General features: G+C 39.7%; 1 protein-coding gene and 1 pseudogene across 2 annotated transcripts; both read right to left on the bottom strand.

The window, feature by feature from the left end:
• Positions 1-3,891: 3,891 nt before the first annotated feature.
• mcu (mitochondrial calcium uniporter) lies at positions 3,892-55,109 on the bottom strand. Of its 2 annotated transcripts, none has more exons than XM_042009965.1 (9): positions 54,950-55,109; positions 31,569-31,679; positions 9,408-9,471; positions 7,105-7,275; positions 6,690-6,794; positions 6,436-6,596; positions 4,866-5,069; positions 4,323-4,439; positions 3,892-4,171 (listed from the first exon to the last, which is right to left on the bottom strand). In XM_042009965.1, the coding sequence occupies exons 1-9, from the start codon at positions 55,061-55,063 to the stop codon at positions 4,091-4,093; spliced, it is 1,128 nt and encodes a 375-aa protein (XP_041865899.1). In that variant the 5' UTR covers positions 55,064-55,109; the 3' UTR covers positions 3,892-4,090. The 2 variants fall into 2 exon arrangements, with proteins under 2 accessions (XP_041865899.1, XP_041865898.1); XM_042009964.1 differs by having other exon boundaries at positions 31,569-31,682; positions 54,950-55,108.
• Positions 55,110-57,128: 2,019 nt separating this feature from the next.
• On the bottom strand, positions 57,129-62,365 carry LOC121656115 (annotated as a pseudogene).
• Positions 62,366-62,729: the final 364 nt, after the last annotated feature.

The raw sequence follows: 62,729 nt of genomic DNA, 5'->3' as shown, positions 1-62,729 counted from the left end.
TTAATGTTGCTATGAACGAGCGTTCATGTCTGCACACACAGGATTTACCGGTAAGGGGGATGCACACATTAACATGGCTTTTAAGTTTGAAATCTGTTGACATGAACCTGAGCCTTACATTTTTTGTTTCTCTATGTGTTTAAATCAATGAGAACATTGATTCATATCCTTTTGAGTACCTTTATAATAACTTCACTGCTGTGTAAAGTATCACAAAGTCAGGTTAGGACATGGGTTAGCTACATTTTTTGGATTGACAAATTTGACAATGCGGATGTGTCATTTTGTCACCTTGATATTTGATAAGTTTGTGTTATATTTTTAAAAATTATATCTAGTTTCCAGAGACCATAATAAACATAATGTGTTGATTCAGAAGTCTATCTCATAGGATGTCCTGTAGAGGAAGAACTGGAGGCCAAGGAGAGTCGGAGGACGTCATCAAGGCTTTGTAAACTTCTACACCATAGCAAACAAAACTTTAACAGGACCACTGGCTCCAAAAACTGGATAAGCATTTTATTGATAATTGAATTACATTTCTCTTTTATACATATTTCATAAATGATACAGGATTTTACATTTTTCTTTTTTGCCAACATTACAGCATCATGTCAACTGAGGAAAAAACAAAGTAAGAGGTCAGAATGAAGAGCTAGAGAGATTCAATCCTATGTTCTGCTTCATTCTTTAGGCATTTTAAACATGTCCTGTTGTAACTGCACACAAATAAGAATCAAAACTTAACACATTTAAAACATAATAACAATGTGTCTTTAGAGAAAAAAAGAGAGCTGAAGGCGGATGAAAACGGCAGGAAAGGGACAAGAATTGGAGCTGTTCCCCGATAAGCTAAGAGCATGTCTTGATGCCCCTCCTTTGGATAAGAGGTCATGGAGCCTCCCTTTATGGGAACACCAATGCCAGAGGGTGGTTTTCCATTTATAGGGGAATGGGTTGATGCACAGTTAGGGAAGGATTCATGGAAATAAGATTAGAATAAGGTGAAGATGGGTCTGGATTTGGTTTTGAGCAGTAGGTTGGCTGGGATGGAAATCACATTTGGCAGAGCAGATTCTAACGATGCAGCCCTGTCCGCTGCCCTTTAAAACTAGGAATCTCTACAAACAACGTTCTTAAATTATCTTTGTAGTTATTTGAATAAATCTTAATTTTTTTTTTTACACAATTTCCCATGTAAACATACATTCATGCAACACCCTCTTTAGAATAAAGTTTCCCTATATTTGATATACTTTATTTAAAAAAAAAAAAAAAAAAGAAAAAAGAAAAAAAAAGAAATGGTGGATGTCATGATAAAAAGGAGATGATGATGGAGTGAAGTGTGTAGAAACAGCAGAGGGGAGGGCCTTCCACAGAACCTCTCTAACATGCTCACTGTGTGTGTTTGTGTGTGCCATGGTGTGTGGAAGATGGCCTACTCAGGAGAAATGAATTTAAAGCTAAAGACAGAGATGGAATGAGGGTGGAATTGATTTTCACTGTTATCGACAAGCAGCAATTAGGAGCAAAGGATTCATGGATATGGTGGTCTGCTCTTTGCTCCCAGCTCACTCGCATGTAGACTCAACAAACATTCATTTTCACGCGCAGCAAAATGAATTACTTCCACAGAGTCAAGCTGAACCCTACTTTAAATGCTGGACTGATCCTGTTTGACTTTCTCCCACCATATCATCTCATCACTGCTTTTCATCCATTCGCTACATTGTCTATACAGTTTCAATCATTTATTATCCAAAAGGCACCATTTCCCTCGGAGATAACACACACTACACCAGGTTGGACCAAATTCTGTCTTGAGATCGCATGGCTAACTTATGATTTGACACAAAATCATGCATTGTAATATAAAATCTGCAGTTAAACATGACGATCTCCTCAGCAGGATTCGGACAACTGTTCACACACAAGCACACGATGATCTTGATCTCTGCAGGGACGTTGAGCCATTGCACCTCCCCTCTGCAGAGGTGATCTACAGCAGTTCAGAGTCTGAAACACATGGCTGGTTTTGAGAACTTAAAAGAAAAAAAAAAAAAAGCCAGTGAGAGGGTCACAAATTCTCAACCTGAACAGAAAACAACGCAAGGCTGATTAAAAAAGAAAACGTTGATTTGGTGTCCATCTCAAAATAAATAAGGACATTAACATATGGCTTCTATAACCTTCGACTTAACAAAGAAGGGTTCAACTTCAGCTAGGTGTGAATGAGAATTCTGCAAGATGTGGCAAAGAAAAGTGTCCAATTAAGTACAAAATTGTAATAATGCTCCTACACATTCACGAATTTCTACTGAGGGCATACCACAGCATGCAGTCTACCCTGCCTTGCCTTTGAGGGAGCAGGGGGGAGAAGGGCATTACAGCAGCAGTGGGAGGAGAAAACTCTGGCTTAATTTTAGGATAAAGAGATGCTTTTTCTTGTTTTTCATATGATGTAGCCTTGTTTTACCAATCAAATCATGTTATCTTGACTTTCCCATTACAAAGGGGAAAAGGTTCAGTTCATCTGAGATATTAAACTACAACATGTCTATGAGTTTGTCTGAGGCAACGGTAAGTTAACTTTTTAACCCTGTCAATATTCCAAGTATTTCTGCAGCAACCTTTGCATCCATTTGATTATAGAGGCCTAACACGACATTATCCACATTGATTTTTTTTCTTTTTGAAAAGCTCAAGAACAGTCAGATCCAGTTAAAGCCATTTTCACCCTGATTTGGCTTCAGAATCACTCCACCTCCATCTTGGTGGCCATGCACAGGAGCCACATCTAAATTGAATACAGTTACAGAAATGTATATTTTACAATTTCGATGCAAGCAGGAAACTGTTAATACAAGGAAGTAAATGCATAACAGTGTAATGTTTTTTGGGGCTTGTAATGTTAGAGGGGCCCTTCAAGGCAGATCTCCAGAGGATACAAATGACTTTTTCTCATGAAATTATGTTTGTAAAAGAGCTCCTCCCCCCACTGGAAAAAAAAAGACTAGCCTCTGGTCGTCTGTTTATTTGATTGTATACATATATATTTATATTTTTCATAACAAATATACTATGGCTTTGAAAATAAAAAGTGCCAAAATATTTTTTTTTCCTTTTTTTGGAATAAAAGAACACACAGTGATGTTGTTGTCGGTAGTACTCTCAACGTTGTGGAGGACGGGCCGCTTCAGGACAAGGAAGAGGAAATGAGGTGTCGTCATTCCTGCTTCCTGTGAGTGAAGATATGCTCCTGATGAAGGTCACACAAGGAAAGATGGCTGTCCGTCACCTGGAAGAGGTGTGGCTCAGAGAGGGAGAGGCAGCAGAGTTCAGCCACAGGGATACCGAGGTCTCCCTTGGTGGTGTGACTGCAGTCAGAGCTTCCTTGTAAACTTGTCCCCAGAGCGTACACCAGCTGAGAGTAGGAGGAGTGTGTGAGAGTGTGTGTGTGTGTGTTGACAGTTTGACTGCTAGAGGAAGCAGAGTTAAACTGCCGTGTCAACGTGCAGCATGGCCAGGGTCGATGTCCCAGTGTAGCCTGATAGACCCTCACATACACACACTCACACACAAAATAAAGGTTGGCCCTCCTTGTGTTCCCCATCTTGGCGTGTCCACAGGCATGATACTTCACTCCTGTGTTTACCTGCAGGCGGTCCCTCCAGAGTTTTGAGGCATATCCGAAGTGCCCAAATTAACTCTATCATCATCTTCCTTTTCATCATCCTCTTCACCATTCAGCTGTGAGAAATTTTCAGTTCTGGGTATTCTCACCATCTTTTTTTCCATCTTCTAACAGCTTTCGATTTCAATTCCAACTGGAGATTTCAGTCAGGAAATTAAAAGGAAAACCAAACCAACCCCCCAAAAACACCCCCCCCCCCCCCAAAAAAAAAAAAAAAGAAAAACAAAGTAACCCCCACTGTCATCAAGAAAGGGATGGGAAGAATGGCAGGGACGAAGGAGTCTGGGGAAATAGCTGGGGGCAAAAGGAAAGGGAGATGGGTGTTGGACGGCAGAAGGGAAGAGGGGGACAGGGGATGTTGTTTGAGCTGAGAGGAGGAGGGAGTCACTCTTCACATCAATTTTTTGTGGCGGTGAGCTGCTGAACTGGGAGCTGGAGCTGGAGGGGATCCCGTAGACGCTTCAGATCCAACTCCACCTGGAGGGAGAGGACAAGGAAAGACGACTGAGGCAGGAAAATATGTGGAAAATACATGTAGGGGGAGGCTGTGAACTATGAAATGTATAAATACCCAGTGTGCAGAGTTCATTCTTACATCACACAACATGGTATCACTGAACAACTGTACCTCAGCAATGTCATCCTTAAGCTTGTTGTACTTCTCAACATCGAAGCGTGTCCTTTTCACCCCCTTGTGGAGGAACAGCAGATACTGCCTGTCTCTCGCATCTGGATAAACATACTCCTGCAGGTTATAAGAAGACACAGATGGAGCATTTTGTGAGAGGAACTAGTTAATCAAATCTCCTCCATGTTCTGCTTTCTTGTCCTTGGGCCAACTCACACTAGCATAAAATTAATTCTGCGTCCTTAGAGCTAAAAATTAGTTGTAATTTATGAAAAGTGATTCATTTCTGAAGGACACCAATTTCTCTACACGAGCCTTTTGGCCAAGCCAAAAATCAGACTTCTTTACTGATGGATTTCTCTCTGGTTGCTAAGGACTTTTGCATAACCACTTTTTGGTAAAACACAACTACATTCTTAAACTTTATTAGTTATTGAGCTTGTTCAGTCGTTGTGAAAGATAACAGGTTTTACTTTACATTAAAGAGGAAAAAAAGCATTATTCAAACATCTTTATTTCATACATTCATCTTCTGTGTCTTACCTGGCGTGTAAGGACGAAGTAGGCATACATGGCCATTGCAGTGCCATAGGTGATGAAGTAGGTGACTGGTTCCATGATATCCCAGGAGTATTCCCACCAGGTCAGCCTGGCTAGGATGCCAAACTGGGTGGCCATGTAAGCCATGCCTCCCCACAGCACCCAGGTGGTGCGCCTTTCTGCCTTCTTACTCAGCTCTTCCTTCACCTACACAGATGGTGTACAGAATTCAATCAGACAAACTTTCCAATGTGGAGTATCAGAGGTTCACTCGGTATTCGAAGCTGACAAAGTGTGGTTATTAAGATATCGAGTGAAAAAAATACACTGAAAAATTGATAAAAAGCTACAGGCCAGTGGTGATGGATCTTGAAATCCCCGTTTCAGCACTTTGTAAAGACATTTTACAGTTATAAACTGTTAAGATCCTTCCAGGATGTGAAAATAAGGGAAAAACTCAATGGTAGAAGTCTGTGAATGTTGATGTGAACTGTGGCCAAAACAGCTTACAAGGCATTTAAAGAGCTTTAGGCTAACCTGGAGCAATCTGGAGGATACCACTTTACAGAGGGCAAAAAAGACAAGACTGGTGTTTGCAAAAAATCCCACAGACAATGCATAGCCTTTCTGGAACAATGCCACATGGACAGATAAAACCAAAGACGTGCTTTTTGCACGACTTCTGTTTGTTTACTCTGTAGTTGACAAAATGATGTTCATTAGGAAAAGATCAGGATGCCTACAGTAAACAGTGGAGGACTTAATCATGCTGTGGGGCTGCTTTGCTGTCTCTGATACCTGAAGCATGAATCATGAATCATAAAATCAGAAAAGTACCAAGTTTTTTTTTTTTAAAGAGGAAAATGTTCTACAGCCAGTGAGATTTGGCCCATTCAGCAAAGAAACATACTGATGCACACATCCAACAGCATCAGAAGGAGGTAAAAGGGAAAATATGGACTGTTTTAAAGAACACAAAGAAACTACCAACAAGCAGGTATAAGAAGTTTTTGGATGACCGTAAAAAAAGATTCACAAGCTATCATCTTTGCAAGAGGTTCTGCAAACAAATATTACTGATAAATGCCAATAATTGTGTCCAGGACACATTTTGTGTTTCCGTCATATTACCACCATGCAAGCTCCTTTTATGTTTTGTTCATTAATCTTTGACATCAAAAATTTGAAAAGAATACTCTAAATAATCTGCTAACAGCTTAAGAGGCCAATGTCCCTAAATCCAAAACTCCCACTCTTTTATTTAAATATTACACAAATTGCTCTTTCCATTTCTTTTCCAGATTAAGACATGGTCTTTATGTGATTAGCTGTCTTTTTGTGGTCAAATCCCATTACAAAGATAACAATGGTGTCATACCCATGTTGACTCAATAGCGCAGCACTTTCCAATTATTTTACAGAAACAATTACAGAAATGACACAATAAGAGAAGCTGAATACAAACAAGGCAGAGACAAACATTTTGAATACCCTATGATTTGCCAAACAAACAGCTGGTTCATTAAAAACTTTGTGCGTCTCAACTGAAGAACTGTCAAATGTCTGAATGGACCTTTTCTAAGGGACGGAGTTGGGAGTTGAGATCCTCCAGTCGCTGAATCAGCTCACGTTCTTTGCTGAGTTGGTGCTCCTCGATGCGCAGTGTGGTGTAGAGCTGCTGCACTAAAAATTTGACATCATTCAACCTATCGGCCTCGTCGTGGGGCAGCATCTCTGAGGGACAAGCAAGATGATGGTGATCTTAATTGTGAAGGAAAGACTCAGATGACACAGCAGCGGCTCAGCCTTTAATTTGCAGGTACTCACCTCTTCTTGGTGGCCGCACAAGGTGTGTGGTGTCATTAATGACCAGCTTAAAATCATCTAGCAGCAGGATGTCTATGCCTGTGGAGGAAGCAACCCTGGCTCCATCTGGAGAAACAGACAAATGGGGTGGATGGCAGTGAGAGACGTGGAGAGCTGATGGGTTTCCACTTCAAACGCTCCTCACTTTTCTTGATAATCAGGCTTGTTGGCATTTGATTATCATGAAAGGTGAAGGCAGATACACTCAGTAAGAGTACGATTTCAAGCACATGTTGTTCCTGTATAACAGACCCAGAGTGATGCATGTAGTGCCAAGAAATGTTGATGCAAAGCTGTAGCCGCAGCACTTAACCAAACATGTATATGCATGTGGGGTATATAGACACAATTTGTGTTCTTGTGTTCGCATGCTTACCCATGGAGTAGATGGCTACCCGGTCAATGCCTCTGTCCTCTGCCTGAAGCTGCTGCAGGAAAACTCCTACACAATCACTGAGAGGCTTGAGGGTGAACTGACATCGCTCTCGCCTGGATGGCAAACTGACAGAGATCACAGGCAGCCCATTCTGATACACCACTGTCACCTCTGAGGGGGTCAAGAGGAGGAAAGAAAAGGGATGAGATAAATGTCACAGATAGCCTAAGGTTTTAACTGAGCCACAGATGAAAACATCCCACTGTAGAAGCAACTAAAAGTTAAGTAATGATGCATGGCGAGCAGTTTTTTGTTGCTTAGCTAAGTAACTTAAACAAATTCATATAAACAAATGAGACAAAATAAAGCTACTTCTATATTAATTGAAGATAATAATTTAAACGTTAATACTGTATCTACGAGTAGCAAAAGTATGTGAACTCGTAGATAAGTGCTCAATTTAAAAGTGAAATTAGAGCCAGGTGTTTTAGTTCAATGAGATGACAATCAAAAGAACCATCAGGAAATATTTTTTGGTTTAAAGCAGTAACATTCAGAGAAGAGAAAAACACTATGTAAAAACATTACTTTAGCTTTGAAACATGGCAGTGGAAGTATCATGGTCTGAGCCCATAATGCTGCAGCTAGAATGGCTTTCCATTAATAATGCAATAATGTACTCAGTTCAGTTCAATTTAGTTTTATTTGCTCAGCGCCAGTTCACAACAAAGTCATCTGAGGGCACTTTATAGAGAAAATCAATTCAAGCCGATTCATTGTGATCAAATCGGTATTCATACAAGCCAATTAAAAGAATGACCTAGCTAAGAAAACCAATGGGTTGCATCGAATCTTGACTTTGATTCAGTGCCCCATCCTGATCATGCATGGGTGGTGGGCACGTTATGACCTTTCAGAAAAGAAATTCTGAAGGAAATATCAAAATATGTGTTCACATACTTTTGCCTCTTATATACTATTTTACTCAATACTTTTTTGGAAAAAACACACCTTGATAAATTCACCTTGAAAAAAATACAAATAATTTTCCAACAACTTGTTTAAGTAGTACTTAGAACTATTTATTAACAAAATGAGTGATTTGTTCAACTTTTCTTTCTTACTTTTTGAAAGTAGTACTGCTTAATGACTGACATGTTTTAGTAAGAGCTCATTGATGTATGCACTGCACATGATACACACACAGAAAGGCTTTAATGACTCCTAGATGATGGCTGTTTGCTGAGACTGATGATCAAAACGACCTTTAGGCACAATAAGTGTCACAATGTATTAATTCCATAACAAACAACATAGAGAGAGAAAAGGATGAACTTGAGACCAACAGAATCTGCCTTAAACACTCATTTTTAGTTTATGGTTATGATTTTGTGTTGTGTCTGTTTTTAAACACTATCATAAGTACAGTCTTATTTGTCCCCAAGAGCTGCTCGGGAGCACTTACTGGAATACTGATAAGGTCTGTAACACAGCTCTATTGGTCCATAACCAAACTATAGTTATAATGAGCCTGCACAGCTTCTACCATTATCATGCTAAATGGCTTCTAATGACAGACCCATGAATCAAGCAGAGGGCTCCGAGCCCAAAGAGAAGATGATCCAAGCTGGCTTGTTGCTGCTGCATCCAAAAACCTCAGCCTGCTGCTAAGAGCCACTGCAGTGAATCAGCAGATCTCTGCTTGAACTCACACAGGGAGGTGAAGGATCGTCAGCTGGCAGCTATTCTTCTAAACAGGGACTTCTTTCTTTTGAACATGGATTCAAAGACACAAAGGTTTAGATATTTTCTTTTACTACCATTTCTGTATTTCATTGACACTTTGAAACCCTGCCTCAAGATAATTTGGCATTACATCTTACATCCATTTCTCGTCGATTATCCTGCCATCACAGGCACACTGCTTGAGGAGTGAGGAGCTTGTGCTTATCTCCAGTACAATCCTCCAGCTATTAAAGCTCACTTTAAAATCAAATCATCCTATTCTGCTGATGCTTCCTCTCAGCTTGTCAGTTTTTGTTTCTCTCTGTGTGCACGCTGTCATGTCAGGCAAACAGATGCTACCCAAGATATTATGACCACTGGCTGTTAACTCTAAATGAGCCTCTGCTGCCTGATCAATGCCTCAGACAGGAAGCAGAGTGCTGTTCTGGGGGTTTTCTTTTTAAAGGGAAATCCCTGTTACAACACATATAATTCAAAATAAACCACTATAGGAGCGGTGTCTGGGCTTGATGGGTATCATTTAAAGGGGATGAAGGTAGACAAGGGGCAGAACTGACCTTCTGGAGCAGCGGAGGAACACAACAGTCTCTGGCCATGCCATGAGGGGGCACCTCTCCAAACCTGCAGATAGTAAGAGAGAGTGCAACAAAATGCTTATTTTGCTTTAAAACCAGCCTGTTCTCATCTGATATGTTGCTCTTACAAGTAACCAGAGGTGCTGCTGGAAGGCGTGTAATACAACCCTAATCTGTGCCATTTACTTCTCTGACTGTTTCCCCGCCAGGTGGTTGAGTGTCATTTTACAAAATGGCTTACAGTTTCAAAGCAATGTTCTCATATATGGACTGGGCCACACCCAAGGAGAGTCTCCTGGCTGCGGAACGCGGAACAGGGCAGTGTCGGATATTGGGCGGGGTTGGACGTCCGACCCTGCCAAATATTTGACACTGTCCCAAAGCCTCGGGATATTGCACCCAAGGAGATTACCACATTCAGCTGTGGAGTCTTACTTGAAGATACATTCCATAAAGGTTGACTAATAAAAACAGAGCATCTCACATGTCACATATGCAGACACATAAAGCCTCACCTGGGGGAAAACAACACAGTAGGAAACAAAGAAAGAAGGCAGCCAAAGTTCAGGCTGAATAACAAAAGTGAAATATGAATTCTCCACTTGTGTCACAGACTGGAAAAGATGACAAACACTGGAGCAGAGTTTAAGGAAACCCCTATTTTCTTTGTTGCCAGTAGATACTGTAAACAGCACAATGTGAGCATCCAAACAGCACACACTTCACATGCTTTAAATTACACAGCTCATCACGTGTTTAGGAGAGCCTCAGACAGAAGACAACTGGAAAAACTGCATCATTTTTAAAAAGAGCAAGTGGGCAAGAAGACTTAAGAAATTAAGCGAGCAAAAGTGCCATGGGGAGGCATAACTTTTAATTATGCACGCAGAAATGCAAATAAATCCCACAACTACAACAGAATGCTCTGCTTTCCTGGTGTATTATCCTCATAATTAATAGTCATTAACCCTTCATTTTCTGCAGACACATGATGTCTTTCACAACATCTCCATGATACTCAGCTGCCAACAGGCTTTTGTCTGATGCACTCACACAACTTGTGATGTAATATCAGGTTTACAATATGCCCACACTATCTGACCCTCACTGAGGTAAACCACAGTAGCAAACATTCACAGGTCTCACAGCTTCTCCTTTATGACAAAGTGGAAAAAAATAAATGAAATAAAAATCACAGTGATGTATCTGTGTGTGTGTTTACTTATATGTGTATCATGCTGTTGCAAACAGCAGTTAGGGAGACAAACTACAGTGGAACTACCTGTAACCTCAGCATTAAACAGAGACATTGAGATTCAGACAGAGCTGTCAGTCAACTGCTGCAGATCAAATATCCTGCTGTCAATCAGAAAACGTGACAGCCAATCAATCCACAGCCGTCTAATCCAAATGGACAAAGCCACTGCAGGCAAGTCAGAGCAATAAAGTATATGTGATGATCATGCTAAAGAGAGTACTGTCTGCTAAAACATTGACAATGAACTGCTGTCAAACCACCACTCACAACTATGAGGGTCACCACGAATGCTTCAGTAGCAGAACAAGACTGACAGGCAAGAACCTGATTTTCAGCTTCTGCATTTCAAAGCAGTGTGTTCTAACTGGGAACAGGCAATGCATTACAGCACCATCCACCCTTTCATTGGCACAGCAAGGCCCCACAGATGGAGAAGCCCAATAATTCAAGTGATCTTCTTTGGTTAAAATCCCAAAAGAAGAATAATAAAAAAAACTTTAGGCTAAATTCTCTTCTGCACAGAATGATCAATAAATTAAAGAAAGCTGAGATTATTCAGGAAAGTAAGTGGTGCTACTGCTGCACTGATTTGGGATCTCTACTGTGTGTGTTTGTATTGTAAATGAGAAAACCGAGCATGGTCCCACCGAACTGAGTAGAGCCCAAACAGTGATTAGGCTGCTGATCGGATGACTTGCTGAGAAAGGGCTTTTTGGCTAGTCTGGAATAACTGCACAGTCTGCAGAGAGCGGTCCAGCACTGCTCTTCTCATTCATTAACTGGCTGTTTGAAGCCAGGAGGAAAAAGTTTGTCATAATACCCACAACCTCAACATCACCCCCCACACCCACGCAAACCCTGACACTGTAGCCTGCATTAAAAAACAAAACATATGCAAATCCACCACCGGCATGAGTACACGTCCATCTGTGGACTGACATGTTCGTGTGAATGTAGGTGTGTTTGCAGGAGGCGTGTGTGTGCATGTATGTGTGTCCAGCCGTCTGTTCAGCAGCCTGTTTGACAGCAGTAGTTGCTGAACGACTGAGCAAAGCCTCCCTCTCCTCCCTCGGCGCACAGCCACTGAAATGCTGCCTGAAATATTTAACAGTGAAGCAGCAGTCAATAGCACAGCAACCTTGGAATCAATGTCACACAGCAAAGAAACAGAGAGAAACAAAGGAACGGGCTTTGAGGAGGAAGATGGGCAGACGAGCTGGAAGAGAAAAAAAGACACGGAGGGATGGAAGAGAAGGGAAGATGTGAGGATAAATGGAGGAGCAGCAGGGGAACGATAGAGATAAATGAAGGCTGGAGTGAAATGGTGTGAGTCACGAGTGTGTGTTGCGTTTCTAACCATGCGCTGCGTATACTGTACCCTGCAGCAGACAATCCCTCCCCACCAAAACGTGACTCTAGCATGAGTATGTGTGCAGTTGAGATGGCGGCAAATAAGAGAGAGAGAGGGGGGAAAGAGAGGGAAACTAAGGCAAAAGAGAGAAAAAAAAAAAAGAGAGGGAGGGATATGTAACGAGAAGGACATGAGAGGTAGGGAGGGAGAGGAGGAGAGGGGAGAACTGCTGATCACTGCAGTAAAGGAATCCCTCGTCTACAAAGGGGGGTTGCCCCTCGGATTCACCCTCCCTCCCTCCATCCCCATCTAACTAGCACTGAATCCTGATGTGCCGGTTTTTCATCTTCCATTAGGCCTCATCTGCACTGCGCTTTAACTTCCTCTGTGTTTTATCCTATCCCCCATGTGCATATGTGCACTTTCCTTCAATTAAAAAACACTTCTCCATTTAAAATCTCCACTGCACTGTGGTAAATGCAAAACAAGCAAAGACACAGCGGCCTAGCCCACACCTAATGAGGAAGAAAATTTGAGTTAGAAAAAGGCTTTTGTGGCAGTTTAGTGTGTGTTACACACCAGGCATACTACAACCTCACACAGATGTGCAATCACACATCAACAACTTGTGTGGGGTTAGGGAACTGAAACTCAACCAGCTCTGCCTATTACCAATGCATCCTGTACAGCTTGTCTGTGATGTTAAGTTCCAGCAAAATAATCATATTCTTATTCTCATTTTAATCTGGATTATTTATGTGGAAATATTTGCAAGATTTATTATTCTCCTCCTCCCACACAATCACACATACACATTTTAAGAGTTCTAAATGGGACTGCAAAATATATTGAAAATTTTATCAGCATATTCTATCAAAACATCAACATGTATAATATTGACATAGAAAATACATTTTGACTTTCACTGGACAAACATGTATAATAATAAGGGCTAAATTCCACTTTTTCTGCTTTTGTGCACATTCTACAGCTAACTGCTATTCACAGGTGCAGAATTGGAATGCAGCCCTCATTAATACGACTAAGATCAGTACCTTGTAATGAAGTATTTATTCATAGATTACAAGTCATATCATTTAATTATCTAAAATTTTATGATTCATTTTGTCCAAATAATGATGCCAATGCTAATGAAAACACACATTCTTCCATCTAATTGCTGAGAATATCACATCCTTTGTGGTGTAGAGTTTGGGGCCAAAAATAATGGGATAAAAGAGGGAAATTCGGGGTATGGCACACACTGGGGTCACTGGCCAGCTTGTTTTTTTATCTGCTTTCCCATGAATATCTGAGACTAGTAAGAGGGTCAACAATAATAATAATAATGAGAACAATAATAATCAGAATACAGAATACAGGGCTAAAGATGACATTGCACACGAACCAAAGGATTTAAGTGCTTTAGTCAAATGAGGGATTATATTTATCAGCTATTAATTACATTGCAAGTCCCTATGTGGGACACAAGGACAACTCTTGGTTAGAAGTCACAGCAGTCATGAATGGACTGCCTCCTCTTCATTTAGCTTTGGTGTTATAGTAGTCTCTACATGCAAAAAGAGGTTTAAAGCCTCTTCTTTCTCATCACAGACCATCTTTATTCTAAATTATAGGGGCAAGCAGAGCTCACATTATTTCTATGTGTTGCACAGACATCTACACTGCTGAAAAAATGTCACCAACATACCGGTAGTTCCCATTTCATGGAGCCCCTCTGGGGAAATGGAAACCTCTGTCCCGTATTTACACAATGACTGCATCCATTTCTGGTGTAATTTGATGCCCTGCTTTGTGGCCAAAGACCAGATAATGTAAATAGTCACACACAATCACAGATGTAATCATTCACGGATAATCATGTTCAATCAAACCTATAATATCAAAGAAGTGCGTATGATAAACTGATTCAGGGCATTATGGACACTCATGTCAAAATAATCTTCTGAGATCAATATGAAGTCAGATAGAGGACAAGACAGAGGGACCAGGAAGGAATCATGTCATTTCTCTAAGAAATATATAGCCTGAAAAAATGTAATGCCTATTGTCAAAAGTAGGAAACCAAAATGTTTCTATGTTGCTCTTAAGAGTTGGTGAGAAAACAGACAAAATACTACTAAACCACCTGCTGATCAAGACAAAGTTAAAATGGAAATTAGCCTTCAAAGAAGCATTAACAACCTAGCCACAATTAGCTTTTGACAATCTGCTGTCTCAACTGAACCTCGTGCTTTGTCACAGAAGGCAAATAAATTTTATGAGCTATTAAATAGAAAATGCAGCACATCAACATTCTCACCACCTGCCCGAATAGCTGTGTGTGGACAGTGACCTCATTCATTAGATCAGTGACAGCGTATCAGAGGGTTTTGTGTATCCCTGTGTTTCTGGCTTTATGACTCTTTTATGGCACATTACAAGACCGCTGACTTCAACAGCTTAAAAGCTCTCATTTTCCAGTAATGTGCTGTATTCTGCATTTGTTTAAGACACAGTAAAATATAAACTAAATTAAGTTAAAGCTCATTTTATCAGGTTACTTGACACAAACAATTTTTGTTTTTAATATTTCTGAAGAAAGCAACTAAAAAAGATTTAACTGGTTTCCTTTTTGCCAGCTGAAGATGGGTTTTGAGACAAATCCAATTTTATATAAAATCTTAGTTTACTTAGGACAAATTATTATAAAGCTACACTTAAGGTAAATAACTGAATGATTTCTATATAATTTAAGGACTTTTTTGCCGATTCATTGAATAGGATGTTTGAATTCCCTAAAAGCAAAAAAAAAAAAAAAAAAAAAAACTTGCTGTGCCACACTCTCCTGCTGAGCTTGACAAGCTGGAAACACACACTCACACCTGCACTGTGCACTCACAAATAAAGACAAAAAAACACAAACACACATCTTTGAGAGCAATATTCACTGTCATATCTCAGTGATAAGATTATGTAACGCTAGAAATCGCTGCCTTTTCTTGAGGTTGTGGCGCTCGCTGTATAAAAAGCTATTACAGATGTGAAGTCACATTTTTAAAAGCCACGGTATTAAGTAATCTCCTGCTTCACACACAGAGGGAAACTGTGACAAAGAACAGCATGTTCTACGAAAGCACACACGGATCTGATCACCCCACTGCAATGCAGACTTGATAGTAAAAACAAATTCCCTCTGATTAGGCTATCATAACCCAACACCAGATTCAGAAAGATATCAATAATTCCCACTTAACTTGCCTTTTTTTTCCCCAATAAACTGCCTTTCAGGGGTGGGGCACGATTTGATTCATTCATTCCAGCTCTTAGTCTGCCTAACCCATGAGATCAGATCTGACCTGTTCTTCAACATGTGGGCCTGTTTGAACGCCATACTTAAACCAAGCCACACACCACCTCTCCTCCCTGGGACCAAAAACACTGGAATGTGATGCATTATTAAACAGTAGTGCAGGCTTTCACGCCCATGACTAGGAGACAGGCAGCCTTTGGACAATGTGCGCCACAGACATTTTCCTCGAACTACTTGACCCAGCTGAGGTGCAGCTGCTACATTTCCTGGGTAACTTTTAAGATGAAAGCAATTAAAAGATTGACAACTATGTTAGCATACATAAAGTTAGCAGATTTGCATACATTGCATTTAGTAGGTATGCATGCATGCATGCATGCATGCGTGTGGGGTAGGTCTGCAGGCACAGTAAGACCCCCTTTGATTGCTCATACACCAGATGGCACTAGCTGCTTGTGTCAGTGTTAATTTCTGTTATGCAATACTCACCCATTGTGAAACAGTAGCAGACTAGTCGATGGAGCTTCATCTTGCATTTTTTTCAATTGTCTTCATTCACTAATCACATTTTCCCCTCTCTCAACAATATCTCATACCTTGCTGAGTTTTACTGACATGCATAAGGAGGTATGCCAATCCAGGCCGACCATGCACAATAAACACACTGACCCTGATCTCACCAGTGATCTTAACAATGTTGATTAACCCACAAGAGTGTGAAAAGGTGGAGGCCAATGGCATCAAGCATCAACAAGCATAATTCAAATCATAATATCCTCCCTTTGTTTATTTTCTTGTCACAACCTGAGCACCATCTGCACATCCCACCATCATATCCTCTCTTTGAAAACAAATCTCTGAGCTGAGCTTCTTTATGCTCCATTTCTGGACGCATGTACAAAAATCCACAAAAGACATACTGTAATTATTGGAAGCTTCCCTGTCAGTATACAGTAACCTTCACAGAAAGTTGTCATAATGATGGGTGAAAAGCCAATGATTATGGTGATGTAAAAAAATTTATTTTTTCCTTTAACCATGATATCTTTTAACCTATGTTGTGTTATTGCCTAAACCTAACCAAGAAGAGACAAATGTTGTTTCAACCCAGAAGTGAAGTAACGGTTGTCGTATGTTGGTGTCAAACACATGTCTGATGAAAGCAAACCATTGAAAATGCTGTGCATAACTGTGCCATTCATCCTGCCTCCTTCCTCCTCATTAAGACTTTGTGCTTTGTTAAAAGAAAAACTGAGAAAGATGTTTGCTATAGTGTGGAAATCCTCGTATAAAATATATTAAGTAAGAAATTAAAATAAACAAGTTTAAAAAAAGAAGTGGCCAGCCCAGATTTGAACCTCAATACAATGCCATGGTTATGTAGCGGGTTTGAGAGAGGCTGCACAAAAAAGAAACCCCACATTTGAGCAAACTCATTTCAGAGAGACAGAAGATAGATTTTGCTCTACTAAAGGAAGTGAAATTATTTGTGATGAGAACAAAATCACCTACAAACATTTGTGAAAAAAAGCCTTCCCAGCAGAATTCATAGTTTGTGATCACTTTTATCAAAATCCACAATGTCTGAAATATAATCTTCAGAGCATCTATTAGTACTAGGTCACCAGCAATTTATCTCTCATCAGTGATGCTCAAGGGCACAAGATGCTCCACTTTTCATTCTGTAGCATCATCTCTTTACTTTATCTCTACACTTGCATTTGCGATCTGAACCCCCAAGTCATGCTCCAGACAGATAAACAAACTTTCAACCCTGCAAATTAAAACACAATGTTGGTTTGTTTTGCAGAGTTCTCCATTTGTGTGTATACGTAATGGAATATATTTCAGTTTATCAGACATTCCTCAGTTTTGATTTCTGTTGTCAAACTACATTTAATATGGTCTGTGATGCTTTGGTGGTGTACAGTGGTTCTGCAGATATTGAGAGTTTTTCTTTCAGCCACAATGTAAGATTGTTTCAGGACTATATTTAGCCTTAGGCACTTCCTGGTTTTTATGTAGCCATCAATACACATACAGCCTTCACTGGATTACTTTGAGGCCGAGGACAACTCGGGCAGGTTATGAAGAGCATCTTTTTTATATTGTTTGCATAAAAACGTAGATATGTTTATTTTTTGTTTTAATGGTGCCATTATAATGCTGTCAACAGGATCTAGGTATATAAAGGCTGTTTGTTCGAACTTGACTCAGATACAGCTTATTATTCTCCAGAATGTGTATGACAGAGCCAGTGCTGCATCTCTAATTCTTGACCAAAGACAGCCAACCATAACTGACTGTTTACAGAGTATCAGCATGCATGTCACCTTTACAGAGCAGTGTTTATGCTCTCTTCTTCCCTCCAACTCTTTGACACACTTCAGAAGAAAGCTTCACATTTCTAAACCTCCAAAAATTTTATATAACAAGAAATAAAAATAATTGCTTACAGCCCGAGTTTGCAGCACAACAAACTCAGTACTTTCCTTCTTAAAAGCATTATGATCAGTCTGGAGTATTTAAAAAGGTAAAAGGGGCACAAAACTTCCACTGGAATTCTCTACTTTAACTAATTAAATGTCAGCTAAAAAAAAAAAAAACAAAAAAAAAAAAAACAGGTACTAAAACTCAGCAAAGAAAATGTCAAATTTAAATTCCAAGGCAGCCATTTTTTCATATTATCTGAACTGGTAGTGCTGATGGTTTTTTGGCCCTTCTCAATGCAATTTGGAATATTCTTATATTATTATTTTTTATATATATATAAAAAAGGCACAATAGTGTATTAACCTGCAAACTGAAACTATTTGTTTCATCAGATTACAGGATCAATGAGGAGAAGGTTAAATGTGCACAGCAAATTAGACAATTTCTCTCCTTCCACGTATATTCAGGTCTCCCTGAATGTAGTGAGTAATAAGAAGATCTGAACTAACTGGGATAGCCTGCCCACTTGTTAAACTGATAGCTGCCACTATAAATGGTTTAAAAACAGCTAGAAGGGTCTCTGGTGGTGAGGTGACATTCGGGGCAGAGTACAGTATCTCACAGACTGCTGTGAATTCCTGCTGAAGCAGCATCTGTTATTTATGGAGCAAAGCCTGGGAAAGCTTCTGAGAAACTTTGACAGCACTCTCCTTATGCCTTTCCTCTGGTCTTCCATGCCTTGTACACAAGACTGAAAAATAACAAAGTCCATTAGAGAGGGAAAAAAACTGCCCAGAATATCAATTCCTGTTTCCAGCCAGCTCACTGCTCAACTATCAGTTTGCAGCATTACCCTTCTACCCTCATCAGTGCACAGTCCACAGAGAGCACCAGAATATCTGAAAGAAAAGCCCCTCAACTCAGAGATTCTTGCTCTCTTGGCTGTGTTGGTAAGTCTAGAGTAGTTGTAACTTTGCATCTTGCTCTTAAAAGAACTAGTACAATGAATGCATGAGACTCAGATTGGACCAGACATTGCTTGAGGAGTAAAGAGAAGACTGTAGCTTACAACTGACTCACACAGAGCATAGTAACACTGTGCTGTAGATGCTTTAATGTGGGAATTAATGTTTTCTATGATGATGATAATAGAGATGGATTTTTTTTTTCAGGTTCTGTATGTGACTAGTTTTCTGGGCAACATATTTATTGCCAGTTTCCACACTGTAGGAAAGCCCCCTTCACTAGCTGACTCGCTGCTTGGCCTAGAGAGGGAGCACACCACCATATGCCTCCTCTATATAGTGACCAGCTGCTGATGAGATCAGACAGCATGAGTTTCAGTGCAAGAAAGCAACATACACGGAGGCATAGGAGGCATAATTATTAGCTCAGCTGGAGGCCTCACAGCTAAGAGCTAAAGGCAAGTTTCTGAAGATGAAGAGGCAGCTAAAGCTACTGTGCCACCTTTTCTATTTCCATCAAAACACAGAAAACCAGTACTTTGAAATAGGTAAGATAAGTAGAGGAATGTTGAATTTAAGAGTACAACAATCTAAAAGTTCATGTTACATCACTGTTTACACATCTGAGTCACACATCTGCAGTAAAAGAAAGGCATCTGGCAGCTTATGATGTTAGCTTGTGGGGATTTTTAAAACAAGCTAATTACATTTATTTATTTGGGATAATTTATTACTTTTGAGTAAATTTTGAATGTTAGCATGCATGCTGCTGCAACCTGTGGGAAGGCAGAGCTGAACCATCAAACGTTGCCCACATTCAAGACATTTAGGTTATTACTCAGGTCAAACTGATGTTGGCATCCAGTCAAATAGGACTTGGCAGAGTTGGATGATCAAAGCCTAAACTGCTGCCACACGTACTCTTTTGCAGTTGGACAGAGAGCAAGCCGTCAGCTGTCTTCCAGTCAGCTAAAAATGGGCCTATAATGCTTCCTTTTTGCCCACAAATGGTTACTGTCAGCTTTAGAGTTCTCATTTGAGACACTGATAAATGTGTATTTCTGTAATTTGACACAGGACTAAATACTTATTAAACGCTTTCCCACCTAACTCAAAGTAAAACTTAGGGTTTTACAGGGTAGAGTACCTCAACATGCAAGAACTGAGGTTGAAATTACAGCTTTACTTCTCCTGGCTACATCAGTGACATCACTAATGTGCTTTATGCTTCTCTATTGTTTCCAGTGCCTGGGTACTCAGCATTGCAGTGGGTAACATGACATTATATCAGCATTAAAGACAAATAATGCTGACTATTTTTAATTCTTAGAGAACTGCTGTTTTCCAGGAAACAAACTTAGTGTGGAATTTTAAATCTGGGTTGTATTTGTCTGGTTGTAATAATAACAAACGTCTTACTCAAGTCCATTCACAATAAGCATCAAATATTCACTGCTCCTGTGCCATAGCGCCGTGTTGCAAGCAGCCTGCTGTCATCCACACTTTGGATAGTTTGCAGAAAGCGGGCCGGTCTCTGTGAAGCTCCTGTTATTCTGCCCACCTGCAGGGCAATGGGAGTGGAAGTCACAGCGGTCAAATAAGCAGACAGTCCAGCTTTCTGATGTTTCTACAGTTCTAGGTAGCATCCTATTCCCTCCTGTATGAACTGGGTGTGAAGGCCATTGCTCCACCAGCTCTGGAAGTCATACCAAATACATCACACTGACTCATAGACATCACAAGTCTGGAATTTCTGAAACAAGCCTAATGATTTTAGCTGAAATTAATAGTGGACGCCATTGCAAAAGATTTGTCCCCTTCTCATTTCCCCTCCAGCTATCCATCTTCCATCTGCCCTTTCTTTCTCCCATGTGATATCATATTCTAATATGAAAAGGAGTGACACGACCTCCGTAATGCTCTAACAAAAACAGTCTCCATATCTCTTTAACCTCATTTACCATCTTAAACATCACAATTTGCATGCCACTAATTGTGCTGCCTTTCCTCCATAATTCTTTCCTGCTTGAATGCAATTTGATTCTCCATCTTTTTTTGAGGGTCCCCTTCACTGCTAAACCCTCTGTTACTATTCTTTCTTCGTATTGTCCTCCGTATGTCCCTGCAGGATTAAATCCCACTTGTATGTTAGCAAATGAACTTGGGCAAGGGCGGCCACAGCTCCCCATCTTATTTCCTCCTACAGGGGACTACGGTAAGTGTTGCAGTTCTGCTTTGCTTCACGTGGATGGTTGCAAATTGCTTCAAGTCAAACAGCAAAATGAAGCTGAAAAATATGATGTAAATTTTATCTCAAAGAGCTATCATCACTGCAAATTTGGGGTTTAACCGATTTGCTGTGATCACTGTAGAGTGTCCCCCCTGTCAAGGTGCCAGATGCAGCATTGCCCCTGCTTGATCACAGGTATTAACTGGGATGAAGGCAGCCCTATAATGGCACTGCAGTTCACCTTTATACACTTCCCTAACATGCTTTTTAACTATACACACACATTTTATTAATTTGTTTGGCTTATTTTGTTTTTACCTTTTTCCTTTTCCAACCACAGATCAGAGTCAGAGTAATTCCAGTTTACATCTATACACACTTACAGTACTGCACAGAAGTGTTGAACCACCCCTAATTTCTTTATATGTTGTCAGGAAAATGTGAAATAGATTTACAGAGTCACTGAAAAATTGTATAAACACCTAAACTGCCAAAAAGCATCTTTGCAATTCCTTTAAGTAGTCATCAAGAATACTTATCCCGGCTTCTTTAAGGATATTTCAAAACTCTTTTTTTGGATGTTGGCTGCCTTTTGTTCTGTTCTGTCAAGATGAGCACACTCATTTAATAGTATTGAAGTCCAGGCTCTGGAGAGGATTCATCCCTCCATAAAACCTGTTGCCACTGATTTTCAGTCCAATTCTTGTGTCATTTGGCATACTTTAGCCTTTTTTTCCCTTGTTCGCCTTCTCTTAGAATGGCTTCTTGACAGCCACCTTTCCATTGAGAATGAGAGAAACAATAGATGATCAACTGAAGGTCTAGATGCATCTCTCAGGTCCTGTGGCAGGTGTTTGTTGTATTGTTTTTTTTTTTTGTGAATGGTATCACTTTCACTAGCTGTAATTAGTTTATTTGGCTTACCACTTCTTTGTTTGTCCTATTTTCTGAACAACTGTTTAAATACCCACTGCACAGCATGCAGAGATGTGGCAAATGCCCAGCTTTAAGGCTCCTTTGTTGGTACAAAAATACTATTTTGCATCAGTCTGTTTTCTTTTACACTCCTTATAAATGCAGCTAAAGAGATGAGAACAAATTATGTCTTTGCAATAAGCGATTAATAACAAAGTATCTAAAGATACTATTAGGCCTGTCGCGATAAGCAATAAGTCAATTAATTGAACGATAAGAAAATAAGAGCACGATAAGTTTGCCGGCCGCGATAATTTTTATTAGTCCCCCCTTTACCATAAACTGTGTATGACAATAGGTTTCACTATGGCGTATTTCGACTCAACGCTCTGGTTTGTTGCGGAGTGATCTCTCTGGTGTCATACTTGACTGCAGCATGTTGCAGCACGAGCCGGTAAGCCGCATTTGTTTTGCAGGGCTGCCAACACGCAATGGCCGTGAGACTTGCGCATTTAAGTGGCTTCTCACGCTCTCGCGCTAAACCTCCGATTCTCATGCTGAAATATGTAAATAAGTCGAATGGAGAAATAATAGATGCAAGCACCTCCTCTTTTATCATTTCGCTGCTCCCCACATGTAAGCAGAACACACACATCTAGCTTACGACGTCAGTACAAAGCCCCCACTTCCTGGTCTACCGTAATAACCCCTGTAATCCGCAGGCACATTACGCAAATAGAGTCAGCCTATATACTAGTGTTGTGCGATGTGTCTAACTTTGTGTGTGCGATCCAGCAGCTCAGTGCGTGTGAGAGTGAGCGTGAGCGCAGAGGGAGGAGAAGAAGAGCTTATGAGGAACGAGAGTAGCAGAAGAAGAAAAGGTGTGAAGAGAAGAGACGGAGCGGTTAGGCAGAACAGTCAGGAAAAACAATAACGGTGCGTTATAATAAAGCCGTTTCTCAGCACAACCGCTGTTTCCTTTTTTTTATGGTGCTCCACGCCGTGAGCGGCGAGAGAAGAGAGTAATTGGGAGTTAACCCCGAAGCCAACTCCACTTCGGCCCTGGAGAGGACGGATCTCCCCCGTGTCCTCCGACTACTATCGGCGGATAAGAAGCGGGAATGGTTAACACTAGCGTATTTGACAAAATACACATTAAGAGCAATGCCGGCTAATCGAGAGGTTTGGGAGGATTCCCAGTGGGCTGCATTACTTTTGGGCCGGCGTCCCGGCTTATGTGAAAAAGGCGCTTTTATTTATTTAGTTTATTGATCTTTGAAAATGTGTACTTGCATTATTATTATTATATTAGTTGAGAATGGTCTCAAAATGACACATTAGCGCTTTGCGCAATATTATCGTTTATCGCGATAATTTCTGAGAAAATTTATCGTACAGCTAAATTTGTTATCGTGACAGGCCTAGATACTATTTCAGAATTGTATAAATGGACACTGGTTCATCTTTTGAGTGTGGAACCTTTTTTATGCTTGAGTGATTTTTATGTTGGTGTTAAGAGTCTAAGCAAACAAAGAACTCATGCCTCTGAAAACTGCTACAAGCACTGGACTGGAAATGAATGAAATGTCCAATGTCATTCAGTCAAAAACTGGAAAACTATAGCTCAAGTTCATTTTAAAAGATTAAAATAAAGTCTGGGTCTTTGGAAGCAAAAATATACAGAGTTGCTGGATGACGCAATACTTTCACACAGCACTGAAAATTATCTAGCCATAATGCCATTGGAACATTAATAAGAGGGAGGTGGATCCCCAACGAATACTTTAAACTGCCTTGTATTTGATCAAGCACTAAAACCATTTTTCAACCGCCATCAAAATTTACCAAAAGGAAGGGATTCATATTCAAATTTCTGCTTCACAGCATCTAACATGAGACTGGGTGGCTTATTTACATCGCATTACCTGCTTCCTTTAAAGTTAAATCATATGGGATGATGGTTCTGCATCAACAATTTAACAAAGCCTTTACATCTTAGAAAATGTAAGTAATAGAAAAAGATGGATCACATTAGATAGATATTAATTAATAAAGTGTTTGGATTGATGTATGTTGCAAAAATTAAATACACATTTAATAAACAATTACTATAAAAGTCAAAATAAATTTAATTTGAAATATTATAAAAAAGGTAACGATAAAAGATTCAGATGGAAATTAATAAACGGATAATAAATTTTCATTGTTTAGTTTGTTGTCATAATTCAGTCTGATGTCACCAGAAAGGCAACAACAGCCTTGATTTTTTAAGGGTGGTTAAAATGAGAGATAAGTTTGTGGTTTTTTTTTATTTTGAGAGTGAGAGAGAGAGAGAGTCTGGTCTGAACTGGTTACTGTGGTAACCTAGAAAATGTAAGTGAAACCGGAATGAGATGGGAGAGCCAAATATAACCAAGTAAAACATGTCTTTAGCATCATTGCCCTTGTTTCGTGGGGGTGATTGTTTATATTTTTCAGATTTGTAAATGCTCACTGATATTTTTGCTTACAAATTACTCAACTGTTTTTAGTCCAATCTGACATATATCCACTTATATATGTGTGTGTATATATATACATATATATGTGTGTGTGTATATATATATATTGTATGGTAGATCTGAGCCTCTATTGCTCTGGTGCTCAAGGCCTGCTCCTGTGCAGCTATGATCGGTGCCTCTGTGCTGTCTTTCAGTCCAACCCTTGGTAGGCATTGGTAGGATTTCTCGATATCAGCCACTTCAGTTATCTGTCGGTGGTACATCCCATGGAGGGGCTTTTCCTACCATGATGGTTCCTCCACCACCACATGATCTGTTTTCCACTCATTTGAGTTCATGTCCATAAAGAGATGTATCATCACCATCGAAATAAGTCAGCTGAACTTAACATCGACAAAACTGTAACCAACATACCAGTTTTATTCCAGTAATACATTTCTCCATTATGATATTTTAAGCTTTTGTTGGATACAGTTAGTCCTCAGACTTGTTATTGATGCCATCATCATTTTAAAATTCCATTTCTTAAAATAAGCCATTTCACTTGAGAGCACTAAAAATGACAATAACTGAGGGTAAGCATTAAGAAGAGGAGGCATTAATTAAGTCCAGCAGGTAGCAGTTTATCATATATTCCAATTTATTCTTATTTTTTAAGACTGGCATTCATTTTTTCCACACAGTGTTGCTGACATAAAAGAAGCATTGGCAAACAATGTCTGCTAGCAACCTCAGGGAAAAATTTATTCTCCTCTTTAAATTCTTCATAGTGATTTAATGATCACTCACAAGATATCCACCTCAGACAAACATGCAGAAATAGAGAGAGGGGGTACTTGATGTAATGCAATGTTTAAAATTAGACAGAAACCTATTTCATCAAATGTTTCTGTGCAGAAAGGTTTTTGTACATTTACAGGAGTTCTGACACCTTGATTTGAAAGTGGTGACATTTCATGTGGGACCCACAAACACACACTTCTTTTATATCCTCACTTCATTTTATCGTGCACCAAAACACAATAAACTGCAGTAAAAGCAATAAAAGGAAGCCATACTTTGCTGAAATGTTGCATTTTTGTCTCCACAAAGGAAACTTACAGAAAAAGAAAACTCATAATGAAACTGATAATTTATAGTGACTCATTACAGCTACAAACCCTACTGAGCAGATAATAATAATCCATTTGTATTAAAAGCAACAAATTACACATTTCTCATGTTTGTTTACTCACTTTCCGTATTGACATGAAGTTTTGATTTATCAAACTTAAACAGCCTTTTTATGTTTTTAGCTTCTTCTCTGCTGACAGATGACACCTGAGACCTGATAACAGCTTTGATGGCTGCTCTAATGGTGTACTGCCACTCAACTGACAATTACAAGAATGGACTCAGCATCCTAATTAAGAGCTGCGTTAATTAAAACAGAACGAGCCTGATGGAGCTCTCTGGAGCTTTTTCAAACTGTTGTCAGACACTGAACGGCAGTAACTTTTTTGTCCCCTGAGAAAAACAAATGAATTCATACAGAGCTTGAACACAGGTGAGTGACAGCTGTGCTTTTCTGCAATCCACTTTTATGTGACTTTTCTTTTCTCTGACAAAAATTTAAAAAAAAATAAAGAAAATCGAGAGCTTTGAAATTCCCCTGACCTTGTGGTGCAGCCAGCACTGTATAGAAAGAGATCATGACAGACCTTTTGCAGGTTCTATTGATCTTTTCAGTTTATCAGCTTTGATTATTAGCCCCAGCTTGACCATTTGAGGTTAACTGTACACACTTTTAAACTCCATCCATCTTCATGTAAAAAACTCCTGCACACTTCTCCTCTGACCCCTTTAAATGTTGATGATGTAGAGCAAATGTTTGGCTGGTTTTTAAAAATGTTTTAAACCTAAATGTTCATTTATCCAAAGTGCATATGTCAAACTGAGACAACATCAGCAACCAAAGCTTTCATGCTTTCTATTAAGAGCTTATCCAAAATTATTGGCCACAGTTAAAAGCAACAAATAAGATTTTAATACTTTTGAGATATTCAAACAAATTCAGTTCTTACTAAGCAATGAGCTCCAAATTCAGATATCATAGCAGTTATTTCAATGTATAAGCTTTTGCTGACTTCACACCATTAAAAGGAGAGAAAGTGCTTGAAATTTACAGAGAGCAATGTTCTCTAAATACAGCTGCTTGTGCTTCAGAGTTAAACAAATGTCTGAGGGTAAGAGGGAGTCTGTTAGCTCTGCAAGAGCAGGTCATGTCAGACATTTAAATAGTGAGACAAACTGTTGTCATGGCACTCCTCATAACACACCTGTTATTGTCTTCAGTTACCAGCTATTTCCCAACTCCCATGCACCCTGATGCAAGATTGTACAATGAGCTTTCTGTGTAAAAAAGTCTTTATTATGTTCTTGTACAACACTGGTACAAAGTGCAGATTACTGACAATATCCGACCCACGCAGAGATAAGAAAGAGCAATAAACCCTTGAACTAACTGAACAACTGTTATTCTTCGCTGATCTGTTTCCTCTGCCTTCATGGGGAAAATTACAGAGCAGGAAACATGATTTGTCAAGAAAACAGAGATCAATTCGGGATGTAAAGTTCTGGTGAAAAGGTGAGTCACTACAAGATTCAGAGTGACTGAGCTCTGCAGACTGCAGTCATCATGATGCTTTCAGGGCACTACTCTTATGCTACATCTATATCAGCTGCCATTCTGACTGTTGCACCCTTTTGTTTTTACTGAACATCTTCCTCGACTACAGATCTCATCTTCACTCCACCTGAGCTCTGCAATTTAAACCCATACACATGGAGTCACATGAGCTGAATCAATCAGGCTCCAGCGAGGAACCAACAACTTGTTTCCTTCTTATTTAGATTTCTCCCTTCATGTGTCGGTTTGACATTTGACAACTGTCACAGCTCTTCTTCTGGGGGAACTGAGTCGCAGATGGGTTGAGAGGTTCATGCACAAATTGTGCTGCTGAAAGTGGCTCTGTGCTCGCGCACACGATTGTGTATACAACCGTGACCCAACAGGCCTTTTGGGAAGCTGCAGTTAAACTGAAGGATGCCAAGGAGCAACAGAAGGGGGGAGGGAAGGATTGCTGGCTTGGCCAAGGAGGAGACAAGTGTACAGTGCTGCAGCAATGCAGGAGCACAGAAATAGAAAAAGAGAGAAAAAAAGAGGAGGAAAAGTGTTAACAGTGCAAACCACATATCCCAGATGATGCCGTAAGCATGTTTAGAGTCATCTCGAAGAAGTTTATGCAACATGATTTATGTTGCTTATAACTTATGTACTGCATCACTGTTTCCTTGTTTCACTGCATATATGAAATATAATCCTGAGTTTAGCAGAAGCAAGAAGACCTGTTAAGGCAGACACTCCCTGCTGTGTCTCCCTTGCCTACTCCCTCCCCTGCCCTCTAAAAAAACAGCTCTCTCTGGAGGATACATGGCAGCAGAAGAGACACTCGGGACAATTAGCTAGCTCCCTATCAACTATGCTGTGAACAAGACCTTGAGCCCGTGGCAGATGTTTTAACTAACCAGCAGCATATGTGTGATGTATACATTTCCTTTGTTGTCATTCACCAACCGGATCCCAGCACCTTTCCAAGAAGCCCACTGCATAAAATGTAAACAGTCCGAAAAGAGACTGCTCATTTTCCACTATAAAGCCGTCCCCACCTTGTGCAAACCCATGGTGGCTTCTTCTATTTCATGCAATTCCATGACACACAAACGCATGCACCAACAAAAACAATGCATGGACGTGTAAACTGCCTCCCATCCAAGTTACAGCACAAATGCACAATGCACAGAGACAGACAAAGAGATCCGGTAATGCACTACGATCTGTGGCGTAAGGACTGCAAGCACTCAAAGAACAAATATCCTCTTCTCATCATAAAATTTTCATCCCGTGCAAGTTTGTTGGTGGGCCAAGTGCATTTCCTGGGGAAAAATATACACACTTAACCTTGAGCTGATCTTTTTAACATAATGCGCCTGCCTTATTGGAATCTATCTGGACGGTACTCACAGGAATACCAAGTGAAATGAGTTGTGGTCTGACAAAGCCAAGTTGGAGACGAGACAAAGGAAGGACAAAGTTGTAAGGGCGAGATGTCGCCATGCTGGATCTGTTGACTGTTTGTCATGTTCTACTGGGAGCTGTGACATGGATCAAAAGTTAGTGAATGTTGAACAATACATATCTTAAAGCTAAGTGGGTGACAATCACAGAAGCTGCAGACTGCAGATGACATCTCTGATTTTGAGGCACTGCAGAGAGCAACTGCAGCAATAAGTGCCCCAAACCATATGACAAACAATTCAATTTACAACTAAAGAAAAATTAAGCTTGGTTTGTAGGCAGTAACAACACATCTATTTCATTTCATCCATTACAAGATGTGATGGGAGAAACTGGCTTCCACAAACAGCTGCTTCATGTCAACAACACAGAATCAAAACAATGACAGCACTGTGGAAGGGTTGCTTTGAACATTTCTGAATGCATCTGAATAGATCTTTTTTTCTGGTATTATTTTACCAAGAGCCTGTCATTCAGAGGCCTCATCAATCTTCAAAGGCTTCTCCATTAAATGGGACCCATTATTAATCAACAGTTGGCTGAATATATCAGAAACAACATATAACACTCGATACTGAGACTTTAATGTCTCATATCATTACAAATGTATGTCTAACCCTTATTATGTCCCTGTTCAAACCTGGCTGGTCTGATTGCAAGTGGACAGCCATGTTCTAATAGCTACCCCAAGTTGAAACATGGTATTAATGGACCTCTTTTCAGGCAGGATTTCAAACCCTTCCTCGGTGTGACAGATGAGGGCAGCTTTATTGGTATAAGAATCTGTAATAGATGTGTAAGCATGGGGATTACGAGAAAAGCAAAAATGCAGAGAGCTGGAACAAAGCTGACTGCATGTGCCATGTTTTTTATGCTTTATCCTGAGTTAGAATAACATCAGCACCAAGCTTACCACATTTTTCTAAATTGAAAATATCTTATCTCCTTTGGTTTTGATGAAAACCAGCAGACTGTTGCTTCAGCCAACGTCTCAGACTAAATTCCTTCTTACTTGTTGCACAGGTGGAAAACCAAGAGTAAGGAAATGGTGAACAAGTGTCCCCCATGTTGCCACAACATGTGTTGATGGCTTACACTGTTTCCAAATAGTAGAAGACCCACATTTAATGTAGGTTAGGTCATCCCGGCGTGTGGTTTCTGATCAGCTGTGGTGTTGGGAGGAGGTAAGATAGACACGCTGCAGCCTGCTGGTAATCACCCTGTCTTTATCTGCAGTAGCGTGCTGAGGCTCAGGAGGAGAAGAAGGCATCCTGGTGCAGCCAGCTCAGACTGATCATCGTTCGTTACAGTATTTATTTAATAACTCCCAGGCAAACCAGGCAGCTGTGTGAGTGTCTGCTTCTGTCACAGAGGTGTCCCCGCAGAGAATGGCTGAGCTGCAATGGTCTTTTACAGTCTGGTATAAAAGCTGTATGTTGATGTTCTTTTCCAATCAGCTCAGTATTTTATGTAGACTTAAAGACATTGAACTGAATTTTATTTTGTTTGGGCTTCCACATAGTAAGCAGTTGTGCTGATGCTGAAAACTTGTCTTGTGCATTTGTTTTCTTAGTATTGTTATCAATAAAATAAATTTAATCAGTTCCTGTACCTATTTCATGAAAAACAACAGGAAACCTCCCGTCCCTCTTATGTTAATTTCTGCAGCAACAAAGGACAAAGCACTTGTGTGTGCAGCGGCAGAGCTCAGAATCTGTCCTGTCAGTCCTGGAAGTCACTGGCCAGAATTTTTTAGTGTTGAATTGCACATATTTCTAATTTTCTTATTCAATAGGTGCACTTTCTCCATTTTAACCTTCCCAGTTCCCAGTAATATATGCTGAACACATAACGGCATCTATAAAAGGCCCCACCATTTCACCTATACCTTTCCTTTCTTGATGAAATCCCAGACATGGAACTGAAAATAAAACATTTAAATGTAATGAGGCAGAAGCACCAAATGCCCTGATGCCCACCATCAGAACCAAATAGAAAGCTTTTTATGGGTGTAATATAAACAGCCAGCTGTCATATCTTACAGAAAGTCAATGAGCATTGAGGCTATGATTTAAATCACCAAATTTGATCATTTTTGGCTGTAATATCTTTAATGTTTCTCAAACTTTTACATTCAAATAGCTTATTTGCTTATGTGTGAGGTGTCAGGAAATCTGTATACTCATAACTGTCAGCAGAACTCTCATAATCATAATCATAACTGTCATGTCTGGGCAGTGTTAAAGACTTATTTCAACCCAACACAAAGCAAAAGTTGACACAAGAAACAACAGAGCAACTAGGAGTGCTTGTGGATGTATTGGAGGAAATATAGCTTTTTTCTTCAGAAACTAGTTTACAGTAAAACTTAAGACAAATTAAAAGTTTGCATGTCTTTTCTGAAAAGGTTTATTGATACTAGGCTCTGCAACATCAGTGACTGGTTATTTAATGTTTGTTTACTACTCTCATACGCTGCCTGCTTCATAACTGAGCTTATTGAAATGTTTAAGGAAAAAAAAGTGTAAACACACATACTTAGAGCTGTTCACTTGCAGATGACCCAGTATGCAAAATAACAGCCTCTAAAATACATCTAGACTGAGTTTGATGTATTTAAATAATCTAAATAGAACAAACTGCCCATCTGCTGAAAATCTTTAGATAGTTGGCGGCTTCAGAAGGCACAATGACTCAGGTTATAATATTTACCTGGCTCATGTCCATCTATACCACAACAACCTAAATTTTGGCTTCATGATGACAGAGGAATTTTCAAATTGACCTTTTGAAATGACTTTAACAAGTGCAAAGCTGATGAAGGTGTCAGAAAAAGCTGACAATGCTGAGGCTCTCTGCTGTCCAGAGCAGGCTGCATCAATAAGCCAGTCACATACAGAAGTGACCTCATATTGATGAAATATGGATTTGCTCTTGAGGTCGTAAAATGGCACAGAAATCAATAACTGCCCGAATGAGACAATTTTTTTTCCCTCCCATTTTCTTTAAGAAACACACACACACACACACACACACACACAAGCATGCAGAAGCACTAACCTGTGGAGACAGGGCAGTGGTAGGCTGAGTGAACAGTGTGGAGTGGGCTGCTGACCGTGGGCCATGTGCTCTCCTGATGGTCTGGCGGGTGAAAGGAGCAGGCAGTACCTCCTGCTGGAGGAAACATACAAAGAGACAAATGTGTCAAGCTGGGTAGCATCATCACTGGCTCAGACAAAATAACTACAGTAACACAAATGAAAATCATCAACTTTAACCATTTTCAGCTGAAGATACCATCGGGGCTTCTGCAGATAACCGTGAGTCAAGCAGAAGCTTGAAAAAAATATCACATGAAAGTGTTTTTTTTTTTTGTTTGTTTTTTGTAATAGGCCCCAGATTCTTCTTTTTTGTTTTATTGGGAAATCAAAGTCGGGCATGTGAGACAGTAGAATATGAAGGGAAATGTCCTGCATGTCTTTTATAAAGCATGTCAGTCGCTCCCCGCTGCTGCAACTGATACCAAGAGATGAAAGACATGACCAGCTTGCAGCTGCTGCACCCAACGAGCACCAAGATTAACAGCGACATATTTTGCAAACATGGAAATGTTGAGCTGTATGTGGTTGTTTAAAAGACAGATTTCATTTACTGGCTGCTCCATACTTTGGGAAAGAATCTCAGAAGTACGGGTGTCTTTTAGATTTAAGGTTAAGATGCATGGCTGCAGAATTTGTCAGTGACTGTCCTCACACAGACAGAAGTACAAACAGGTGTGTCTGTGTGTGTGTGTCTGTGTGTGAGTGAGTGGACAAGTGTATGACAAAGAGCCATGGTAGAGCAGAATGCCTAAAATACTTTCACCTTCAAAGCATGCACTCAGGTGTTCCCTACCTCCCAGCACTAAGGAAAGATTAGATTGAGATAAAGTGGAATTTAAACACAGAGAGCACCTTGACTCTTCACACAACCAGGGAAGCTCGCTTATTATTCATTTTAGACCCATGAATGAGGACTTGTTTGGTGTCTGGCCTTGTTTGGTGTTTGATCAAAAACACTTTTAGATTGCAAGTTTTAAGTGATAACAATAAAAAAATGCAAGGTGTGAAAATTATATTGTTTTCATTCACCAACAGCAGTATATTTCAGAGGCAAAGCTGCCAAAATATGTACTAAACTGAATTTAAAGATAAGAAAAAACAATAAAAAGTGTGAAAAACCCAGATTATTTTTAAAGTCATTGATTTTTCATGCAAAGACTCATGTAAAATCTGTTCATTTCAGTCTCCTTTGACCCAATATTAATGTTTTGTAGCATTTTTTCCTCTTTAGAAACACTCATTTTGTTGTGTTTGCCACATAAGGCAGCAATATTTTGGCTGAGAAAGCGCAGACATCAGCCAATTACAGCACACAAGTGTGAGGAATATGAAAACATGATAATCAGTTCAAATCATCATCTCCTCCCACCTCCCTGTGTGCAGACATCTTTTTCGCACACATTAAGGGTGACGTATAAGGCCTAAAAAAAATCTAGGAAAACTAGTGTGTGTGCATATTTAAAACCAAACAAGTTTCACAACATTTCCAGAAATATATTCTTTCCCTAACCTAATGTGGGGCCTTTCTGTAAACATTTAATTTTTCCTTTTTAAAAAAATCCGGATATCATGCATTGGTGAATTCTCACGTTTGTACCCTTAGATTCCCTTTTTTAGGTTTTTTAAAAAAGCTCTAGGAGCTCTTCAAGTAACAGAGCTTTTCATGATACCTCTGCTCTTGTTTAGCTAATATGAACATATGAGATGGATTGAAGTCACAGAAACAAACTATAAACACACAGTTAAACTACTCCAATATAAGCGGCTGATGAGAACATATAACCAGTCACACTCCATCATATGTCCAGTGATTTCCCAGGTATCTACACTAAATGTTGAAATGAAAAAGGAACCCTTCTTCACTGTGTATAAGAATGTCCAAAAATTCAGAAATTCTGGGAAAATGTTATCAAGTGTTTGTCAGAGCTGTTTAATTTAAAAATTCTTCTAAATATTAAACTTTGTGTGCTTGGAATTTACCCAGCAGACTTGGCACAAACAAAGAAACAGATGAAATTACTTTACTTTGGTCTTCTTCAAGCCTGGAGAGCTACTGCACTGTGCTGAAAGAATACGGATGCTCCTTCTTTGAGACTCTGGATAAAGGAACTTGCAGAATGTATTGGCCTGGAGGGATTAACACATATGGCCAGTTGTAAACAAAAACGCATTATAAATCTTAGGGAACCTTATATAAGCATTTTAAAAACTGAAAACAGAGCTAATCTATAAAGATATGACATTTCTATGTTTTAGGACTACTTCTATGTTTTAATTTTTATATATTGTTTGAAGTTTAGATGTTTGTGCTCCAATTCGTAGCTAGAAAGTAATTGAACAAGCCATTCTTTTTAAATGATCCCTTCAAATAAGTCCAGCGAAGACCATGAATTGCTGGATACTCTTTCTGCATGCAGCAGCTGATGGACGAGATGCACCTTTAGGCGGGTACCAAGAGGGTTTGATCAGTGCCTTCACAGGGCCAACACACTCAAACTGTAAGCAGTTTGGAGAGGTGTGGCATTGGTTTGCAACTCTAATGGCTTATCATCTGTGTCCAAATGTCCATCACTTTAGTCAACAACGATATCTGCTTTAATAACTTTTCTCTCACATTACACACACAATTACTTTTATTTAACAACTTTCGAACTTGCTGAATTACATTTAACATGTCCATTTAAACGAAAGCCAGGGTTAAGAGAGATCACAAAGAACTATTTAGTAAATTAAGTCTGTGGTGCATCTTGGAGCTGTTCCACAAAAAAACAGAGTCATGTTAACTTCTGCAGAAGTTCAGAACCAGCCAAGCTCAAAGTTTAGCTATCCTGGGGTGGTGCAGCGATAACGTGCCTCCTCCTCTTAGTGCCTAAAACTGCAAACAAGCAAAACTAATTCTTAAAAGTATTGTTGAGGATACCCTAATGAAACAGACTTTTGATTGTTAATAACTGTATTTGGAGGTCTACTGTGCACAAACGGCAGCAGACTATTAGGTTCCTAAAGAGTCCAATTTCAACATCTAACTACACTTGTCATACTCTGAAGCAATGTGCAATGAAGCGAGTGTAATATTAAAGCAAGACTTTCAGACAATGTTGTCACCATTTAGATAGCCAAAACACCTTCATACTGAAATCACATGTTGAAGGAGGATTATTGACTCTTCCTTATCTATGAGAAGCCAGGCATACAGCATCAGCTCGTAGGGGGCCTCAAGATTCTATAGTGACTAGAAAAGTGTCAGTGAACTGACAAGAGAGCCTCCTCTAGTCTGTGACTGCAAAAAAAGAACGGCATCTGTAGAGTTCCCAATGCTGTAATGTGGAATATTCACTGAAGCTTGGCCTCATTTTCTTTTTGGCAGCATAGGCCAGCTGCAGCAATACACTTGTAGAATAATATATTTGGTTAATAAGCTCCAGTTTAATGTGTTGTGCAAAAATTGAGCCTGGGGTCTACAAAATGAACATAATACAAACATTTACCCATTTTTATATCTGATGGTAATTGAATGCTTTATAATTGGCCCTAAATGCTACAACACCAACAAAACCTGCAAACAATGAAGCCCCTTCAGTTTGTATAGGACCCAAAAAGCCAAGAAATTGGCTCTCGTTGACACTTCCACCACATTAGATACAGAAATCAATGAAAAAGACAGAAACTATTAAAAAAAAGACACAAAAGCCAGCCATGACATAATGTCCTAAGCTAGAAGATATAAATGTTGCTTTAAAGCAAATAACTGGTTCCCATATACATTTGTGTCAATGAAAATGTGACTTAGTACTCCTGTATGTATGTACAGTATAACCTGTATGAAGTGTCTGACAGCCGATGCTGTGACCGCTCTGTGCCACCAGACCTGCAACACAGAGAGAGGGGGTGGAGGGGATGGCTCCATCTACTTCTGTTGATTAGATTGCTACAGAGAGCAGCTGCTCTTTCTAGATACTACCTAACAGAGTTAGATCATACTGAATGTATATGCACTCAACTGCATCACTTTGTCCTCTTGACACACAAGGTCCCAGCGGGTTGAATACCTACTGAGAACACCTGTTATATTGGATAAAATAAAATAAAGCAACAAGCAAGGGAGAGGAAAGCAGCAAGTCTGACGTAATAAAGCAGAGAGCATGTCATTTTGTTACCTAGCCAGCAGCAGAAAATAAGATTTCCATGCATACACTGCAAACGAGTTGTAAATAGCCTTGAAGAAGTGTTTGGCAATAAACCTGTTGCAAAATCTGGCAAGATAACTCCAAGCAGATACCAGGTTTTCAATGAATGAGACAAAAGCATGTGTTGATATGCTGATTTCTTCACTTTTGAAACATTTTATAGAAAACCAAAAGGTCTGCAGCTGTGATAAAGTCAAATTTTTCACCATCAGAGGTCTAATAGGATTAATACAGAGTAAGCATCATTTTCTTCATGTTGACATTCGCAATGATTTTCCTCTGCACTATCTCTAGAGTAAAAACATGTTGCTGCCAGAAAATCCGGATGTGTTTTTTGAGTACAGACTCAGTTTTTTTTCCTCCAAATTTTAGATAATATACATCCACACCTCATCACGTTTGGCACATTTGTGACTAAGACAGAAACATGCTTTATACTCCTTGCCACACAGAGAAATTAAGTGTCCACTGGCTGCCATGTATTGATTTAGTGATTGACTTATGGCAGAGTGTGTTATGAGCTTCATGCTGCTCAGGGACCCATACCCACTGATAACAGACGTTTCAAACCTAAACCTTTCATGAGGCTCAGCTCACAGCGTCTGCAGCAACACCAACTGTAATCACAGATAGCTGCTTCCCATGTTGTCAGTCTGCATGTTTAACACCTGAGTGTTACCTGATCTGCCGCAGCTTATCCTGGAGTGCTTACATCAGTTCTAAGCCACGGTGAACCAGACTCCCAGCATCCTGTCACCACTGCACATTCCGCAATGCATGAAGTGGCATGTTCCTGACCAGCTTTAATTACTGGAAACGACTCATCAGCAATGTCCAGAAGACTCGGATGTCTAGCTAATGGTTAATCTTAGATGTCACAGATGCTAAGTTATGTGGGGCACTGTGTTGTGATTGCGTGCGGGAGTCCTCATTAGAGGCAGTGTTTCACTGTGATTACAGCACATCTATTCAGAGCTGACAAGCCACAACAAATACATGCTCAGTATATGTAATTATTTAGGTCCTAGTCAAAATTTCTGGTTCTCTGAATAGCTAGAAGGCACGAGGATAAAGATACTGGTGTGGTAAAACATTCAGCTTTCCCTTCATGAGTTAGTCCAGAGTGAGAGTTCTCTTGTAGAAGCTATAATTTTTTTTAGCTGTTTTATATATGACATAATGTTTACTTCAAGAATTTGCTATTATATTGAACCAAATCCTCCCTCTACCAGTGTAATGTTACCCCCTCCCACTGGCTGCAACAGAATCCCACAGCATGATCGATCTACTCTCAAGCTTTTTGGTCAGAGAGATGTTATTTTCATCAAATTCTGTGCCTCTTTTCCCCCCCAAGATTCCCTTTCCTCACTGTGTTTAAAACTTTCTCTTTAAAAATCCATCAGGATTTGTTTTCACAATGCATCAGAAATGTTTCATATTCTAATCTTCAACTTGCCAAGCGAAATCTTTAGGTGAAGACACACAAAACACTGTCCTTTGCTGATTCTTTATTTGTGCAGAGAAAAGTGGCACACAACCAGCCCATACTGCTAAATAGATACAGATTGCTGAAATGAAAACATTTCAAAACCTGAGGTCCCCCAATTAGATGGCTCCAAGAACAGATAGTGCCAAACTGTGCTAAAAATGGACATTTTGGAGACCTCATTTGAACTGTCAGCACTAAAACCTCTCCAATTTTGTTCTACTTTAACAAATTTAGCTTTAGCTGAGATGATGTTTACATACAGTACTATGAATTGATTGAAGTTTAAAGCTACAGCTGTATCATTTTAGAGGGATATTTATATTCATCCCCAAAGTGTTTGCTTTGTATTTTTTTTTAGGCAAGCCTGAAACTTTTTTCATTTGTGCTATGTGCAATCTTCATTATTCTGCACCAATAAGATACAGTATATACTGATAATTAGACATCTTAAAGAATCTTACAAATATTCTCATTATTATGGCTCCAAAAATATTCAAATCAACCAAGTGCATAAAAAATAATGAACTTTTAAATGTTTAAATGCAAAGCTGGATTTTTCATTGAGACCTTTTAAAGTGTGTTTATTCTTCTACACAATGATAAGAACCCAAAGTTTTGCATAACGTGTAATTATCAGCATGGATTTATTCATTATAATATCCTATAGATCCACCCCTGAGAACTGCCCTAATAAAGTTGCTGGATGAGATTTTAACTATGCCTCAGACAGAAGTTTTAATATAAAAGAATGGAGAGAAAGAGTGTTTCTCTGTACCTCTGCCTGGCTTTAACAAGCTGGCTAGTTATAGTAATAACAAGACACAGAACCCTGGCGGGTGGTCAGAACATGGTATGTGCTTTCACACAGCACATTATATCAGCCCAGGATCAGTATGCGTTTGAAAGATAAGTGCAGACAAATGAATGGGAATGCTATTAGTTCCCTGTAAGTGATATAACCTCTGCGGGTGAGGTGCAATGGACGGAGTCTTAAAAAGAGAGGGGCCACCACTAATGCATGACGGTCATTTTTATTTTGTCCTTGTGTGCTCACACAGCAAATTTACGCTGCATGTTGAAGTATATAAAAATGATCAGAACTGTGTGTGAAATCCTGCTATAAGTGTGACCTGGAAAACTGACTTTTGGATGACTCTGCATAAAAGTAATTCATACTTATTGTTCAGTTTAAGTGATTCACTTTCTGATTTGGCCATCTTTCTTTTAGACGCCCTTATCTTAATCTCTCAGCTATTCTTCCTGTCTGGTTCATTCACCCTTCTGCTTCTTTGGTACTTGTTGGAGAGATGCAGTGAGCCCCGGGAAGAGCAGGCAATCACTGGTCACTGAAAGAAGAGATGAAGAGAGCAAGATAGGAGAGGAGAAGAGGAGACGTAAATGAAATTTCCAACACATTAAGCACAAGCAGTGCCACCCACTGCCTGCACATGACTACTGAGTGACTGCTGGCCAATGAGAGTACTTTATAGCCAAGGAGAATTGATCGATTTACAGGGGTTCCCTGGATGTTCTCTGATGATAGGCAGGCATGACAGAGGCTCAAGGGTGGACAGAAAATAACCTGTCCAGGTAATAAGGGTGATGTGATAGACTCAAACTAACCATTTTGCAAACAATCATATTCCCAGTGAACCTGCCCGTCGGTTGAAGGACACGGAAACCATTATGCCTGGATGGAGGTGAGAGTGGTTGTTTGAACTCAGTTGCAGGGCTGGATAAAGAAATCGCTGCAGCCACACTTCGGGGTCCTACAAACCAATATACACCAGAGAAATGTGAGCATTCACCAGCATGTGTGTGTGTGATGTAAACATGTCCTACCCCTTTGCCATTTATTCACACTCTACATGGAATGCGAACATGCAGACAGAGAGGGTGATATAGGTGGACTAAGCAGAGATAAATGTTGGCAGGTTAGTGAATCCTCCTGTAGCAGAGATGAATGGATGGGCTGAAATTGCCTTCATTCATAATAGAATACAGCAACAGAGCAGCTTCGTTCCCATGTGTCTTAAGGACTATAGGAGCAGAGAAGGGCAGGAAAAGACACTGTAGGACAGAACATCTCACTTAAAGACATTTTCTGATTTATTGCCTCAGGTGTTGCCCAAATAAAGCTTATAATGCAGAATGAGCAACAGCACAACGTTGCTAGCATTGCTGGAGAGCCGGAATGGCCTGGAAGTGCCAGAGCGAACACTGCTGACTTTATCAGATTATTAAAGCCCAACCTATTCCATGTAGCTTTAAGGGGAGGTCTTAAATCCTGTGAGCAGAAATAAATTCAAGACTAGGAAAGTACAAAGACATTTTAGAACCTTGTGGATAGAGAGGCATTCAAAAATATTGCACAGAATGTGTCCTTTTTGTATTGTCTACGTTGTATAAAAGACACGCACATACTTCCCAACCATGTTGATAAACCTAATGATCAGAAGTGAAGAGTAATAGCGTGGGCGTGAGGGGGAGGAAGCACAGGCACAAGCCAGAGAGTTGGCACCAGAGATGAGAGGAGGGATTGTGTAGGAAAAAAAAAAACTGTCTGTGAGTGTGTTTTTCTGCATGGCTGTTGGGCTGTGTTTGTGTAGTGATTACAAAGTGCTCATTCTTAGCATCAGTCAGATCCACAAATAGCAAGAACCACCCACTGGTACAGTGTTATAGGAATAGCTGCAGTAAATTATAATATTAGAGAAGAGAGGGGCACACTTGCAATTTTGAGAATAAAGCCATCATGATCAACATTTAACTTTAAGTATAAAGAGGAATAACAGCCAAATGTTATATTACAGCACTCCTTAATATCTGAAGTTAGTGACTGTAACCCTGCCCAGCCAGGGAAAACAGCCATGAAGTTTTTTTTAAAGCTTTACATCTTTTTGGGTCTCTAAACAGGAAGTAACTGCTTTTGAAAGTTTTGGTATGAGAACTAGGGGAGTTGAATTTAATCCATTCTATGATGCATCATGATGAGAATATGGACGATTCTGCATCGATGCAGCAACAAAACATAATTGATAAGTAATGTAATGTATATACTGAGATGAGCTGCATGCTTGCATGTGTGGTATTATTTAGCCTGGTGCAACAGCTCAGCAGATCCAAGGCTGAATAATTTTGAAACCTTTACTAAGGAAAACTGCTAAATTAAGCAAACATATAGAAAATACATCAAGTATATCACTGGAAATAATTTCATTGTCTCAGGGAAATTACATAATATTACACATGAAAATGTATAAAATCTGATAAGTTAGCTGAGCTTACCCTCTAAAATCACAGAGCGGGCGCCAGAGAAAGCCGGATCCTCTCCAATTGAGGGGCGTGGACAGGCACCACTCATTACCATTGAAAGGTTCAGACACAAAAACATCCTGTTCACTGGTAGAGCCTCCCTAGAGTCACATTTGGAATGGCTGAAATTAAGGACCAAGGCTGAATTTGGGGTAATACACTTTGAAAACAGTGTTGTTGGACCTCTGACACCCATATGAAATTTTTGAAAAAAATGTATAATATAGGACCTTTAAGAGGCAAATATTTTCTGGCTATAAAGGCGAACATATAAAACATTTTAACTTCCATATTCTGGCTGAAGTAACCATGGACAGAATGAAGAGACAAAACGTCCTGCTTTACTGCAAGAAATCTCATCACAAGAGGACTGCGTAACAATTTTTGATAACACAATGTCACATTATAGTAATGTTAAACAGGAAGTTCATAGTTATCTGACTGCTTGTATTAATTGATGAAGAAAGTAATAATGTGCAGTGTTAAAGAAAACTGAAGATGCAACACAGTGATGCATCGTGATGCATTGTTGAATCGAATTGAATCATTAACAAGATAATCGTAATTGAATCGTTAGACCAGCGAAGATGCCCAGCCCTAATGAGAACATAGACTTACTGAACACCATCTCTGCAGGATGAGACTCACTCTACACAGCTTTCCTTTGACTGTAAATTTGTCCAGAGTGGCATCACAGCACTGCAGATCAGCTTTTACCACAATTTGAGCCTGGGCTGTAACTTTAGCCCGCTACAATCAAACTTCTTTTTATGGACCTGTCATTTTTTTCTAGTGAAACCAAAGCTAACATACCAGCTTCCATATAGAGGAGGTTTCTAAGTACAAGTTAGTTATACACCATGGTCTTACTAAACAGCCAAAAAAAAAACTGCTGAACTATGAAAGTGAAATGCCGAAGTGTTTTGATTACACTTTTGCTATATACTTCCATATCGACACATCTGAAAAACCACCCCATGAGAGCATAAAAACTTTTAAGCGATATTTGAATTTTTTCAAAATGTAGGTGTTTCCATTACCAGTTTTTTAATGCAATATTTAGGTTTGCAGAATTCTAGGGGTAATGGAAACACACCTACAGATGAAACAACTATTCTTATCCATAAAGACTGATTAAATTAATTGGTTGGTCAGCTTCCAAAGACATCTTGAAGACACACAGGCCTAAATGACCATGCTCACCACCATGATGTGGGAAACTGTAGTTATTATTTGAATCAATGAATCCCAGTCTGTTTAAATAAGCATTTCTGACAGAACAGAGTGATGAGCGTGATATGCTGTAAACCAAAATTCATTTTGTAAATTAAAATTAATCACTAGGGTACAGAAAAGTTATGAGTTAAACAGCAATAAAACAAAATAATAAATAAACAGACAGCAAATATTAATCTTTATTCATTTTCCCCGTGGGTTTTCACAGCAAATGTAAAATATGAAAAGAAAAGTTGAGGAGCTGCAACTCTTTAAATGATTTCTGATAAAAATGTGTAAAAAGTGCTATATTTATTTAAAAGACCCAACTGAGTACATGAAAATAAAGTGTAAGAGACATTTTAAAACTTTTTTATATTCATATAATTTCTTTGCCAGGAATAATGTTGCACTGTGTCATGTAAGATACATGGAGAAGTCATTTCACATCGGTAGCAGAGATTGTGAGATGGATAACCTTCAATCTGGACAAAGGACATTTTCATGGTGCAAAGAGTTACCCAGGCAACAGCCACGGTGGGATTTTTGAATATCTCCACCAACCTGTGTATTTACTGATCTTCCCACCTAAAAATCCACTTCTTTTTTTCTTTTTTTAAATCACATGCGCATGAACTTTGTGGCCTTTATTTTTGGCTAAAGGAATTTCTCACATATTTTCTAAATGCCAAATGTGAAAAACAGGGATTTACAACACAGCTCAATATATTGTAACTTGAAACACTGCCCAAGGCTAACCAAAATCCCTCTAACTGAGCTACTATTACATATCAAAAACAGGAGACACTTATAGCCCCTGTCTGCATTCTCACAGTCTCCCTTTATCAATTTCCTTTATATCCAGTTCATGCCCAGGCTGGGAATTCCCAAGGGATCCCCTCAGGATCTGGGTAGATAGGTAAAAGCTCCAACAGCAGGGGCTAGAGCTAGAGGTACTTTGCAAATCCATTCAGATGCTAAGCTCAGCTTTTCTACCCCCTCACACCTTACCTATTTTCCCTTAGAAAGAAAAAGAAGCAGCTAGGTTGATATCTGGCAGCAATCTGGATGGATATCAAACCTTTTTACTCTTTGAAATGGCTGTGTGGAAGAATAAGTTGCTAACCTATTGTTACCATGCAGACAATTGTCTTCTTTATGCTTAAAACATTAGAGCTCTTGTGCAGATGGGCTACACAGCAGGCAAAACAGTACAGATGGCATGTAATTAATGGCGTTCCAAAAAAGCATACATGGTGAATTTTTCCCTACTCATGGTGGAAACACGGTAGCTTTTTTCCCCCTCTCATTTTATTTAATTTTCATTCCTATGTGACAGAAACTCAGAAGGCCCCAGGGACAACAGTCACACTCTGCTACCCACAACAGCAGAACGAGGAAAGAGCTGAAAGAAAAGCATTCAGATGCTGTAATTTTATACAGCTGCCACATGCTGGACATGTGGTCACTTTTAAATATTGCAAGAGTGCCAATGTGCAACACACAAGCCTCATTCAGACCGTGATTCAGGACATGGCGGCTGCTCAGCAGCTTCACATGCTTCTACTCATACTCTAGTCTATGAAAATAAGATTTAAATCAGTGTGTCTATACACAGAAGAGGGAGGGAAAGGAACGCTGCTGCATTTGTTTTGCATACCATCTCTGTGTGCGTGTTGTATTAAAAGAGGCAGAGTGGAGTACACTTGTCAAGTGAAATGGGGATACTAGGGAAGCTGTAATTTAAGTGGACAGAAATCTTCAAACAGTAAAAAGGAACTGTTTTGTTGTTTGTCTTTCCTGGAATCCCATGACAACAATGTCATAGCAACAATGGAGTGCCAAGTAAACACATATTTTTACCATAAGTCAGAGTCGTATCCTCCACAATGACTGTCTAACGATAAAACCGAAGCACAATGAAGCCTGTCTCCATGGAAGTGCACTTTCCAATAGAGTCTCCTCTCCATCATTTCCTCAAACCTATTTATAGAATGACAGACCACTAGCAAGCTGGCAAAGGATGAGTTACAGTATAGTGAGGATGGAACTGTCTAGTATTTCCATTTCTCTCAGCTGCTGCCTGTTTTTTTTCCCCTCGCAGCTTCCTTGTAAATCAAAAGCTTAACACAAACAGCTGACTCAAAATCTCCATCCTCACAAAAGAAAGCAGGGTTAAAAGTTCCAGGCTGATGCAAGGCTAGCAAAATGTACACTTACAGACAGTAGCGTGCAGATAGTGGACAGAGGGGCTGCACTGACCTTCCCTGACAGGAAGTCATGGGACCCACGGTCTGTTGTTTTTCAAGCTCCGTGTGCAGAATGAAGATGAGAGAACCACAGCAGTTTGAGGTCAACAGATTCCCTCTTAATCTCCATCAAGGCAAGGGTTAAAAGCTACACGGAACACGGGTAGCAGAGTTAATAAATAGAAAGATATTTCCTGTTGCCCACACGGCTCGGTCATGCAGCAGAGGGTGAAGTAGAACGGCTGCAACATTCCCTAAAGCCTGTTAAACGAGCAGATCTCTACCTGTGTGTCAGCAAACACTGTCACAGCCTGAGGGCAAAGTCTCTGCTAGCCCTGCTAATTAGTATTAGCCTACACAAATGTCATGCTTCCTAAAACTAAAAAAAACACCTGCACCATAAATAAAGGCCAATATAAGTTCTTTTTTTTTTTTTTTTTTGCTGGATTGGAGCTACTAACAGTTCACCCATACTACCTCCCAGAGGTGCCTTTGAGAAGAGACAAGATTGTATCTCCATGTCCTGAGTTCCATGTCCTTACTGACTTTTGCAGACAGGTTCAAGGAGAACTGCTTTATAAAGCAGAACACTGGGGTTTTTAATAGAACATGTTGGCCCCAATAACAAACATTGATGAGACTATATACTGTGTTTGCAAAGTGTAGGTTTATTTTGGTGTTGTTGCATTAACTATTGTTACTATTTTCAAGATTTTAAATTAAAGGTTTATCAACTGAGCAACAAAGCTCTTAAAATATATGACTAAATAAGTTCATCTATGTTATCCATATTGTTCACAGTATATCACCTAGAAGCAATAATTTTTTCTAGTTAAGGGTATTTCCACACTCAAAGTATTCATTAGGTTTTTATTTTGTTTTTTTGTTTTGTATCTTTGTTATAACAAAGACAATATGGCTCATATATATATATATATATATATATACATACATATATATATATATATATATATATATATATATATATATATATATATATATATATATATATATATATATATATATATATATATATAAACTTTGATGACCCATTTTCAAATGTTCATATCCTTCCATTCACACTAAAATGTATAATACCATTGATGTGACTGACTGGTTTAAATGAGGTTCTGTGCTAAGACTGCAAAATAAAATAAAATAATAATAATTAAAATAAATACGACTGTAACCTTCATGATCACCATAGTTTATATTAAACTCCCTCCTTTCTCTTTCCATGCACACACTGTGCAATCTCAGCTTTGTCCTCTGTATCACACATGTTTATTTCAATGTGTCTCAAGTCACTGATTCACTTTTGCTGATATAGAAGTTCATTAAAAGAGACAAAGTTCAAAGCTCAGACTCCTGATTCATTAAAACTAGTCAAACCACACAAATTTACTTTTAACATGACGCCTACTCAAATCAATCCTGGCTGAGAAAAAAAAAAAAAAACTCACAAATGCATTAAAAAAAAAATCTCAGGAGAAAGATGTGAACTGAGGTCACAACCAAGTTTGTTGTGTTCTGTTGAAGAAGACGAAGAAAAAAAAAAGAAAAGCAAGCTTGGCCTGTCTGTCAGGTCCAGCTAATCATTGCAAATAATACAAAAGGCCTTGTGAGTTCATTGTTTGACAGAGGTATGCATCTTTGTTTTCTCCATGGTGAATTCTCTGTGTGTGCTTGTGTCTAGCGTGGCACAGCTTCAATCTGAGTAATTACAGTGCAAACAAGCCGGGCACCAAGCCGAACTGCGTCCTGGGGATCACTGACTCAATGGATACGCTCCGAGTCTGCTCAATCTCAGTTAAAGCCTGGTTCTTGACTTCTGGTTGTGTAATGAGGCATTCACATGCTTCCTTTCTGAAACACAGAGAGCTCATTTCAAGCAGAACGCATACTGACAAGCTAAAAAAAAAAAAAAAAAAAGGTTTAAAGTCAGCCTGACTGAACCAAGAAGAAGCATAACAAGATAACGACTTTCCAAAAATCAGGAAAATGGTATAGAAAAGGGACCTGGTCAAGTATGTCTAACTCTAACTCTAATTAGACTGGTTAGGGCTTAGCATAGAATTTGTGATAACAGAGTGAGGCTACTCAACCAAGACAGATTCATAAACATAATTTATAAGCTTAAAACACTGCTCCTGAATATGAAAGTATTCAAAATGTACATCTATAAAACACTGTGAGTGAATGCTATCATAACTGTTTAGATAAATAGACTTCCTTTTACCATCATCAAGTTTTCTTTAATGAGACGCCGCCCAAGCTGCAAGCTACTTAAATTTGTTCTTGGCACAAGACACAATAAAGCAGTATGCAAATTTCAACAGCCCTGTTCTACAGCCTGGAGCTGATTTGTGCTGACCACCCAAAGTAAAAGAAACTAAGTTAGCCTCAAGTGCTATAAAGAAACAACAAATAGCAGCCTGCTTGGCATCATGCCTCACTAAGCCCTCATGAAGAGACGATTCCTCACTAACATGCACACCCACTCCCCAGAATGACCCCACTGCAAGGATGATGTCACAGCTCTCTTATCCATCCTGTTTAACCATGACTGCCAAAGCCATTATTTGCCTTGTAACCCAACACAAGCATGTTTCCTTGCACAGATCAGCTCTGAAATGCATGCATTTCCCTCCAGCAGGTTTGCTTTTACCTGCCCTCGCCCACTCAGGTATCAACTGGCTTTATCAAAGGAGACACCAGCCCACGTTCTGAAGTCACCGGGACAAAAAAAGGTGTAACAAACTTGAAAATGTCAAGCGCTCCTGCCATTAACCCAGTGAATCGATCCAGCAGAAACAGAGGGACTACTTATGTGTTGGTGGTAGTGTAGAGGGTTGAGGAGGCGTTCGAGCAACAGGAGTGTTAATAGCTTTGTTTAAGTTCATAGGGATTTCCACTTCTAAGGTAAACTGTTGAAGAATTTGGAGATTGCATTTGCCTTTCATGGGTTGTCATAAAATCAATCATTAAACTCCACTTAGGTTAAACTGTAACCTAATGGAGCAACTCTGTGTGGTGAATGCTGAGCAATGTGTTACCTATTTTTCCATGAGAGCTTCAGAGAGATTTGCTAGCATACATAAATAATTCACTGAGTAATTACTTAAATTACTTGTCAGGTTTTTTAAATGTGCTGCTTTAACGGTATACATGACAGATGCCATTTAGATCCATGTAAATTCACAATTCCTAAGGGCAAAAATCTGCTTATTCTCACATCCACAGCATTTCATCCACTATACAGTTTTGCAGAAGCAGGATGATGGACTTATGAATGAAACTTAAGGTTTAAAAAATAAAGATTCAGTAGTTTGAACAATGATTATTCATTTCTGCTGGCAGCTGGAAAGCTGCAATAAGCAGACAAGAGGTGAACCTGAGGCAGAGGGAATCCTCATATCAGAATCCCCAAATTCCTCTGTGCAATCTCCATCAAATTATTCCATTAGTAAAATAGAATTCGTTCATGCATAATGTTTCCAGTTCCAATTAAGAGCTGCCCTCACTATTGACGAGCAAGCCGTTTTCATCTCTCCCGTCGCCTGCCTTACAGTGATGATTCTCTTCCAACTGTACGGCTGAGATATAAGTCGTCTCTGCCGTTGACTGAACAACTGCCATATTTGGATCTGTAGGAGCCAACATACCATATTGTTTCCAATTCAATAAAGCAAAATCTAAATGTAATGTAGGTGAGTAGGAGCATGGAAGGAATACTGAATAGAATGGGTTCAGAAAGTGCATTTGTGCAGTATAATGGGGCTTATATTAGAAACTGCTCGCAATATTCAATGTAAGGCTATATTCAGTCTTACTCTGCCCATCTGCAGCTTCATCAGATATGTTCAGATAGTAAAGTTTCATGCAAATAAAGGAGAGGAGGGCTTCAACCATTAGTAAAAGGATCAGACAGAAATTAATTAGTCATGATTTTAATTAATATGTCTGTTAAAATCATACTTGCATTATGGGCTGAAATGCAGATGGTTAAACATAAACTACTTAAGAAAAAATTATGTGGTATTAATTCTCAAATTAAATTAAATTAAACCATACATAAGGGGTGGGCATAACTAAATAGAATAGTCGAGTTTAAACAGTGGAAACATTGATGGAAATATAACTTTTCTTTTAGCTGGCTAGAGATGAATGGGAACTATTCTAAAAGTTCAGCTCAAACAACTGGGATCCGGCAAATGTGAAATTGTGACCTATATTACTGAGGTGACTTTCCTAAGTAATGGATTGTAAACGTCCATGAGTTGAAAATTATTCATATTCTAAGCTAAATTTGCCACTAACCACTGTAAGTGTCTCTATACTCAGCCAATACTGAAATATTGATCTTAATCTGGTGGTTGTATTATTTCAGATGAACCTGCATAAACAAAGGTAAAAACAATCAATAATTTCTGAAGTAGAGGTCACCCGCACCTCTCTTACTAATTACCTGCAAACCTGAGAATACTGAAGTTTTCAGGACAGTGTCTTAATGAACTCTGATGGAAGCAAAGCTACATTCATTTTATTTTAAGGTGTGTGTGACATTGTCACTTCACATGTTGATGTTGACAATACATTTCATTGTACAAGTTTTTTTTTAAAGAATCAACTGCAGAGAACTAGAACAAGTGCTCCAAAACTGAGGCACAGTAGTGTGTGTGAAAATGACAACATAACACCTCAGCCAGGAAATGCTTTCAAATAACTGTCACATTTGTTGACAGGTTTGGGCACAGCTGATTGTCATGCAGGCTAATTCTGCCAAGACTAATTTACAGTGCTTATTTGGATCCACTGTTTCCCCCCACATTTGTCATGATAATGAGCCCAATGTCATATCTAACAGCATGAATGCAGGGCAGCCAATGACCTTCAGGTCCGAACAGCCGCCTCACCTGCCCTCCTGGCAGAGGTTGCTCACAGCCCCTACATCTCAGATGAGAGGGGGTAACCAAGCGTTGCTTCCATCCATCATCACATTTCACACACTGGCCTAGTTAAATGTCCTTTTCAGACTTGACTGGAGACACGCTGGGCCACACAAAAACAGAGGGAGCAGCTAATTAGTCTACGCCAACAGCAGAGGTTCACGAATCATTTACATCTTCAAAGGAGAAGATTTCCCAAAGTACTAATGAGGACTTTGTCCATCACGGCAGCCTCCTTTGTTGCAATGCTACAGCATCATAATAATAAGAAAAAAACAAAAGCAAGTGGCTTTTTGGTCAAGTTAGGAGCTAAAGAATTTATATAATTGTGTACTGTATATTCAGAGTTTAGCTGCAGCCATACTTCCAAAATACATAACCATTTATTTATTAAGTGTCTAAAACAAACCATTGCAAACACCAGCATAATTATTTTAGACTGCAGGACAAACAGCTGGCGAGGGTGAGAAAGGCTGCCATGCCATGCAGGTGCTGTAACGTGATGGACTGAAGATGATGTGGGGAAATTAGAACAAAAAAGCACAGTGGAAACAGGACACACACGAGCATATGTTTGGAGATTTAGCAGTCTTAAAGGGAGGTGGAAAGAGAGCTTTTCTCTCAGTGACAGTAAACTGACTGAAAAGGCCTTCTTTGCAGAAAACACAGGGCAACATTATTATAAATTCAGTGTATTTTTGCAGGAAATGTGTGAAGCTACCAGCTCTAGACGATGTTTAACATGTTGAAATTGAAGCATTTTGAAGCAATTAACTAAAATCCTAAAATTGTGTGCAATTATGTTGCAATTACTATCAATCAAGTACAAAGACAAAAATAAAAACATTTTAGCCAATGACACTTTAGATAAATAAGGAATGTTATCTCACTGGTTTCTGCAGCCTTACATTTATACACTTTCTTTCACCATGTTAACACCCCACAAAGCCCATTTTAGGCCTCTGCTTAACCTCTTCAGAAAACTGTCAACTTAATAATAATGAATACTGCTAGAAACAAAAAAAAAGAAGGTACAGCTGAACAAAAGCCCCACTCTCAGTTTCAGTGCAGTATGCCTGCCCAGTCAGCCGTATTCCACTGGACCCACATGCAGACGTTTGAAATTACCCTGGCTACCGCTCACCAGGAAGATCGGCGCCCAAGCTGACAGGAGTTTCGTCAGGAGCGCAGCCACCGAAGCCAGCAGCATTTCATCACTGTACTGAGATAACAACACACACTGATAGTTTGCCTGAGACAATGGTGAGACAATCTGTGACATTTTCACTACGAGATTTCATACAAAGACACTAAAATATGAGTTGTACAGGTAGACGTGAAACGTAAAAGGTCTGTTTTTTCTTAGGATTTGTGCTACCACATACTGTCATAGTTTTACTGGCTACTGTCACTTTCCCGAATATGAATCTCTTCAGTGTTATCTCAAAAATAAAAATGTGTAAATGTTTTGTTTTTTGTGGTTTTAGTCAAGATTAGAATGAGGAAATCTGCAAATCAGACATGGGTAAACAACCTGAATCCATGTATATAACGTGTCTAGACATGTTTGGGCCTAATCTGGGCTGATAATGGCACTTATAGCTCCATGAAGAGCCAAACATGGCCCAGAGAAAGGGCAGATTTCAGCCATGTTTGGTGGATATAAGACAGTCTAGGCAGAGTTTATGTAGCCTACTCACCCTGAGAACACTATCGGCCAAGACCAAGTGTGGGCCATAACACAACTACAGAGAAGATCCATTTATGGGGCTTTAATTTCTGTTCTATCTGGGTAGGTCAACATCTGAGATGTGTAACAAGTGGTGAAGTTTGTGAAAGGATGAAACTAGAGGTAACACTGCAGGTAAATGCAGGTGATGCAAGTAACACTGCATCTAAAACTTGTCATGTTGACTCTGGTTTTATCTCCGTCTTGGTAGCAGAACATTTTTAGTAAACCAGGAGAGGTTATTCAGAAAAGTTCAGAGTGACCACACACCCAGGTGAGAATGTCATTACACTGCCATATTATTATGTTACTAATAGTTGTTTGCTAGTGCATCAAAATAAAAATTAAAAAATGCATATGTAACCCTTAACTAGTGGGTGAGTTAACCGCAGGGCCGCAGATTTGGAAAGAGCTTGATGAGAAACTGAAAATGTCTAACTTCATCTCCATCTTCAAGAAAAGGTTAAAAAAAGCAACTTTAACCATTTTACAATTAATTCTAAGCTTTAAGCTTGAGTAGCTTCCATGGAGTGCCCCATTCGCACTGCTAACACTGTAAAAATATACTTCAAATGTTGTGTTTCTTTATATGTGTGTGAATAAACTAAACTAAATGACAGTCAACATGAAATTAGATTTATGTCCTTACAAAAGGAGTAGCAGGCTGGTAAGGAAGAAAAATATAACTGCTAATCTGCTGGAATATGACCTTCTATATCCTGAAAAAAAATCCTCTTTGACATCAGGATCATCTAATATGTGGAAGAGCTTTGGTATATTTCTTTTTTCATTATTTAGTTTTGTCAGTAAGTTTGAAAATCATTTGTGACTTTGACTGTGATGGATTGGCAATCTGTCCAGGGTGTACCTCACTTCTCCAGAGCTCCTGCAGCACTGAGGAGAATAAAACAGGTGTAGAAGATTAATAAAAGGGTAATGATACTGATAAAATGCTGTATTACATTCTCTTTAAGTTTATCTCAGTTCAGCATTTACACCAAAGCTATAAAAAAAGGAAAAACAAACATCTATGAAACAATACCTAATAGAATCAATAAATGCAAATGCAGTCATTCTGTCGTGAGAAACTGGTCAAACTAAAAGAAGTTTCCCCTCAAGAAAAGTGAACTATCATGTCTGCCTGGCAGCACAAGACTGGTCATCTCTCCTCAATTTCCTGTTCATTGCTCTGCAACTCACCATCTAAAACTAATTTGAACACTGAAGTGTGGGCAGTCTGCAGGGGGATGAACTCCTCAGTTTTCCAGTAGTTGTGTGGGGAAGGCCAGAAGCCCACTTACAATTACTACCATCTTTTATCAAATTATGTTGTCATGATGACTTCTGTAATACATGCATGATGCAATAACAAATCAATTTTTTTGGTCACAACACTTCAAGCCTTCATTTGAATTTTATAAGTTCCCCTTCATCTAAGCCAGTTGATATTATCTACTAAATGCAGAAATTGTAGGCTTGTAATGATCCGTGGCAAGATCACAACATGGTTTATGGACTGAGTGGAATATCCATTCAGCAAAGCAATCACATTATAGCTACTAGCTTCTGACTGAAATTTTATTTAAATCACTTTGCCTTCAAGCAATTACAGATCAGTTTTCTAACCCACTAAAGAAAACTCTCTCCATTCACATTAAAACTTCTAGGTTTGCATTGTGATCAGTATTTTCTGAACAAGATTAGGCCGTGCTTTTGTCAATCATCTGAATCCTAAGTGAGCAATGTAATCATTAATTGGCTCAACTGACACATAAAATGACAATCAGTCATTGATTTACTTTAAAATGTTTTGCCTTTCATACACTTCTCCTCCCTCTCAGTCATACATGTATGCATGAGATCAGAAATGGAGTCAGAAATCACTTTGTCCATGAGGGTGGAGCGCATCAAATAAGCTGTCTGTGTGGAGAAGCTTATCAATCATTCAACTCCACTGATCACCTTTAGCACAGTCACACTGCTTAGCGCCACTCTCTTATCACACTAATCCAGATAACTTGAGCTCTGAGTCCATGAAGGCAACAGCAATAAATTAGTTTACTCCTACACTGATTGGATTTAAATCCAAAAGTGGGCCTCAACCTCTCGACAGCCACCAGATGCTCAAATACAACCAACAGGTCAACATAAAGGGAAACAGATGACTAAATAACATTACCTGGTTGCTTTCATTCCCTAATTTTCTGATTTTTTTTATGTAGAAAATGGAAATATGGACTCGATTAGCTCATTCTGAAGAATTCCTCAGTTATTTATAATCCTGTTAAAAGGACTGTTAACTCACACTGACTCAACTCCCCTGCCACACGTCGAGATGGCGGTATTTTATATGACAGCTGACTCAACAGTAATCTAGTGCAGGTTAAATGTGAGCCTCTGGAGCCTACTGTCTAATGTCCATCCATAGGGAGGCGACCCATCATGGCTTCCCCCTTTCAAAGAAGCAGCATTAAGTTATCAGTCTGCTTTCCAACTAACAACAGGCTCTACAGTATATTACAGTACAGTATATTTGGGTCTTTGGTAAAACATGTCCTGCTAACAGATTCTACATGCTTCATGAGAACTGTATGAATCCCACTGCAGCTTTATAAAAACCAAGCAGGAAGACAAATTCCACTCTGCAGCGAAGGACTCACAAATGAATAGAGGCTTGGCTGTCACTAAGTGACAGCTCTGCGTTGCAACCTTAAGAGGACATAAAGGGAAAACAGCTGAGCTGAAAAACTCCCCTTACTTATGATTGAAATAGGACAGATATTACATCTCTGCAGACTTAAACTTGTTCAAACAGTAGTTAACAGCAACAGGGTCTCCTGTGGTGATATGGACCGAGTAAGTTTCTCTTGACAACTACTTAACCCTCAGGATGGCCTTTTTTCACAGAAAGGAAAGCCTCACCAATGTGTTTGTAAGAACAATAAAGAAAAATAATAAAAGAGAGAGAGGGAAAAAACAATCACAAGACAAAGATGAAATAAAAGAGTTGTGTGACAAAAAATGACAATACTGTGAGGGTTTTGGGGGGACTGGTCTGTGCTGGGGAATGCAATGACTTCCTCATGCAGTTGTATTGTGTGTTTTACTTACCTGTTTTTAGCTGCTATGAAAGACTCAGTTTAAGCTAGAGTCACAGAGCAAGAAACAAGCTCTGCAACTGCCGCTGTAAGGATACATTTGTAATCCACTTCCTTTTTAAGACAGCATCTATTGCTATATTGTGGTCAAGTACAGGACCTGCATCAGCTTGCAGGAAAACCCAGGATCTCCCAGCTGAATGGGAAAACACCCAAGGTGGGGAGAAAGGGAAGGCTGACTGGGAGAGTCTGACACCATACTAGTGCGGGATTCCATGTTCATGTGATGTCTCATACGTGTGCATGCATAAACAGTGAGTGGAACTCTGTCACACACACCCACGCACTCACACACAGATGTGTAGTTTTTCCCTCTCTGGCTCTGGACAGATACTCATTATTCTGAGTTTCTGCTGCTGCACCAGCACAGTCGCTGCAGCTCATACACACCATGTAAAAGCAGGCAGATGAGGGGACTCTTATCACTCACAGACTGTCAGCCAAACCTTAAACAGTCTGCAGCCAAACCATGTTCACACCAAGCACCCGTTGCAACAGCATAAAAAAGAAAACACCCATTTGTGGCCGTCTGTAATCAAACCAATCCCATTTCGCACTGCAGATGCTTTGAATTAAATCCAAAACCTGAAAAGAGGATCTCATTCCAGTTCACGCACAGTGGTCAGAATAGCACTGATCGCCACTGCAAAGTTGAAGGACGCGGAAGAAAAATGAGATATGAAGATTGATGTGAAGCCGAGTGTCTGAGGACGAGTTACAGTAAACGGTGGGGCAGCGCCAGTGGTGTTTCGATGGGCTTCAGTAAGTGCTCCAAAAAAAACTGCATTGCTCTTGTCAAAGACCCGCGTCCCAGCGTGGATTAATACAACCACAAAACAGCGGGTTGGGACCCATAACGTGACTCATGTTGAGCCTCACCTTTCCGCGAGGCGCTATTTCAAGAAGAGACATGAACGGAAAATCTTTGAGGCCAGTTAGCTTTACTTCCTTAGCAAACCCAGCCACCAAGCTTCCTTCTCTCTCCAGTCCAGCCTGCTTGCCCGGTCCTATCTACACCTCTCTGACCGATCACACGTCCTGGGACTTACCGGTCTTATGTGCTGCTGATGTCGCTGTGAAGACACAAGTGCGGGGAAGCTGCCGGCCACCGCTCCGCTGCTCCGGGACAACAGGAGTACTGATCTGCACACTTTCGCAGCCATCTCTGTAGTGAAACCTCGCCGGGAAGGAGACTGCTGCGGGCGGACCGAGACGCACCGAGGGGAAGAGGGAGGGTGGTGGGCGGGTTTCGGGGCTGGGCTACCGCTTCATACACATGCCCAGTGTTGCACCAGCGTGCACAAATAAAAAGACTCCCAAAGCAGACTTAGTCAAACCAAACATGTGGAGAGACAGAATTTCACTTGTTTTTCTGACATTCAAAACATCCATCACTCAGCTATATGAATGAAACTCATTATCATGTGGCTGCCATATAATAAATGTACTGCAAGTGTGTACAATGCCATTTTTAAATGTAATTGACCGTCTCCATCAACAGGAACTCTGAAATAATAAAGCAAAACAAAGTGTGTCCAATGTGGCAAAAGCAACATTTATTTAGTGGTGCTGTACTGGTTCAGCTGGTGTTCAGGGAATGGGGACCATAACCACATCTGCTAAAAATAAGGAAAGTATAGGAGAATGAATAATGTTTCTATTAACTCAGAATTGAGTTACATTTTAAACAACTGACAGGTCTGTCCAAAAGTATTAAACCAATCTTCATTCCTTTATGTTTTGCTTCTTAGTTGTCAGATTTTCTCACAGTCTTTTAAACAGGAGCGTATTCAGGGAATTTGTTATTGGGTGGCCAAGATAAGTTAGTGTGGGGTGGCCAAACAATAAATATCACTTACTATGATGTCCAGCAAGAACATTGTTGAGTTGATTTGAATCAGTGTGGGAAACACAGGAATTCTTAGGTGTTTGGCTCCTGAATAACAGCTTTGAGCCCTTTTCTAATGCCAAAAACAAAACTGTCTACAGATTTGAAAGATAAGAATTTGCAGTAAGAGCTTATTTGTATTACAAACTAGGGCTTGGTATCATCACAAATTTCCTGAATCGATTCAATTCAAAAGACATTAAAACTGAAATAAATTAAAGACATTCTCAGATAACTATTTTTATAAAAACACTTTGCGTGTCCATTTACATGACAGTCAAAATCAGTTACCTGGGATCAGATAATTGTAATAATCTGATCTGACACATCTACATGCATTTCTGAAATACCATAACAGAGCAGTGTTTCCTCCAATTCACAGCCAGAAATGCTGTAAAGAGAACTTAAAAACACTCAGGACAGAAAAAAGTCAAACTTTTTAATAAGTCATTTTATGACAGTAATAACAGTGATGGTAGATTCAGCTTGTTCAGCTGAACCCGTTCGACAGCAGGAGAAATACTCCAGTTGTTCCTCACTGGGGCAAGAGTGCTTCCATCTTCCCTGAGAGACTGTTCACTTTTTGATAAAATGAAGAAATGTAAACCTGTTCTGTGACTTTAAATGACCATCTCAGATTTATTTTGGAGTACATCTGTGCATGGTGACATCCCTTCCTGTTGTCTTAGCATTAACTGTTAAAGTGAGCGGTAATATGCTGCTAAATAGTTTACAGGAGAATGTCATAAACACTGGTGAATGAAAATATTTGAGTTTGGCATTATATCGGCAAGAGAAGCTGGTTTTGGATGGAGGAGACACAGGAAACCAGTTGTGTATGTATGCTAATATCTCGCAGAGCCTGTAAGTCACATGAGAGTAAGGCCACATCACCAGAAAAGAGGACGTATAAAAAAAAACCTTTCTCCAAGTTTATGAACTGATATTGGATTTATTAAATTAGAATCGATACCCCAGTCCAATGCTGGACCATGTTTTACATACTGATTAACCCCATATGTAGTATTGGCTCTATTAAACACATGTTTCTGTAGCATTTGTTCACTTTCTGTTAATAATTTTGAAAACATACATTTATATTTCATTGAAATATTCAAATCAACTTTATTTACAGTGTACTTTATCAAAATAAGAACAACCCAAGGTGCTTTCCAGAGCAAAGTAGAAAAAAATAATTAAAACAATTAAATTTGAGAAATTAAAAAATATATATTTTGTTGTGATGATCTTCTGGTGTAAAGCCAGGGCACATCATCATTGATGTATCCTGAGATTACTAGGTGTTTCGAGTCTCTCAAACATCAGCCTGCCAAGGGTGATCAGGCCTCAGTATGTGCCTGGCAACTCACCCACAAACCAGCACTCTTTGTCCAGAGCCAACTAGAGGCTTTTTCTGCTGCCTCTGTGCTGTTAGAGATGGCACTCCGCCTCCTTTCGCCTGTGATACTGAGTGCAGTATAGGCCCTGCAGGGGGACTGTCCTGCAAAGCCTCTGCATCCAACCTCCACAGTTAAGCACCCAGCCTTTCAGGCTCATCTGTGGCAGTCGCTGACTAGGTCCTGGAACTTGTCCCTCTTCCACTCAAAGGCCTCCTTCCTTCTCTCTTCCCATGGCATGGTAAGTTCCAGCATGACAACATTTCTTGTTGCCTCTGATCCCAAAATGATTTTAGGACTGAGAGTAGTTTTAGCGACTTGCCGGGTCAACTTGAGTTGCTTGCCTAGGTCCACTGTCAGCTGCCAGTCCTGTACAGTGTCGAGTCCTGATTTTTCTCTTGATGTGGCTTCTCTCCAGCTCTGATGAAGCTCATGGTGTGCTACCTAGGTTTGAATCTTCGGCAGCTGGCAAAAGCACCACATATGCTGTCTGCAATGGTCTTTCGCACTTGGTCATGATGCCACCCAGAGCTTTTGGGCAGCAGCTGAATATATGCTCTAGGGTCCCCTTCCTCTGGCAAAGGGGGCATGATGGTGTGTCTGCCAAACCCCAGCAGTGCAGATTGGATGGGCTGGGAAGAACATCATAAACAGCCTGGACAAGGAACTTGATGCGGAGTGGCTCTGTTCACCAGAGGTCAGTCCACATGATCTTCCTCTCCACAACTTGTCCCCGTCTAGTCCAGGCACCTTGCTGTCTCATCCCCACTGCTCTGCTGGACCTCTCCTCCTCCACAGCAGCACTCACTTCATCCTCGAACAGTTGCCTTTGCTCCTGCCCCTGTACTCTGTCGTAGTGGGTGACTGGAATGGCTCCTAGCACAGCTCTTTCTCTGGCCACAGTCCCCACCAAGACTCCATGCCACAAACGGGATTCTGCCTGCTCCACTGCCACCTCTGCTCTCCATTTCCTGCCAGTCTTAACTACAACCCCTGCCCCTGAGACTCTTGAGTCTTTTGATTCCCAGAGCTGCAACACCTCTCTCGTGCGCAAGACCTTGAACTCCTCCTCAACGGATTTAAGGAGGAGTCACGGGTGGGAGGTGTTTCCATAGACGGCAATGTTACCTATGCTCCATGGTAGACCCAACCATCTCTTCAGGTAGCGACTGACTATCCTCTCCAGGTCAATAATGGTGGAGACTGGCAACTCATAGAGGAGCAGTGGCCACAGTATCCGAGGCAGAATCCCATGCGGGTACATCTATACTTAAAATTTGCCTGGTAGTCCTGTTGATGGTTTTCAGCCAACCTTCTAACTCCTCACAGGTGTTCTTAATGGAGGCTGTATCCCTGAGGCTGCTGTCAAAGAATTTCCCAAGGCTCTTCACAGGCTTTTCTGAAATGGTGTGAGATTGGTGTTCCTGAGATCAAAAACCTGAACTTATTAACCATTTTTCTTCTCTTCAGAACCAAGGATCTTGACTTTGATGGCTTAAATGACATTCTTGCCTGACCCATCAGTCTTTCCAGCTTGTTCGAGATCTATCTTCCTCCAGGCACAGACTCAGTGCTCACTGTCAGGTCATCCATGAAGGTGGGGACTGTTCGTTGCTGAATCCCAGACCTAGATTTAGGGCATCTGCATTCTGGCTCAGCAGATTTTACCAGCATGTTCATAGCCAGGGCAAACAGGATCACTGAAATGGTGCTGCTCGTAATGATTCCCACCTCCAATCTGTGCCACTCAGATGTTATGAAACCTGCTGAGATTCTGACTAAACTCACTGTAGTTATTCAGAACGATGATTATTAAAATATAGATTAAAAATGTACAATTATAAAAGCAGGTTACAAATAACAATAAATAATATAGTGATAAAGCAAAAAAGATCACATTTTCCTTGGTCCCCATGTTAATAAACTTGATTAGCTACCAGTTAGAATTAGGGTGGCCACAGGGGTTGCCACTTAAATTTCAAATGATATAATTTGTTCCCATGGCTTTAATTGCATCTATAAAAGATGTCAAAGATAACACAATTTTGTGGGCATAAAGAAGTATTTTATTGGACTAGCACTAAAATTACAAAAGAACTGTTGACCAATAACTCTGAATATCCTAGCATGGTGTGTTGGGTGTTGTCAGTTTTATGTATTTACTATTTGTTTGTTTCAATAGACCAGTAGACAAAAGAAGAAGTGAAAGACCTAAAAAAAAAAAAAAAAAAAAAAAGATGAAAGTGGTATCTTATAAGAAAAAGTCCAGTACAAACCTGACACAAGAAATAAAATAATAATAATAATAATAATAATAATAATAATAATAATAATAATAATAATAATAATAATAATAATAATAATAATAATAATAATAATAATTTGATTTATATAGTGCTTTTCAAGGCACCCAAATAATTTTACAGTGAATCCATTTTTCATTTATTCATTCACACTTGGCAATGGTAAACAGTAAATTACATGTTGCTACAGCTGTCCTGGGGCACACTGTAGGAAACATGGCAGCCAATCCACGCCAATGGCCTCCCTGACCACCACCAAACAAGATGCATCTGGACCTTCACTTGATTTATCTACTGTTCAGTGAACCCTCAACAGAAATAGTCTCCATGGAAGGGTGGTTGTCAAGAAGCCATTCTTAAGGAAAGAAACTGTGGGGAGGGAGGGAGCGAGGTATGCAAAATTACACAAGAACTGGACTGAAAATCAATGGCAACAGGTCTTATGGAGTGATGAATCTTCCTCAGAGCCCAGACCTTAACATTATTAAAACCGTATGGGACCACCTTGACAGAGAATATAACAGAGAAAAGCTTTGAAATGTCCATTGGACAAACTGTTTTGTCTTATATATTGTATTCTCATTTGTGTATTAACATGTTTCATTAAGTTATTATAACTATTTCCCATTTTTCTTGGAATATACAAAAAAAAAAATTAAAATGAGTGCTGGGTGAAAAAGTTTGGAAAGTACTATAGACCTTTTAAGAGAACTATTACAGCCTGTTTCTTTCACTTGATCTATAGTCTATAAAAATAAATGGTGATTGCAGAAGCTATATTGTAAAGGAGATAGTATCCATACTTGAGTTGTACACATGATTAATATAGAAGTGGCTACTTCAAAAATTTAGTTTGACACAGACAGACATAAAACTACTCTGAATGTCTTGCTGTCACTTGGCCCAGTAATTCCGTGTCTGTCTAATATTAGCTTGTCCTTCAGTTACACTTTGTGACCATATGCCAAGAGCAAAAAGTCAGGATCAAATCTAACCAAGCTGACTCTCTGCTTTGAAACATTTAAAACTCAAAAACAGTTTTACTTAATGTCAAGGCTTCTGAACCCAAATGAGTGAGCAATAGGCTGGCAGTCAAGTATGAGATGTTCTACTTTTTCCTTAATCATTCAACCACTGCAAATGCAGATAATATGAGTGCTAATAAGTTTGTTTGGTCAATGAATGTCAAGGAGACTCCCCTTAGTGGAATGCGTACAGTTTAACTTTTCTTCAAGCCTGTCATATAACTCCACCTGCCACACCTGTATTAGTCAATGAATGAACCAAACAGCATATAATGGTTAAAATCTTTTTAAACGCTCGGTTTAAAAAAAAAGCTTTACATCATGACTTGATCATAAGAGTATAGAGTAGATAAATAAGAAACTGTTAAAAAGAATAAAACTAATAGGATTTAGGTTATTTTGATGTTGTTGCATTTGTCTTTTGTTTATTTGTGAACTTGTGTAATACTGTGTAATTTCTTCTCATTCAAACTCCTTCTTTACTTCTTCAGGTGCAGCACATCAGCTTGTGTGGCCAATGTAATTTAAATGCAAATTGTCAACCATGGACATTGACCTGCTCAAGGCCCAATGGATGAATTGATTCATAAGATGATTCTGTCTGGTGCCAGATACTACCATGCCCTGGCTTACATAAACCTGCATAGTGCTGCATATAATTTGTCTGCAGTATAAACAGAAAACACAGCAGTAAAAATACCTGTTGGTATTAGATTTCACTATGCCTTTTAAGTCATGTGAGACTGTGCAAGATTTTGTGTGTTTGCCAAATCTTGTTTGCAGTGATGAATCAGTGTAATAAACCAATATTTAGTATAGCAGCTATACAAGGGGAAATGGCACATCGCTATATCAGACCTCAGCATCTGAGTTAGCTTCAAATTCTAAATGTGAGCCATAGCAGCAGAATATCTACTCATCATATTCTATATAAAGATAAGTACTAACAGTGCAGATGCAAGCTAACATGCTCATGGCACCACTTATCTTCCATGCTTGAATATATCTCAGGCAACTCTATCAGCATGAATGTACTAGTCCAGAGATAATATTAGTCAGATACTGATTAAAATTCCAAGTTATGCCTTATAAATATAAACGTCACATGCATTACTCTTCTAAATTGGACACAGCAAATCTGCACAAATTTAGATTTATGAAATTCGCATGTAATCTGAACTGGAACTAATTGTTTTAGTCATAGTTCTCCTTCAGCTGTAGAGAAGTAAAACTCTTTAAGTAAGATTGTGCTGCTTTTTAACACTGCATCTGTGAGTCAAGGTCAGAATGAGATAGTACAATGTGCTGGGTACAAAATGAGGTGTGTTTTAGCGTCTGTTTGCAGTCGTGTACGCACAAGTTTGTGCATGACTGAAATGTCAGCTTGCAGTATGAAAGAGGCCCACCTATGGCTCAACAAAAAAGGTAATGCCCATGGGTGTGTAACTTCTATTTTATCACACCACCAATCGGGTGCTTCACTAAGCACAGTCCTAACAAGGCCAGGTATGCTGCCTTTCTCATGCACACATGAGGCTTTGCAGACACCATGCAGAAATACAGCTGCTGTAATTGGAGCCTGCTTTTGTTGGCAGACCTTCAACTGAGCCATCTTTCACTGTCGCACAAAAGGAACAGTTGTGGCTCATGTTTCACCATAGTTTTCACCCTCCAAATATACTCAACTGGGACTTGTCATGGGTGCACAAAACTGATGTGGTTGTAGTAAACACCCCTGCAGATTTAAAAGTGCATCACACCCAAGAGTGAGGCATTCTTACACCAAACACAAGGCAGGGAAGTAGGAACACTGTCTTTTATAAAAGCAGCGGTTGAGGATATGCAGACCCATCTTAACTCCTGTTCCACCTTTCCATTTTTCCAACAGCAGGATATCTATAACCAGTCTGCTTTTCTATTGTATAGCCCTCCAACAAAGATGCTAAAAAGTATTACCTCTGCCTGTGTTGTCACACCCAACACTGTATTTGAACTGCAAACAAAACACACACTACATAAACATTCCTAAGCGGGGAGGAGAGAGAGAGAGAGAGAGAAGGGTGGAGGGGGCGGGTCCCTTGCAAAGGTTGGTTGTGCCCTGGCTCTAGGGTGCCTGACTGTGGCTTCAACGTAGGTGCTAATGTATGTTGGGTGACTGGTCCTCTTAGGTATTAGGCAGGGCCTCTGTCTTGGGGGGGTGAGGCGTTCTCTGGTTC

This window comes from Melanotaenia boesemani, chromosome 16 (assembly GCF_017639745.1).
Source record: "Melanotaenia boesemani isolate fMelBoe1 chromosome 16, fMelBoe1.pri, whole genome shotgun sequence".
Lineage (NCBI taxonomy): Eukaryota > Metazoa > Chordata > Actinopteri > Atheriniformes > Melanotaeniidae > Melanotaenia > Melanotaenia boesemani.
The sequence above is the reverse complement of the archived record's forward strand: the minus strand, read 5'-3'. Positions and strand labels throughout refer to the sequence as shown.

Bases quoted from the DNA above. Each gene is read 5' to 3' on its own strand.
- mcu (XM_042009964.1), bottom strand. From the start codon at position 55,063: ATGGCTGCGAAAGTGTGCAGATCAGTACTCCTGTTGTCCCGGAGCAGC. The intron at 7,276-9,407 runs GTCAGTTCTGCC...TGACCCCCTCAG, and splicing joins TTCCTCCGCTGCTCCAGAAG to AGGTGACAGTGGTGTATCAG. The intron at 5,070-6,435 runs GTCCATTCAGAC...CCATCTGTGTAG, and splicing joins AACTCCGTCCCTTAGAAAAG to GTGAAGGAAGAGCTGAGTAA.